Below are 69,760 nucleotides of genomic sequence, written 5' to 3' on the forward strand. Positions count from 1 at the left end.
TGAATTGCTTTAGCTAATCCCTCCACCCTCTTCCTTTGACCTCACCTTTAACTCTTCCTCTTTCCCTCAGTTCCCCATTGCAAAAATCCATCCACTCTCCCTCAAAGACTACTAGTTGTACTCACAAAAAAATTAAGGGGAAAACTGTTTCCTAAGCCTTTAATTTTTTTTTTACATTTCATGTGTCCATGCAGTTATTTATACAACCCACCCAACCCCATCCTGTCCCAGTCCCTAGTGGTCTCAGACTCAGAAAGGACATTGGCCTCAACACGCTGGAGACAGTTTACTTACTGTGGCAGACCCCCGGCCAGATTAAAGCCGGTGATTGGCAGATATACCCCTTTCTTCAGGTTGATTTGACTGGCTTCACTGTTCAGGTCTCAAATTCCCTGCATTCCAGGCTGTTGCTGGTCGCTTTTACTACTTCCCACCTCCTAGTCGAGCAATGAAGCCGTTGTCGCAAATCCAGGCTAGGGGAAGGGCCGGGGGACCTTTCCTTGTCAATATTCATCCTTCCACACTTCCATTCAGTCTCTTCCCTCCCACCCCATCGTTCACACGTGTTATAGGTTGGCCTGCCACCTTTCTGAGGAGTGGCCCATTAATACCTCTGGGCCAAAGCCGGAGTCTGCCACTCCACAGTCTGCCTCCATCTCAGCAATCATGACAGTCTTTTTTTCTGGCGTCCTGCTCTCTGTGCTGCTTCTCTTTCAGGAGCAGGGAGTGAATGGGGTCCCTCCTCAGCTGAGAGGTAAGTCATGGAATCTCTTGGTTAGTTTGCAAACCCTTAGTCATTCCCTTTGGGCCAGGAGGCTAGGATAACACAGGGCACAGAGGAGAGAAGGGAAATGAAACACAGAAAGAGAAAGGAAGATGTGTGAACTCTGGTATGTGTGTGTATACACATATTTCCCCAAGGTTATACCAGTTCAAGACTCTCTTCCCTGTAGATCCTTGCTTCTTTATTTTGGAATAGCAGCTGAGATGAAAGCAAGCAAACGTGCGCACGCCCTGATGTAATACAGGAACAGTATTAACTTTTCTTCCGTAGTAAAACACACAGCATGAGTGGTGTTCCTAGAACTCATCAGTTTCAGCATCCTAGGACAAGAGACTTCATTCTTGGTCAGTTCCTCCAAGTTTTGGTTTGGAGTGTGTCAGGTGCCTCAGTAGAATAACATCTTTGTAGAAATTAGTCTATTCAGCTAAGCCTCTCTGCTAGGTTTTTACTTGGTCTATAGCCTGCAGTTCCCTCCTTGTATAGAAATAATCCTTATTGAACCTTGCAGTCGAAAAGTTTATACTGGAGACTTTTCTGGCTTGGAGGCTGCAGGCTTATTCTGGTTGTACACACCAACTGCAACCTTATGTTACTGAAGTACCATAGAATGAGAACCACTTGAACACCACTGCTCATCTCAGTGAAGCCTGCTGCTGTTCCCATGCCTGATTTCAATCTCTGGTACCATGAACAAGCTCCAAATGTCACTGACAGTTTTCTCAATGGACTTTGCACTTTTGATGTCTACAGAAGTTCACATTCTGAGATAGGATCTGCATTTAATCAAGATGGCATCTGAAGGCAAACTAAAAAGAGATACTTCTAGTGAAAAGGGTTTTTTTTTTTTTAAAAAAAAAGAAAAATAAGCCAATGAGTCCATCTGGAAGATAAGAGACTGTATTACAAGAAACACCTATCATAGTTAATCTGTGGAACTTATTGCAGCAGGAGGATTTCAGTACAAATATTATTGGTAGATCTTCTAAAGACAGCAGCAGTCCATACAATGGATTTAAGAGGGGAAATGTGAGTGTACAAATGATATCACCCATACAAGAATTCCCCATTCACACCAGTTCATTCATTAGATCTATTTGTCTTATCCAGAAAACCACAAATGCACTAGAAATGCATGTGGAAGCTAGGTTTATCAATGACTATTAGGGGTGATAGTTACATGCAATCTCGAGTTTCAGGGTCAATATGCCACTGATACCAGTTACTAGGGAGGGCAAGTAAGTGTGTGTGTAGCATTATTGCTTTCATGTCCTGCTGTTGGGCTTCCTAGAGGTACCTGGTTGGCCACTGTGGGAAGGAAGATGCTGGACTTGATTAGGAACATAGGAAGCTACCTTATGTTGTGTCAAACCATTGGTCCATCAAACTCATTATTGTCTATAGTGACTGTAGCAGCTCTCCAGGGTTTCATGCAGGAATCTTTTCCAGTCCTAGCTAGAGATGCCAGGGATTGAAGTTGGGTCTGCGTGCAAACCATGTGCATCACCATTGGGCTACAGTGGTGCTTTGGTCAGAGCCAGCAGCACCCTATGAGATAAGGCATGTTGTTACAAGACAGGTGGATGCTGTCTTTTAGTCTTATAGACAAGGTACAACATTCACATGTGGGAGGTATGCTTTGGATCAGGTTCATTGTCAATACGACAGCTAAATGCATAGCAGCATCTCAGTTTTGTTATCTGAATTCTGTGGTCTGAGTGTTTACCTTTTTTATTCTTGAGGTGCCCTATATGGGGACAAATTTAATTTCCACCAAGGTGCGTATTTTGGCCATGTCTTGGTTATTTCCTCGGTTCTAGAGTACTGATCGTAATATATGCACCCCATTCTAAGACCTGCCAGAGGTGTATGGATTGCCTAATGCCAATGGAACCACATGTTATCTTGGAGCACTGATAAAGGGGTTCCCATTTAATTTTAGTGGCATGGGAGGGAAAAGCAGTTCATCCGTTTCCTACTGGCCTTGTGCAAGATGCTGCCTTATCTGTGCAAATCTTAATTCCTTGCTTCACTAGAGCTACAGCAAGAAATCATATTGAGTTGACCGTACATTTTATTGACATTGATACTATCTGCCCCACTCATCCATGGCCTTTTAAAGACTTTGAGATGCCAACAGGTTGATTATTCATTTGTCCCTCTTCCTTCTCTTCTGTCTATCAATGTTGACATTTCCCCCTCTATGCATGAGGTCCATGGCACCCCCTCCCCCCCACACCTCAAAAGGACTGGCACTCATCTATTATGCATCAAGGAAGATGCATTACTATCATATTTCAGATGGACCCAACACAAGGCTATCCTCAAATAATATCTTTATGGTTATTGCATCTACCTAGCATGCGACCCCAAAGTTAATTGTATTCCATGTGTTGATTGTACTCCATTTGAAGGAAGATCTCAGTTTGATTCAGCATTTGTTTATTGTCTCTGTGGATCATGGACAGTTCATTCTAAATAGCGCATAAGGGAATGGGGGAGATGTGCAAGTATGTGTGATCTGTAGTGGGAAAATCTTTGTTGACATTCAAAGATTTGATATTAGAAAACCCTAAGCCAAAATGTTTCAAAACCTGTCGCCTAGAAGGACTTAACCTCAGATTCATCCAGTCCACTCCAAAAGCATGTTCATGTGTTTACCTGTATCATTTCTTGCTGACTATGCAAGTTCTTTTTGCTTTACTTTCTTAAGGCACAATCCTATGCATGTTTAGACAGAAAAAAAGTCCTGCAACTCTCAGCATTCCCCAGCCAGACCATTACTTGATTGTTGTTGTTCAGTCGTTCAGTCGTGTCCGACTCTTCGTGACCCCATGGACCATAGCACGCCAGGCCTTCCTGTCCTGCGCTCTCTCCCGGAGCGTGCTCAAGTTCATATTCATTGCATCCGTGATGCTATCTAGGCATCTCATCCTCTGCCGTCCCCTTCTCCTTTTGCCTTCAGTCTTTCCCAGCATCAGGGTCTTTTCCAGGGAGTTTTCTCTTCGCATTAGGTGGCCAAAATATTGGAGCTTCAGCTTCATTATCTGTCCTTCCAATGAGCACTCAGGGTTGATTTCCTTTAGGATGGACTGATTTGACCTCCTTGCAGTCCAGGGGACTCGTAAGAGTCTTCTCCAGCACCACAGTTCGAAAGCATCAATTCTTCGGCACTCAGCCTTCCTTATAGTCCAGCTCTCACAGCCATACATTACTACTGGGAAAACCATAGCTTTGATTAGACGGACCTTTGTCGGCAAGGTGATGTCTCTGCTTCTTACTATGCTGTCTAGGTTTGCCATAGCTTTCCTCCCAAGGAGCAAGCGTCTTTTAATTTCATGGCTACAGTCACCATCTGCAGTGATCTTGGAGCCCAAGAAAGTAAAATCTGTCACTGCTTCCATTTCTTCCCCTTCTATATGCCAGGAAGTGATGGGGCCAGATGCCATGATCTTCGTTTTTTTAATGTTGAGTTTCAAACCAGCTTTTGCACTCTCCTCTTTCACCCTCAACAAGAGGCTCTTTAGATCCTCTTTGCTTTCTGCCATTAGGGTGGTGTCATCTGCATATCGGAGGTTGTTGATAATTCTCCAGGCAATCTTAATTCCGACCTCTGATTCATCCAACCCGGCATTTCTCATGATGTACTCTGCATATAAGTTAAATAAGCAGGGTGACAATATGCAGCCTTGTCGTACTCCTTTCCCAATTTTGAACCAATCCGTTGTTCCATGTCTGGTTCTTACTGTTGCTTCTTGACCCTGGTACAGGTTTCTCAGGAAACAGGTAAGGTGGTCTGGTACTCCCATCACTTTAAGAATTTGCCACAGTTTGTTGTGATCCACACAATCAAAGGCTTTAGCGTAGTCAATGAAGCAGAAATAGACGTTTTTCTGGAATTCTCTTGCTTTCTCCATGATGCAGCGAATGTTGGCGATTTGATCTCTAGTTCCTCTGCCTCTTCGAAACCCAGCTTGTACTTCTGGTAGTTCTCAGTTCGCATACTGCTGAAGCCTAGCTTGTAGGATTTTGAGCATCACCTTGCTGGCATGTGAAATGAGTGCAATTGTGCGGTAGTTTGAACACTCTTTGGCGTTGCCCTTCTTTGGAACTGGAATGTAAACTGACCTTTTCCAGTCTTGTGGCCACTGTTGAGTGTTCCAGATTTGTTGGCATATTGAATGCAGCACTTTAACAGCATCATCTTTTAGGATTTTAAATAGCTCGGCTGGAATACTGTCATCTCCGCTAGCTTTGTTGTTACTAATGCTTCCTAAGGCCCACTTGACTTCACTCTCTAGGATGTCCGGCTCAAGTTCAGTGACCGCACTATCATGGCTATCAGGGACATTCAGATCTTTCCTGTATAGTTCTTCTGTGTATTCTTGCCACCTCTTCTTAATCTCATCTGCTTCTGTGAGGTCCCTGCCTTCTTTGTCCTTTATCATGCCCGTCTTTGCACAAAACGTTCCCTTGAGATCTCCAATTTTCTTGAAGAGATCTCTAGTCTTTCCCATTCTGTTGTTTTCCTCGATTTCTTTGCATTGTTAATTTAAGAAGGCCTTCTTGTCTCTCCTTGCTATTCTCTGGAACTCTGCATTCAGTTGGGTATATCTTCCCCTTTCTCCCTTGCTTTTCGCTTCCCTTCTTTCCTCAGCTACTTGGAAAGCCTCATCAGACAGCCACTTGGCTTTCTTGCATTTCTTTTTCTTTGGGACGGATTTCGTTGCTGCCTCCTGAACAATGTTACGGACCTCCGTCCATAGTTCCTCAGGCACTCTGTCTATCAGGTCTAATCCCTGAAATCTATTCCTCACCTCCACTGTATATTCATCAGGGATATGATTTAGGTCATACCTGAATGGTTTAGTGGTTTTCCCGACGTTCTTCAATTTAAGCCGAAATTTTGCAAGAAGCAGCTCATGATCTGAGCCACAGTCAGCTCCAGGTCTTGTTTTGACTGACTGTATGGAGCTTCTCCATCTTTGGCTGCAAAGGACATAATCAAAGGCTGTATGGTTTTTAAGTCAGGTAGAGAAGGACCCTAACAAAGCTATCCTATGCACGTCTACTCAGAAGTACATCCCATGGTATTCAGTGGAGTTTGCTCCAAGGGAAGTGCACTTAGCTTTGCCAATGTCCTTCTTCGGAATTTTGAAATGTGCTATTTGCTTTTCTCACACAGGTGCCCAGTGTAGGACAAGACCCACAGACCTCGTCTTCATTGTTGACAGCTCCCGGAGTGTGCGTCCCAATGAATTTGAGAAAATCAAAGTCTTCCTGTCCCAGGTCATTGAGTCGCTTGACGTGGGACCCAATGCCACTCGGGTTGGTATCATCAATTATGCCAGCGCAGTCAAGAATGAATTATCCCTCAAGACACACCGTGCGAAGGCCAGCCTGTTGCAAGCTGTTCGCAAGATTGAGCCCCTCTCCACTGGGACCATGACAGGCCTGGCGATACAGTTTGCAATCAACCGAGCATTCAGTGAGGTGGAAGGAGCCAGAGTGCGAGCACCAGAGATCAACAAGGTATGAAAACCGGATGGGCTCACAGGAGCCCTTGTTCCACATCCTTCTTCCACTGTTTTTTTGCTCTCTATCTTTGTTGCAAAATAAGCTTGGAGAAATAAGCAACCTCTAGGCAGAAATGGTTGATAGAACTTCTGTGGAAAGTATGAGAAAATCCTTCACCCAGTGTGTCAGGGCTCCCCTTATGACCTGGACCCCTGAGCAAGTTCTTAAGGATTTTTTGCTGCCTTAAGAGTCCCATCTTCCTTCTTTAACTTCCCCTTCCCAGTAACGTGGAGTTTAGGCTGTAGACATGGGGTGATTGACACTGCAGACATAGGCTTTAACCACAACAGTTGACCAGTAGATTTAAAGCAAACAAATCACAACTAAAGGTATTTACACAACAGAGGTAAGTGATACAAAAGGCATTAAAAGAGAAGAAAATTGGCAAAACTCAAGTTCCTTTACCCTAGCTGTCTTTAGACTTTTCTAGGCTGCTTCTTCCTGCTCACTCTTCAGACTCTGCTCTCACTTCAGGCTCTGGCTATTTCTCTTCTTACTGGCTCTCTCGCTGTCTTTATATATCCTCCTCCCTCAAAACCAAAAGTACTACTTCAGACCTGAAGAAATGAAACTTAAGTGGAGAAATGAAATTGACATTTAGCCAGAGAAATGAAACTACGCCTCTCAGGGTAACCTCCTTGCTACAGAAAACTCCAAGCCTGGAAGCCTGTCCTTTTCCCTTCGCCTCTGTAGGCCTCAGACCGTCACACAGCATCTTCCCCTAGCATCTGATTACTTAGACTTCTCCAGTCTTTGAAGCATAGAAAATCCTTTGAAGGATCTCATTTCATGTTTGAATGGCTGCTTGTGGTAATTTTATTTCACTCTTTTGCCCCCACAGCAGTCTACTCTTCCCATTACTGCACTTCTTTTTTTTCCAGTTATCTAATTCTTCCCTAATTACATTTCAGGATAGTCTTACTCTGCTGAAAGCAACTTTTGGAAAGGGCTGTGATTTACCTCAGCACAATCTCCTTCATAGAGAACTTGGTCAAAGGCATGCCAAAGTTCAACTGTAGTCATACTCAGGCTTTTAATTGACCGAGGGCTGGCATCAAGCGTCAGCATGGTCAGGCACCTGTCGAAGGCCCACACCACAGCAGGGCCCACTGACAAAAGCCCCCTGGAGTTGCACTTCATCCTTACTATTGCAACCTGCTTATCCACCTGTCTCTCCTTCTTGCCTAGACAATGGTGGTGGTGAGAAGGAGGAACTGTAGATGTCATGGCCTGCTGGCTTACTGGCTCTCTGCCTGTCAAGCAAGCAAGTGGTGGCAATGATGAGAAGATAATGAGGAACAATAGCAAATCTCACGAAAGGTGGTGAGAAGATAGACTCATTGAGGGAGGGGCCTCACTGAGGCCAAGGGCCTTCAAAAACCTGGATCCGGCACTGAGTTGATCCTACCAAATAATGCCAGCACATGCTTTGTATGCAGAAAGCCTCATGTTCAAGCCCAAGTAGGAGGTGCTGGGAAAGGCCTGCACCCGAAACCCTGGAAACAAAACAAGTCAGAGCAGACAATACTGGGATAGACAGACCAAAGGTCCAACTCTGTAGAAGGCAACTTGCTTTGCGCCAACTCAGAAAAGAAAAAAGAAAAAAAAAGGGGGGGGGGAGACTGAAAGATGTTTCAGCAGAAATGTGCAATATTGTGAAATTCTAAAATCCACATTTTTTAAATAAATAATGCAGTACCTCAACAAAATGTGATAGGATCTGACAAAGGAAGAGTCTCCTGAGGGATCCAAATGAGCAGTTCAAATCACAACCAGCCCATATACCTACAGATTTTTACCTGTGATGTTACTTGTGCCAAAATAATAATAATAAAAAATGTTTCTGGGGCAGACTGTTTTGTTTTTTTAACATTCAAGACCAATCTCAGAATAGATGTTTAAAATACTAGCATAGGGAGAGAGCAAAAATCAGGGATGGTGCATGGGTGTAGTGGAGGCTGGTGCTTCTGATTTTGGTGGGGCTGTGAATCTATTCTGGGTTTCAGCCAGGACCAGCTAGAACTCTAAAGGAGCTATCCAAGGTGCCGAACCTATTTTTTGGGGGGTAAGTTTCAGCACCTTGGGGAGCTCCTTTAGAGCTCTGGCTGGTTCTGACTGAAACCCAGAATGGCTCTACCGCCCCACCAAAGTTGGACCCACCAGCCTCCTCTCTCTCTCTTTCTCTCTCTCTCTCTCTTTGTGTGTGTGTGTGTAAGCTACAAACGTGGATAATATAAGACAATAGCTGTTAATTACATACCAAATACCAGCAGACTGTCTTGGTGCCTGACCGACCTTGTGGACAGACCTTGTGCTGCCCATCTGCTAGTGGAGCTGGCTGCCAGTTCTGGTCCATGCATGCCCAGCCCCACCAACTCCATTCCGCACGCAGCCCCTACCTTTTGCTGAATGACAATTTAGCGCTTCTGGGGGCAAGCCCCCCAGTGAGCAGAAGCACTCATTTCTGGAAGAGGAGAAGATGGAGAGATCTCCCTTATGCAAGCTCTGCTGACCTGCCCCCTTCCAGAAACTAGCATTTCAACTCATTTGAGGCTGTCCTAGAAGTGCTAAATCATCATTCCGGAAGTGGTAGGGGCTTCTGGTGGAACAGAATTGGCAGGGCTGGCTGCACATGGACCAGAAACGACGGCCAGTTCTGCTAGTAGATGGGCAGCGTTGGCTTCTGCCCCCAGAATGCATTTCTCTTTTTTGTTTTTACAGTTTGCTTTGGCCACATCCTAACCAGAGGTTTTACCAGGGCTGGCCCCAAGATATTTTGCTTCATGATAAAGAGTGTCAAATTGTGCCCTTCCCCAACCAATCAGGACCCAAGGCTAGCCAGCTTATTTTGCCACCTGAGGCAAACAGAAAATCCCCCTGCCTGGCAGTAAAAATATAACATTAATAAATTAAATAACTAACCATTTGCTGCCTTTTCAAGATATCTGAAATCAGCCACTGGAGGCAGCTGCCTCACTCTGCTTAAGGACAGGCCCAGCTGTCAAAATTTGAATTGGCAGGCAATGTATGCAGATATTATAAAAGGTGCCATCCACAACCCCATGTCACCCCGCAATTTGGCCATTCTATGGATCTTTGGACAAAAGATTCTGTTCATCGTCTACCTCCTCACTGGACTTTGTGATGGTTTTTCCTAAAGTCTAAATTGTTCCTAGTCTCACCAACTTCTTGCTGCAGAAAACAGGGGCAAAAAATAATAATCACATAGCTTATTGTAAGTAACCAAGTTCTCATCCACACAGATTAGCAACCGCTTTTCAAATTATATCATAGCCACTCTCCCAAATACGATTTTCAGACTTCATCCCAGTAAGATTTACTGCAATGTCCGGCTTGCTGTTTGGTTCCTCCACAATCTTAACATATTTAGGTTGATCTATGCATTGGCTTATGTGAGTGTCTATTAGCCAATGTATTTTGTTGTTGTGTATCACTTTCCTTTGGCATCTGTGATTAAATTAAAATTAATTCATCCCCCCCCCCCCCAGCTCCTTCTACTCATAGTATGATATGGGGAAGCCACAACCCTTGGTTATTATATATATATATATATATATATATATATATATACACACACACACACACTGTATGTATGTATGTATGTGTATATATATATGTGTGTGTGTATAGAGAGAGTTTATATCTATTTATTTACTACATTTATATGTAGCCCAATATAAATGTTGTCTGAATGACTTTACAGCATCAATACAATATTGACATATACATCAACCAAGAATAAACCAATAAAACTTCACACTTAAACAGAATTTTAAAAAATAACAGTGCAATCCTAGACAGGTCTACTCAGAAGTAAGTCCCATGGAGTTCAACTGGTCTTACTCCCAGGTAAGTGGGGACAGGATTGCAGCCTAAGAGATTCAAGAGATCTCACAAAATCTGGGAAAATAAAAATGGTATTTGCCTGGCACCAAAATGCTCCCAAAATAGGTGCCAGGTGAGCCTGTCTGGGGCGGGGGGGATATTCCACAGTCAGGGTGCCACCACAGAAAAGGATCTCTCCCTAGTGGTCACCTGCTGAATGTCACTTGGCAGGAGCACCCAGATAAGGGCCTTAAAAATGGGAAAGCTAATATTGCTTCTGTAGTCTATCCCCTAAAATGGGAACAAAGAGCCCTGATTGGGAATCTACAAAGGGATATGAGCCACATGTCCCTATTTACCAGGGAACAATCCCTGGTTTTGGGAACCTGTCCTTAGTAAAACATGGGCCATGTGTGTGTGTGTGTGTGTATGTAATATTCTGCATATAGATGCAATACAAGCATATGTTTTCAGCCTGCCTCTTTATTTATTTATACCCTGCTTTCCTACCCAAAAAATGGCACTCAAGGAGGCTTACAAAAGAAATTTAAAATAGATTGAAACAATAGAACACATAAAAGATACAATAAAGAAATAACAATAACAGAATAAAAAAAGCACCAAACCCACAGGCCCAGTTACAGGCCTTCTTGAATAAAGTGGTCTTTGCCTGCCGTTGAAAAGATGGCAGAGAGGGAGTAAACCTAGCCTCCGTTGGGAGGGAGTTCCACAGCCTAGGAGCGGCCACCAAAAAGGCCCTCAAATACAGGCCCTCTTGCATACAGTATCTAAAATTTACATTACTGGAAGGGGGGTTGGCTGGGTTGTGTGGCCTCCAAGACTTGATTGGCCTACTGACCAACCTAGTTGCGAGCAAGACCCCCTGAAAGGTAATTCAGACCAACCCCCAGCCCGTAACAGTATGTTGAGAGGGTGGTTGACTGACTTCTCTTTCCCTGAGACAACTGCCCTGTTTTAGGATTTGTGTGTGGAATGAACACATATAGTGATAGGGGATATCAGGCTCCGCCTAATACATTCATAATCAAACACCTATACAAAGCCCCTGCATGGAGAACTGCATGTGTGGGAGCTCCCAACAGATGTTTGAACAAACATCTGTAGTTCAGGAGCGGAGGGTGGCACCCAGCCCCCCCCCACATCCATTCTACATGAATTAACACCTGAAAATGGCAAGCAGAAACAATGCTGCATATTGTTCTGTCATAAAATGATAATACACTAAACTTAATGGCTTGCAATGCACGAAGGCATATCACCACGAAATTTAAACTCAGATTGTTGGAAAGGGAGGGAATGCTGGCAAGAAATGTGGTTCTATCTCTTTTCTTAAGGACAAAGGCCCCCACACTCCGCAAAGTTCCTTTGCTGAAGCTGAAAGGCCAGGTTCTGCTAGATGTAACAATATCTTTTATTTCAGCACCTTTTCTACTCCGGGGGGGGGGGGGGAATGTCTGGGAATGTTTTGCCCAGCAGGTTCTGAAGACCTGAAAAAGGACATTTGAACCTGCTCTTAACATTTCAAAAATAATCCTTCTAAAAATCTTGCTCCTGAGTTTCATCAGAATCTGGCCAATGCATCACTCTGTTTAGCTGCACGGATGAAAGCTTGAAGGAGTGAAGAATTGCCAAGGAAGAATTGGAAATCATGAAAATGGATACAAAAGAGAGAGAGACAGAGAGAGTATATATGTATGTACAGTATATACATATGTATATATGCATGTATAATCACAGAGTTGAAAGGGGCCATTTAGGCCATTAGGTCCAACTCCCTGCAGTGCAGAAATCCAATTTAAAGCATCCCTGACAGATAGCTGTCCAGTCTTTGCTTGAATACCTCTAGCAATGGAGATCCCACTACCTCCCTAGGCAGTTCATTCCACAGTCTAACTGCTCTGACCTTGAGGAAGTTTTTCTTGATGTTCAACTGAAATTTGCCTTTGTGTCTTACCATCTTGGATGACAGAGAACAGGTTGCAGCCTTCTTCTGTGTGACCACCCTTTAGGTACTTGAAAAATGCTATCATATCCCCCCTCAAGTCTTCTCTTTTCAAAGCTAATCATACCCAGTTCCTTCAGTCGTTCCTCATAGTTTCTAGTAGTGCTCGAATTTCAGCTCTGGAGCCAAATTCTGAGCTGAAGTGGTGTGCCTCTGGCCGCTTTAGGCTGCTCCTGAAGCTGGTTGGAATGAACCCAAAGCAACCTGAGGTGGGTCAGGTTTCTCTGAAGGGCATTGGTGCACTTTGGAGTGATATGGAAGCCCAGCTGTCCCTCTGCCCAGCTACATGAGCCCCCAGCTCTGTACCTGAACCCTTGGGACACGCACCGGCAGGCGTTGGCCTTTTCAAGGGAATTGTCGTTGCAACTTCATCTATTTCCAGAAATTGAATCCTGTGCAAATGGTGGCCATACGGTCATCAACTACATAGCATTCCATTTCCGGAAAGAGAGGAATGCACCAAAATGGCGACTTCCTTAAAGAGGCTGATGGAGTGCATCCTGATGGTCCAGGTAAGGCACAGAGGGCTCGTGTGGCATGGCGGGGGCATCGGGGTGGGGGAAAGCCCACTTTGGCCATCTGAATCACTCTTCAGCCCTGGAGCCCGAAGCAGGTCAGGTTGGACCCAAAGTGGCCCAGAGCAGGTTGGTCCCACCTCGGAAGCCCTGAAGCAGCGTCTGAGATGGATCAGGGGGTCCCTGCACAGCCCTAGTTTGTAGTCACCTGATCATCTTTGTTGTCCTTCTCTGAATTCGTTCCAAATTATCTGAATCCTCCTTAAAGTGTGGTGTCCAAAACTGGACATGGTATCTGATGTGATGTCTGACCAGTGTAGAGTGGAACTACCACTTCCTGTGATATTGAAACTATACTTCTATTGATGCAACCTAAAATTGCATTTGCCTTTTTGGAAGGCACATCAGTTCATATATCTATATCATTGATACATATATGTTTGTGTGTGTGTGTGTGTGTTTGTGAGTCTGTCTATCTATCTATCTATCTATCTATCTATCTATCTATCTATCTATCATCTATCTATCTATCTATCTATCTATCTATCTATCTTCAAAAACTATGAGATGTAGGAACAGAGGAAGCTGCCTTATACTGAGTCAAACCCTTGGCCCATCTAGTTCAGTATTGCCAACACTAACTGGCAGCGGCTCTCCAGGGTTTCAGGCAGGATTCTTTCCCAGCCTTACCTGAAGAAGCCGGGCTTTGAACCTGGGACTTTCTGCATGCAAAGCAGCGGCTCTACCCCTGAGCTACGGCCTAATAAATATCATAGTGGAGTTTCATCTAAAACCCAAATAAATACTTGGACAGAAGCCAATTATGTCCCATTAACTTCAAAATGTGACTATATCCCTGCCATATTCAATTAAATATTGTGGCCAGAGGTGATCACAATATGACAGCAGTACTACTGTTGAACCAGCTTAATGGCGACTTGGCCAAAAGTTAAATGGAAGGTAGCCTACTAAGAAGATAGAAACATGTACAACTGACCTACCTCACCAGGTAGTGATGGGATGGCTTTTCTACAGGTACGTTGGAGGTCATCTAGTCCAACCCTCTGCTTGGTGCAAAATCTGGCATCCAGGATGCAAGTACAGCAAAGCATCCCTGTCGGATGCCTGTCCAGCCATTGCTTATATACTTTCAGCAAAGGAAGGCTCATCACCTCCCAAGATAATCTGTTCCATTGTCCAACAGCTCTTACCGTTCAGACATTTCTCCTAAAGTTTGGCCAAAATCTGCTTCCCTGAAATTTCCACCCAATCTAGTCCTGCCCTGTGAAGCAACATAAAACAAGTCTGCTTAATCTTCTGCATGACAGCCCTTCAGATATTTGAGGACCACTATCATGTATCTCCTTAATATTCTCTTCCTAATTGTCTCTTCAGGAATGCCTGTTGAAATCAGGTCTGATAAAAGTGCCCCTCCCTACTTTCACAGCCCCATTTCGTTTAGGTTAGAAACTGAGAAGGGAGCATTTTGGCTATTCTGTGGGGAGTGCATTTCAAGGGCAGGTCAGTATAAAAAACTCACTAGCATTTCTCCTGGCTTCTTGGTGCTGTTGGCAGCCATGTTTAATTTCCCCATAATATCCTGGAATGACATTACATCACAATGTAACATCATTGTTAGTGGTGCCATAGGGAATTAAATATGGCAGTTTATGGCACTGAGAAGCTCCTGTGGGTGAGTAAAGTACAGTGCATTTTGTTCTCCTCCTGTCCTGTCCTAGCACAGCTTAGGACTCCAACAGAGAACTGGGTTGCAGCTGTGGTACTGGAAGGGCCAGATTACCTCTGGTAAAGTAAGATCATGTTCAATTAAGCATGTTCAAGGTCTCACCTGATAGGCAAGGCAAGGCAAGGCAAGGCAAGGCAAGGCAAGGCAAAGGTTGTCAGGACCCTGGAGAGATCACCATAGCAGTTATGCACTGGTACTCACTCAAGAAGAGACATTGTCTCAGCAACAGAGAGAGGCCATCTGAAGCTTTCTGAATGCTGGCAGCTGTGGACTTGCTGTTAATTGCAACTCCTCTGAAGAGTCGTCTGGCTTTTAAAGAGCCTTTGCCCAATTCTGTGCAGCTGGATCCTATGGTGTGGGGGTGATGAGGACTGCATTGGAGGTACCCTCTGAGTCTGAGGAGTCTGGTTAAGTCATGTCCTCTGGTCTGGAATGTCCTGGAGTATCAGATGATGGGTTAGTGGATTAAACTTCCTCTCCCTCTGAAATCTCCTCTGATCTGGGCAAGGGGGGGTCGAAGTTGGAGAACATGACATCTCCCTCAGACTAGGTTTATGTGATAAATTTGCTCCACTGAATTTTTAAAATGGATTTACAGAATTTGCACCTCCTGGGCCCAAATGCAGAATGCAATTTGCGGTCAGAAATCCATACACTTCTAAGTGTGTGATGTAAAAAAAAAAAAAATGGTACTCAACAACATGCACACATCTGAAAAATGCACAAAAAATGCACACAAAATGCATATATTAATGCGTACATTATGAAAAATGTGTACAACCTTTCATATGGATTAAAAAAGAAAGAATTGCAAGCTTATATGAAAATGGGATGGAACGAACTTGATCTCAGAAAACTGTCAATCTCTGTGAAACTGAGATTGACAGGTTTGTCTATCCCTACTGCAGAATTCATGCAGTTAATGTGAAAGAGGGAAGGCAGTTTCTCACCCTCTTTTGCTGCAACCCCCCCCCCTCCAATACAAGCCACACTGTCAGAATTTTGAAAGATTGTCCCAGCACTAGGAAATGTTGCTAGAGTGAATGGCTAGAGTTGCCTTTCTTCAGGGCTCAGCTCCCTCCCCTGGTTTTGTAAAAGTTAAATCTCTGATTCAGACTTCTTGACTCATCTGCATATTTAAACAAAGAAGGACATGACTAAATGCTAATGCATACTCATGAACACTAATGGTACAATCCTATACACGTCTATTCCAAAGTAAGTCCCACTGAGTTCAATGGGATTTATTCCCAAATAAGTGTATATAGGACTGCATCCTAAGGCACTCCGCAGTTCACCACTTGCCATTCGAAATGCTGTACCAACTCAGTTAAATTTTGAACTAATCATAACCAACTGCAGAAAAATTACATTTTTCTAGTTATACCTTTAATCAGAACAACAATGGTCTTCTTGGCTTTAAAACTGGTGGAGGTCAGGCCATTGCAGAATAAATAAATTTAGGATCCAGGAGGTAGGAAAGAGCCTTCAGCAATGAGCAATATTAGAGGAAGCAAGGCTCATGGAACTCGAGAATAGACATGTAACAAGCCTCTTCCTATTTTTATCTGTGCATTTTTGAGGGTTGACCAGGAGCAGGGATGTTGGAGAAATCTGGAACAGAACCAAATGAGTTCAGATTTTCATGAATCTGACCCACAGATTCTGCAGCGGACTGGCATTTCCTGTTGGGGAATTCCACAGACTTGCAGACCATTTTTCTAACTTCCCTGAATTTTGCGCAAATTTTGTTATAGTAAAATCCGCAAAATAAAAAAGCCAAAAATGTGCATTTCCCCTATAAGCTAAAGGGTGAAGATGCACATTTTGGGGGAATTTGCACATTTTCCCATGCATGAATTTGTGCAAATTCAGAAACAAAACAATCCGATTACATTGATGAGCGGACAATGGAATGAAAGGCGCCTGACAAACCATAAAACACAGATGGAACTGATTTTACTCATCCATGCATTCCTAACAAGGGGTAAGCAACTCCAGATGTTTGGGTTACAATTCCCATTATCACTGACCATTGTCCATACTGGCTGGGGCTTATAGGAGTTGTAGTCCAAAACATCTGGAGCATACCTGGTTGCCGACCCCTGCTTTAGCATCTGAGTGCTGACTAAATGATACTGTACACAGCACACAAGACCATACATTGAAGCCTTAAATCCTAGGTCCAGCTCAGTGCCAATATGATGAAACAATAAAAAAAGAGATTTGCTTCCAAGTATATTTCTATTTATGATCAAGATGGTCAGGTGTTAGGAGATTCTGCAGAGGAAAATGTGATGAAAAGTAACCATGAGCTGAATATTTCTCACATTTAAAAACCACAAGTTTTGACTCATCTCTGAGATCTTGGAAGAGGGCTTGATTATTCAGCTGCTAGAAATAGGGACGTACGAATCCCCTACCTGCAAGTCCGGGGGGGGGGATCCGTTCCTCCCTCCGGAATCCTCTTTGGCCGGCTCCGCTCTGCGGCAATTCCACGGAGCTGCTGGCCAGCTCCAAAGTGCCAGTGATATGGCCGCCATGCCGTATTGCTGGCTGAAGGGGACTATTGACTGCGGATGCAAGTGGTGTCCGGGACGCCATTTGCGGCTGTAAAGGCCTTAATTTAAGATAAATGCAGCCGTAAACGGCTGCAGTGACCTTAAACTAAGGCCTTTACGGCCACAAATGGCATCCCGGACACCACTTGCATCCACAGTCAGTAGTCCCCTTCAGCCAGCGATATGGCATGGTGGCCGTATCTCTGGCAATCCAGATCCGGCGGATCTGGTGGAAGACGATTCCGGGCAGAGGCGGGGGTAAGTCTTCCATTCTGCCATGGACTCCAGGGGGCTGGATTCTTTAGAATCTGGCCTCATTGGAGTCCATGGCGGAATTCTCCACCATCCCTAGCCAGAAGTGATGTTCATAGGAGCCATCACCTCATGCATTCAGTGAACATGTGTGGTGGTAGCTGATGTCAGGGTGGAAACTGAGCCGATAGAACCCCAGAGCAGTTCTGATTCTGAGAAGGAACAGCAATCCATGGGAGAGGAGCGCCCTCATCTCTCACAGGCACAGCAGCTGGCAGAGATTCCTCCTGCCAGCATTCCTGAGATAGATAGTGACCCTGGCAGTGAGAGAGCGCTGGAGGGGGGCTTGCCGGATGCTCGGCGCCGATGCCGGAAGCGACAACAGCTGGAGGGCGTGGAAAGGAGGCATAGCGCTTGTTTGGCATGCAAGCAATGGTCGCGTCCTGAGGACCCAAGGGAAAGAGGGAGGAACTCTCCCTAGCCCATAAATTCAGGGTATTCCTGTGATTCTCCTTAAAACGGGGACCAACTGCCTAACCTGGAGCATAGGCTACTCTGCTGTTCCTTGCTTAGTCACTGGTGATTAGCATCTGAAAGAGTCATTAAGTTGTAAAAGGATTAAAGCCTTGAAAATAATCCTTTTGTCTGTGTCTTGAGTTAGCTATTGGAGTAGACTGAAAGAGGCCGCCAGGGCACTCCTGACAGCTGGAATGTGCTTGCTGGCCGTACCCCTCTTACAATGTTGAGCCCACTGAATGCATCCCCTAATGGCAGGTTATTCAGCATTAGTGAGGAAAAGGTCCTATGCACATTCAGTTATATGTGTGTTTGGGTCTTCCACCCAACCAGAGACCTGATTGGCCAGGATTTCTGATGAGCAAGGGAGTTGCCTGTGCATAGTCTCTTTCTTATACCAAATGCACAGTTGCTGAGGAGCATGGCCAGCATGTGCATCGGCATGGGAGGAGTATGGCCAGGAGGGACTGATCACATGAGGGGCCTATTAACATAGTCCTACAGAGCTGAGAAAAGCAATCAGTCTTGCGCACAGCAGAGTTCCATCTTTCAAATCCTTTACTGCGACTGCAATCAATGTTACACAGTCTGACTTCAGCAGAAGAACAGGAACAGGAAAAGAGGAAGTTGCTTGGATCAGAGAGGGAAAGAGAAACAAAACAAGCTCTAACCAACTAGCAAGATAAATGACAGCTCCACCTACTGTTGGAGCAGACGAATTACACCCTTTAGTCAGTAACGTATGAATCTATTTCTATTCTCATGTTGTTGGTTGTTTGATTGGGGAAACTTCTCTGCACAAATGTGTGGTTAAAACATTGTATCATCTAGTACTTTTAGAACAGAAGACTTCAAGATATCTTCAGAGCAAATCACTCCATGTAACTGAACTGGGCAGCCAAGCAACTGGCACTGGAGGAAAGGAAGTTTGGTGTCCCCTCCCCCATCAAATCCCCCCCCATCATTATATCATTCTATCTTTCAACCATACATATTAAAATACTACTACTAATACTAATAATAATGTTCTTGTTGTCACAGTGAATGTCAGGGGTGCCTCTGAGCACAGGGAGTGGCTCAGTGGCTCGGAATCTGAAGAGGAATTGCAGGAGGTGGAGGAGAAAATTTCCCAGGCTTGTCAAGAGATAGAGACACAGACTCCTCAGGCTTCAAAGGCCCAGCTGGATGGAGAGGGCCTCTCTTCACACACCCCTGTGAGAGATAGCGAACAGGGAGAGGTGAGGCTTGGAGAGCCTGAATTCTTAGGTACCAGGTGCAGACACAAAGCCAAGAGAGAGATGGCAGGGGCAGAGCTTAGACCGTCTGCCTGATTGATCCAGCATGAACAGCAGCACTTAGAGGCCTCACAAGAGAGACGGAGAGATCCCCCACTCCACCCCTTAAGTTAGGGCAGTAGCCTACTTTTTTGTCAAATGGTGGGCAACTTTCGTAGCTTTCTTTTGAACTTCCTGAAGGTGTTTCTTTTGTAGACTGTGAGTCACTGACCGTTTGCATCTGTATGACCCATTGAAGTAGTGGAGTAAAAGCCGAGAACTGAAGTCTCTTGTCTGTGTCTTGATTTGGGTTCTGAAGTTTACAGCAGGGGCAAAAGGGAACCCTGACAGCGAATCTGCTCCGGGTTTCAGTCAGAACTGTTAACTCTAAAAGAGCTATCCAAACTTATTTTGGGGATAGGGTTCAGCATCTTGGATGGCTCTTTAGAGTTCTGGCTGGTTCTGACTAAAACCCGAAATGGATTCACAGCCCCACCAAGCTCGGAGCCCCCAGCTTCCACTGGGCCTTCGAGAGTAATATTTATATCACACCTTTCTTCCAGGGATCTCAAGGTGGCATACAGGATTTCCCCCACCCCCATTTTATCCTCACCACACCACTGTGAGGTTGGTTAGGCTGAGAAGCAGCAAATGGCCCAGGTTCACCCCGTGAGCTTTAAGGTTGAGTGGGGATTTGAACCTGGGTCTCTCAGGTCACTCTCCTGAAAGACCAGATTGCACCAGACTGGTTCTCACAGTCATTAACAGCTGCATGTCATGTAGACACTCAGCAGGTGTAGCTTTTTGTGGTGAGGAAACACAGTCATGGGAACAGGGCTGGCCCTAGGATAAAGAGCGCCCTGGGCGAGGAGTGCCTTTGGTGCCCCGCCCACTGCCCCCATAGCCAGTTTTGCAGGGCTGCCAAGAGGATTTATGGGGCCCGGTGCAGGTGGAATGTCCATCGAGAATGGCATTGCTCAAAACCTTGATCTTTCAGCCACAGTGCTACAGTTTGCCTATATACGAGCCAAAGTTCAAAAAGCCACATTCTAAGCGGTGGCGGTGCGCTACGCAACACAGCAGGACTATCACAGGTTGTACTTATAACATTTTTTTTGTTTTGTTTTGTAGCAGGTCCAACCTTTTGGCAAGCACGCTTTATTTTAGAATATCCATTATTTTTATCTTTGAAAATAATAAAGAAAAGTCATAAATAAAAAAAAGGTATCCAGCTGACCTCTTATAGCTTTATTTTATTATTATTTATATAGTGCTGCTTACAGTCTTGACAGTATGTCAAGTGCTAAGTGCTCGGTAACATTGCCTCAAAGTAAGGCTGTGCTCCACTGATTTTTGCCTAGCAGGAATGACATCAAAGTGGAAATTGAAAAATAAACATACTTTCAAGCTACTTGAAAGAAGATCGTTTTCATTATTAGTACCCAAACAACCTGTAGAATCTTGAAAAAAAGGTTACAGACACCTGCTTCTTGCCACCCCAGCTCACTGCAGACAGTACATTACAAAACAGCCACAGCAGCCACTGAGTTCAGCTTGGTGCCCCCTCAGCTCAGCACCCCAGGGGATCACCCAGCTTGCCCATCCCTAAGACTGGCCCTGCATGGGAAAGCTTTACAGGCTGCCAGGCAGTACCTTACCAGCCTTGAGTATAACTGGTGAAAAGGAAGGCTCTCCAGTGGACTTTTCCTGAAACCTAAAATAGGGTTGCCATCTTCTTCTTTCCCCCTTTTCTAGTAAGGGTTCTATGCCTATAATAGATGGATGGGACGAAAAATTCAACCGGTTCTTTGGTCCTTCTTTTGCTAGTGGCCACTCTTTTGCTGGAGAGCCACCTGTTGGGGATGCTATAGCAGCCAGGAGTACCTAATATTTATGATGTAATTACATTAAATGTTAATACAATTTAATTGCCTTGTGCTTGCCAATAATCCCAATACATTAGCTCTTGTTGGCTAGAGCTCTGGAAGGCGGGAAGCACTTTGCTTCTTACTGTGCAGTTGGGTAGAATACTGTCAGCACAATTTTCCTTATATATCTGGAAGCAATAGCTCAGTTCTAAACAGGCTGCAATCTTCCTCACACTTATCTGATAGTCATTACCACCAAACTCCTACTCTTACTTCATAGAATCATAGGATCATAGAATAGTAGGGTTGGAAGGGGCCGACAAGGCCATCGTGTCCAACCCCCTGCTCATTGCAGGAATCCAAGTCAGAGCATCCCTGACAGATGACTGTCCAGCCTCGTCTTGAAGGTCTCCAGTGTGGGAGAGCCCACTACTTCCCTAGGTCATTGGTTCCATTGTCGCATTGCTCTAATAGTCAGGAATTTTTTGCTGACGTTCAGCTGGAATCTGGCTTCCTGTAACTTGAGCCCATTATTCCGTGTCCTGCACTCTGGGATGATCGAGAAGAGATCCTGGCCTTCCTCTCTGTGACACCCTTTCAAGTACTTGAAGAGCACTATCCTATCTCCCCTCAGTCTTCTCTTCTCAAGGCTAAACATTCCCAGTTCTTTCAGTCTCTCTTCATAAGGCTTTGTTTCCAGTCCCCTGATCATCTTTGTTGCCCTCCTCTGAACCCTCTCCAGTTTGTCTGCATCTTCTTAAAATGTGGTGCCCAGAACTGGACACAGTACTCCAGATGAGGCCTAACAGTGCTGAGTAGAGGGGAACTAGTACTTCCCGGGATTTGGAAGCGATGCTTCTATTAATGCAGCCCAAAATAGCATTTGCCTTTTTTGCAGCCACATCACATTGTTGGCTCATATTCAGCTTGTGATTGACAACAATTCCAAGATCCTTCTCGCTTGTAGTGTTGTCAAGCCAAGTATCACCTATCTTGTAACTGTGCATTTGGTTTCTTTTTCCTAGGTGCAGAACTTGGCATTTATCCCTATTAAATTTCATTCTGTTGTTTTCTACGGATGTCAGAGAATTTCGCCACGAATCTTGGGGAGGCCGAATGCCAGCGCATTCGGCCCCCTGAAATCGGTGGCGGAATGGTCTACCCCCGCCCCCCCCAGGACGGGACTTACCTTGGGCGGATCTTCCTGGCAGCGGCGGCTCCAGCGGCGGTTCGTTGTCGTCGTCGGCGGCCGGTCTTCTGACTGGCTGCCGCCGCCGCCATTTCCAGTTAAAAAAAAAACAAAAACAAAAAAACGTGTTAGGCTACGTAAAGATTTACGTAGCCTATCATGGCTAGATTTTTAAAAAACACCGTGATAGGCTACGTAAATGTTTATGTAGCCTATCATGGCTGATTTAAAAGAAAAACACACATGCGCGCGTATGCAAATGGCGGCGCCCATGGGCACCGCCATTTGCGTTCCTTATTTTGGCACGTCTTAGTCTACATAAACATTTACGTAGACTAAGACGTACCAAAATAAGAAACACAAATGGTGGCGCCCATGGGCGCCACCATTTGCGTACGCGCGTTTTTTTTCTTTTAAATCAGCCGTGATAGGCTACGTAAACATTTACGTAGTCTATCACGGCTGACTGTAGGGATGCAAACGGCGGCGGCTACGGCCGCTGCCATTTGCGTCCCTGCTAGCCAGCGGCCGGATGTCCGGCCGCTGGCAGAGCTGGCTGGCGGCTCCGCAGAATCCCTGCGGAGCGGAGCCGGCCGGCCAGAATTTCGGGGGGGAGGGACGGAGCGCCTCCCCCCCACCTCAAATCAATTTTGCTAAAAGGTAAGTGACTTTCATACATCCCTATTGTTTTCTGCCCAGCCCTTCAGTCTATCAAGATCACTTTGAATTTTGTTTCTGTCTTCCAAAGTATTAGCTATCCCACCCAATTTTGTGTTATCTGCAAATTTGATCAGCATTCCCTGCACCTCCTCATCCAAGTCATTAAGAAAAATGTTGAAGAGCACTGGGCCCAGGACTGAGCCCTGCGGTACCCTGCTTGTTACCTCTCCCCAGTTTGAGAAGATCCCATTGATAAGCACTCTTTGAGTCTGATTCTGTAGCCAACTGTGGATCCACCGGATCATTGTTTCATCTAGCCCACTTTGAGCTAGTTTGCTCATCAGGATATCATGGGGCACTTTGTCGAAAGCTTTGCTGAAGTCGAGATATATTATGTCCACAGCATTCCCACAGTCCACAAGGGAGGTTACTTGATCAAAAAATGAGATCAGATTCATCTGGCAGGATTTGTTCTTGACAAATCCATGTTGGCTTTGAGTAATCACTGCATTGTTTTCAAGTTGCTTACAGATGGATTGCTTTATCATCTGCTCCAGAATTTTCCCAGGGATTGATGTCAGTCAGACTGCCTGGTCTGTAGTTCCCAGGTTCCTCCTTTTTACCCTTTGTGAAGATAGGGACAACATTAGCCCTCCTCCAGTCATCTGGCACTTCACCCATCCTCCATGATTTCTCAAGGATAATAGACAGTGGTTCTGAGAGCTCTTCTGCCAGTTCCTTTATTACTCTCGGGTGCAGTTCATCTAGCCCTGGGGATTTGAACTCATTCAAAGTAATTAGGTGTTCCTTGACCATATGCCTATCGATCTCAAGCTGCAATCCTGCCCCTTCAGCCTGTACTTCTCCTTTGCCAGGGGGCTCATAGACCCTCTTTTGGGAGAAGACTGAGCCAAAGTAGGAATTGAGCACTTCTGCCTTTTCTTTGTCATCTGTTATCATTTTGCCATCCTTATTTAATAGCTGAACCACCATTTCTTTCCTCTGCCTTTTACTATGCACGTAGCTGAAGAAAGCCTTTTTGTTGCTTTTAGCATCCCTCGCTAACCTCAGCTCGTTCTCAGCTTTAGCCTTCCTGATGCCATCCCTGCAATTCTGTGCTATCCGCCTGTACTCTTCCTTAGTTGCTTGGCCTTCTTTCCACTTCCTATATGTGTCCTTTTTTTGTTTTCAGGTCATCCCTATGCTTTTTTTGAAGCCACATTGGCTTCTTCTGTTGTCTTCCACCTTTTCTTCTTGTTGGAATTGTTTGTGACTATGCCTTGAAAATTTCCTTTTTTAAAAGCTCCCACCCATCTTGGACTCCTTTTCTCGTAAGCGTCGCTTGCCACGGGACCTTACTGATCATTGTTCTGAGTTTATTCAAATCGGCTTTCCTAAAATCCAGGGTACGCGTTTGACTACACTCGGCTTTTGCTTCCCTTAGAACCAAGAACTCAAGTGCAACTTCCCCTCCTCCTGCTGCTCCTGCTCCTGTTCCTCCTCTTCTTCACATTGCTATACTGCCCCATAGCAAAAGCTCTCTGGGTGGTTTGCAAAAATTAAAAACGTTAAAAATACAGTATATTAATAACCATTTACATAAAAAAATATGCATGATGAGACAATATAGAGAAGAGGACATACATCTAAAACACTTTAAACAAACAATGTCTAAAAATTATGCATGGTGTGGAGAATGTGGATAGGGAGACATTTTTCTCCCTCTCTCAAGATACTAGAACTCGAGTTCATTGTATGAAGCTGGGAGATTCAGGACAGATAAAAGGAAGGACTTCTTCAAACAGCACATAGTTAAACTATGGAATTTGCTACCACAGGATGTAGTGATGGCCACCAATTTGGATGGCTTTAAAAGGGGGTTGGACAATTAATGGAGAAGGCTATCGATGGCTACTAGTCCTGATGGCTGTGTGCTCCCACCAGTACCAGAGGCAGTGACCCTATGTACACCAGTTGCTGGGGAACATGGGTGGGAAGATGCTGTTGTGCTCCTGCCCTGCTTGTGGGTTCCTAGTTGACAGCTGGTTGGCCACTGTGAACAGGATACTAGATTAGATGGACTCTTGGTCTGATCCAGCATGGGTCTTCTTATGTTCTTATGTCAAGCGAACCACCATAACCATAAGACAATCCAGATTGATTAAAACTTATCATCTGCTGCCAAATGCCTGGGAGAAGAGAAAGGTCTTAACCTGGTACCAAAAAGAAAACAATGTTGGCGATAGGTGGGCCTCATCGGGGAGATCATTCCATAATTGGGGGTCCACCACTGAGAAGGCCCTCTCCCTTGTTGCTATCTTCTGAGCTTCCCTCAGTGTAGGCAGCCAGAGGAGGGCCTTAGGTGTTGAGCGTAGTGTACAGGTAGGTTCACGTCAGGAGAAGCACTCCATCAGGTATTGTGGTTCCAAGCCATGCAAGGCTTTATAGGTTAAAATAAATGAAAACTAACTTATGAGTAGGCGTGAATAAGTTTATGCTGTTGGGCACACCTAAACCCATTGATTTCAAAGGGCTCAGGTGCACCTAATTCTGCAGAAGATCAGGTTGAGAAAGAGTCAGAGGCTTTTTTAAAGACAACCCTTAAAAATGAAGAGAAGGGGATTGGAATGTTCTGGAATGGGGGGTGGGGTCGGGGTAGACCCTCACAGGCTTCTTTGGAGATGCAATCCCCAATGTTGCATGCCTATATATTCTGACCAAGCTGTTTTTGCTGTAGGCTGTGAGTTACTAGGAAGCTCCTTAGCTCCGTATTGAGATTTAAACAACCAGATGAAATGATTAAAGAATTTAAGAACATAAGAAGAGCCCTGCTGGATCAGAACAAGGGTCCATCTAGTCCAGCATTCCGTTCACGCAGTGTCCAACCAGCTGTTGTGCTTTCTAACCCATGCCAAAATGAAAGATTCTTAAAGAACTGAGGGGAAATAATTATTAGAGAAGGCATGCTTCTACCTGCTCTGCCAAGAGAAATCTGTTTATGAGTATTTCAAAAAACCCACAACATGGTGCCAATATTCTTTGCAACAGCTATTTAAATTCCTGCCTTGGATTGTAGACAGTAGATTTTGATAGGTTCACATTGACATCTCTCTCTCTCTCTCTCTCTCTCTCTCTCTCTCTCATACACACACACATTTATTATTATTATTATTATTATTATTAATTTTATTTTGTACGCAAGAGAAGCCTTTCACTTTGAGTTTTCCATTTCCCACCCAATCTGTTAAATAAATGGCTCTCTCTTGTGGCAAAAAAGGGACATTGCGTGATTCTTCATCAACTACAGTGTGCACTGCAGCCATGCTAAAGGAAGCCCCGAGGACCTATCCCTCTTGCAAAGTGCCCTTGTGATGGGTGATTTGCATCTAAGCAGGCTAGGGCCCAAAGGGAATGCTTCACCTTGCCCCTACCAATTGTTTACCCCCGGAAACTCACCCTTCAGCTGTTTCTGTCTTAGAAGGGTTCCAGACTTATGTTTGTGATGTATTCTAAGACAGAAAATGGTTCGTAAGATTCCCCCCCCTAATTTCTCCCCAAATTATCAACGATATATTTGAAAAAGCATGGGGGGTGGGGTGGGGGGAGAGACAGAAGAACAGTGGTCGCAAGGAATCATAGCCAAGGGCCACACAGCAATGCATGAGAACAAGGAACATTTTGTTGCTCTGGCAAAGTCCTGGACCAATGAAGAAGCCCTTTATAGCCCTTCCTGTCCAGGAAGGCCCAATGGCCAGTCTGAGCGGTGGTGGGGCCAGGCCAGAGCCTGAGAACATTTCCCTGCCAGGAAGATGTTCCAAACTGCAGTCCAGCAAGCTCATCACATGGGGCGACCGCAGACAAAACAGGAGGTTCTGAGTTCTGCTCTTGGCAGGTCCGCATACCTTGCTTGCTGAACACAAGCTCAAGGCTGGTGGAGGTTTATTAAGAGGGTTCTGTACAGCTGCCTGATAGGCTCTTAATCCAGGCCTGCTGCAGGATTCTTCTAGGGTGGGGTACCTGTGACCTTCCAGAGGTTGCTGGACTACAAGTCCCATCATGCATGATCATTGGCCTTGCTGCCTCAGGCAAATGGGAGCTGGAGTCCAACAACATCTGGAAGCCTACAGGTTTACCACCCCTGCTCTAAGTGAAGGGAAGCGAAGGAGTTTACGTGACGGTGCACAGAGAATTCGCTGTGACAGAATGCAACACACCAGGAAAGGTGTAAAACAGACTGTGACGATTGGGTATGCATGGTGGATGACACAGTTCTCCACTTGAAATTCAGATGATGCTACGGCATGATGGCCAATGGGGGTAGCCATCCTCACACCCCCGAAAAAGCCCCTGGAATTAGGGATGTCGGAGAATTTCTCCACGAACCTCCGGGAGGCTGAATGCCAACGCATTCGGCCCCCCGAAATTGGTGGAGAAACGGTCCACCCCCCCCGCCCGCCCCTCCGGGATGGGACTTACCTCGTGCGAATGTCCCTTGTGGCAGCGGGTCCAGGCGGCGGTTTGGTGGCGGCGGCGGCCGGTCTTCCGACCGGCTGCTGCCGCCGCCATTTCCAAGTAAAGTAAAAAAAAAAAAAAAAAAGTGATAGGCTACATAAAGATTTACGTAGCCTATCATGGCTAGATTTTCCAAAAACACCGTGATAGGCTACGTAAATCTTTACGTAGCCTATCATGGCTGACTTGGGGGAAAAAAAAAACGCGTATGCAAATGGAGGTGCCCATGGGCACCGCCATTTGCGTTCCTTATTTTGGCATGGGTAGTCTACGTAAAGATTTACTTAGACTACGGTGAAAATAAGGGCAACGCTAATAAGGGCCCATGGGCGCCGCCATTTGCGTACGCGCTTTCCCCCCCCCCAAAATCAGCCATGATAGGCTACATAAAGATTTACACAGCCTATCACGGTGTTTTTGGAAAATCTAGCCGTGATAGGCTACGTAAATCTTTACGTAGCCTATCACTTTTTTTTTTTTTTACTTTACTTTTCTCTTACGTGGCCGGAGAGGCGGGGCGCTTCCCCCGGCCAGAATTTCGGCGGGGAGGGATGGGGCGCCTCCCCCCCGGCCAGAATTTCAGCGGGGAGGGACGGGGCGCCTCCCCACCCGCCAAGAATTTTGGGGGGAGAAACGGAGCACCTCCCCCCCTGAAAAAAGCTGTGGGACCAGGTAAGGGACTTTCGTCCATCCCTACCTGGAATTGGCATATTTCAATTTGGCCATTCTGTGGCAAACGGGAACACAACTGGGCTGTTTTGAATGCATATTGGCTGCTACTTGTGGCAGGAGCAAAGCTTTTCTAATTCTGAAAGAAAGAACACAAAAAGAAAGAAAAAAAGAAAGAAAGAAAGAAAGAGTATCAAACACACTGCTGCTTTATCTTAAATAACATTAAGCCTCTTAATTTTTTAAAAAAAGATGTTGAACACTCCCTGAACGTTCTACTAATAATGGTGAATTAAATTCCAATTCCAATTTGCAATTGGTAAGCCTTAATCATTTGTACCCTTAAAAAGTCTGACCATCTGATTTTCATAATATAAATTTCAACCTATAAATATTACCCTCTGTTTCTCTGATTTTCAGAGCTCACCAAGGCTCCTATTATAGAAAAAAATATATTGAATCTTGAGAATATCTGTAGTACTAACTAAGTGAGTATTCCTGCTAGTACGGACTGGGTAATTTGCATGATTGTTTGATTGATTGCTTATGAGGAATAAGAGTCTTGGTTTCGATTAGAGCTAATTGAATAGCAGGCATGACTCTACCTGCACGCAGTGCTTCAAGATGGACACCATTGGAATGAAGACAGAATAGGATGCAAGACTGTATCCAGCTGGACAGTCCATTGAATCTTCACTTCCTTATCCTCAGGTGGCGATCATAGTGACTGATGGGCGCCCCCAGGATGGGGTGAAAGATGTATCGGCGAGGGCAAGAGCTCTTGGGATTGAAATTTTTGCTATTGGTGTGGGTCGTGTGGACATGCACACCTTGCGGCAGATAGCAAGTGAACCTCTGGATGAGCACGTGGACTATGTGGAGAGCTACAGTGTCATTGAGAAGTTGTCCCAGAAGTTTCAAGAAGCATTCTGTGGTAAGTCCTAAACAAGGGACGGGGAACCTCTTTCAGCCCAAGGGCGAAATTCAATTTCAGAGAAGCAGTTCTGGGTCACATTCCAGTGATGGGCAGGGCTGAAGGTGAAGTGAGTGGAGGCCAAAGGCAAAAGGGGACAGGGCCAAAAATACAAAAAATACCAGCATATTGTGGCTTAAAGCTCTTACTGCTAGTACTTAAGTCTTAGGAGAGACATTTCAACCTTTTAGAAGGGGGAAAAACTGCACAAAACTGCACAAAATACCACACAATCAGTAGTTGGGGGAATGGGGGGGGGGTCGGGGGAAGGCGGCGTGGTCATCTGGGGAACCAAGAGGGCTGGATTTGGCCCCTGGGCCTCAGGTTTCCCACTGCTGTCCTAAAGGAAGCTTCACAGTGGGAAATAACTGATGAAGACAGTTCTTTTCCTCCATGCAAGAGGCAGAGCCAAAGGATATATGCAGGAACATAGAAAATTAATGAGCAAAGAAAATCTACGTAAATGTTAAAAACAGAAAAAGGAAAAGAGATGCTGTGGCTATGAACTGGGTACTGCTACTGTGCCTGTTTCCTGCTACAGCCCCCACTGCCCCATCGTCGGTCTCTACTGTCACCTCTGAGAGGCATTTCGGGTAGGGATGTACAGATTGTTAAAATCCGTTCCATCTGTGTTTCACAGATTGTCAGGTACCTTTCATTCTGCAGTCCGCCCATTGAGGGAATCAGCTTTTTTTTTTAGTTCCCAAATTTGTGGAAATGCTCATTTGCGCAAATTCGCATGTGTGAAAATATGGAAAATCCCCCCCAAATGTGCATTTTATGCTTTAGCCTAAGGGAAATGTGCATTTTTGGCCATTCTGCATATTTTTCGATGAGGACATTTGTGCAAAATTGGGAAAACTCGAAAAACGGTTGACAAGTCAGTGGAATCTGCCCGACATGGGAAAAGCCGGCCCACTGTGCAATCCACTGGTTGGATTACTCAAAGTCCGAACTCATTTGGCTCCATTGCAGATTTGTCTGACATCCCTAATTTGGGGGCCTCGGTTTTGGGCCCCAAACTTAAGGCACCACTGTTGGTTGAGGTTGTCTCTGGGATTTTATTTTGTGTACTGCTTTGCTGGTTATTGTGGATATTTTGCCTTTTTGGTGCTATCTTGTTTTGGGAAGGGCATGACTTATTTTTGTCCTTTGTGATGTTGCAAGATGATGCTATGTAATGTTTGTTTTGTTTTAAAATTTTGCCTGCGAGCCGCCTTGAGTTTATTTGATAAAATAAAGCAGGACATACATTTCTGTAATAAACTAAAGATCCATATTGCAGACAACCATTTCTAGGGATGGGCAGATTCCCTACCTGTCGTTCTGTGGGGGAATCTGCCCGCGGGGGGAGGCAATCCATCCCTCCCCCCAGAATCCATCCCGGTTGGCTCTGCTTTGCGTTGATCCATTTACAACTGCATTTAGGTTAATCTACTAGCTTTACATCCGCAAATGGCTCCCACTATGCCATTTGTGTCTCGAGACTTACTTACAGTGATACGGCAAAGCAATGGCTGCTGACTGTATCAACATTTGGCAGTGATGCGGAGCAGGCGGCCAGCTCCGCAGGATCGACGGCGAGATGGATCTGACCTGGACAGATTCCGGGGGGGGGGGTGAGTGCTCCATTCTGCCACGGACTCCAGGAGGGGGATTCTTTAGAATCCGGCCTTATTGGAGTCCATGGCAGAATTCTCCGCCATCCCTAACCATTTCTTAAAATTCAGGCTGAAACTATACATTATGTGGAGATCTCTTTGTTCTTTCCTCGGCATTTTTTTAAAAGCCAAAATCAGGCTTAGTAGACTGTGAATCGGGGCAAAGGGTGGACAGAGAATGCAGTCTATTTAATCCTTTCCCCATCTTGACTTTTTACAACTAAAAATCACCTTCGCCAATTGTTCCCCCTTTTCATTCATGCATGGGTGGGGATGGGTGAACATTTAATTTCAGTTCGCAAGTCACTTGAAAATGCCCCATTCACAACCCTGAACATGAACAGGAGCACACATTCTCTGAAAATGCTCACAAATTTCCAAACTTGTACTTATGTTTGCAAAATGTGCACATGAAAACGCGTAATTTACTCAAAATGCGCAACTTTCCCAATTCGAAAGGACTGAAAAACAGGTTGCAATTGAGAACGATCTGCACTGAGCTTTGAAGTAAAATTTGGAGAATTTCAGCCAGCTCAGGCCTCCCTGGTTCTCCCATCCCTGTGCATTGAGAGAAAGACAGAGCTGCTGTATCATTCCACCTACAGGTGAAAAAGCAGATTAAGGAGGAAAGGATTCAAGAACATCTCCCTGTCCACCCTTCCTTTGCACTCGTTTACTCTCTGCCAAAGCTGATTGCAGCTTTTTTAAAAAAATGTGGGTGGAAAACATGGATCTCTATAATGTGTAGAGTTTGAGCTTAGGATTTCCTGTTTTAAACAAAAATATCTGGAGGGTGGGGTCAAGCCTTCACCTCCCATGCCATTTTCCCAATCGAACTGGCCCTCTAAAGATGTCCTGCAGTGAAAAAACCTATTGGTACCCATATGGTACTGATTTATTTATTTATTTAAAACATTTGTATCCTGCCCAATATCATTAAGATATCTGGGCAGTGTACAGATAAAATCAATTTAAACAGTATAAAACAATAAATAATTTAAACAGCTAAATCATATTAAACCATTGAACAAGCTAATACCAATTAAAATCTAAAACAATAAAACAGTTAAAAAACAGTTTAATCCCCGCCCCCCGTATTTATATTTCTTCCAGAAACTGTTATATTTTCCCCTGTAGGGTGAATAGCAGCTTCAGCAGGTGATTTTTAAAAAGGAAAATTGCAGGGTGGGGGCAAAGGTTTAAGCCCTTCCTCCACTACCACAGTCCCAATCCAATTCACCCATGACTTCAGAAACTGAAAAAAACAAACAAGCCCATGTTACACTCTGATCAAGATGCATGAAGAAATCAGATGACTCCTTTGTTCCGATTCATCATTGATCACAATTTACAGTAACCCACAGGTCACCATACTATAAGGGCTGTGGGATGCAATGCTCTCTTGCACCCTGTTTTGGTGGGTATGGTAGATAATTGCTGCAGATATTTAGTCCAGTTTTGTTGCCATCCTATAAGAGTATCAGAATACTGGGAAATATTTTTTTTCTCTATGTTATGTATATGCTATGCTCAGATATTAAAGGAAGGAGATGTATACTATGCAACTTGAAAAAGAGGAGCTAGAATCAGGTCCTGTTTGTGTACTCTGAAATCCTGATATATGTGAACACTGTATGTTATTATTTTACAGCTGTGTCTGACCTGTGTGCCACGGGAGACCATGACTGCCAGCAGATCTGTGTCAGTACAGAGGCTTCATATACCTGTGCTTGTAAACAAGGGTTCATGCTCAACACTGATGGGAAAACTTGCAGTGGTAAATAATCCTTTTTCAGACTTGGCGAATGTGGACCAATGTTCATTCCACATTGTGTAAATCAAGGGTATAGGACCTCAGGCCCGGGGGGGGGGGAAACCTACCCTCCTGGGGTCTCAATCTGGACCTTTGGGGTCTCTGAGAAGCCCACACCCCCTTCCTCTGGATCTCTCTTGAACTGTCTCCCTTCACAACTCCAAAGGATAGGAAGTTCTCATTGCTACTTCCTAGAAGTCCTAGTTGTATCTAATCAGGGCCAGCTCCATTTCATGATCCCCCCCCATCATGCCTGTGGGAACTGTATGGGCAAGGGCAGCCACAGGTCCTCTCTCTCACCCTCCTGCCCTTTCTCCCTCTAAAGGCCCATTATGTGGGTGGACCCTCTCCCTCTCACCCTCCTGCCCTTTCTCTCACCCTCCTGCCCTTTCTCTCACCCTCCTGCCCTTTCTCCCTCTAAAGGTCCATTGTGTGGGTGGACCCCCTCCCTCTCACCCTCCTGCCCTTTCTTTCACTCTCCTGCCCTTTCTCCCTCTAAAGGTCCATTATGTAGGTGGACCTCCGCACAAACCACAGTCAGAGAGAGGAGGAGGAGGAGGTGATGCTGCCATTGACAGTGGAACTGGCAGTGGAGCCACCGAGGGCAGAGGAAGACAGCAGGAAGTTGGTGGTGCCAGGATGTAGACAGGTGCCCCATTGTGCTTCCTGTGCTACCCGGCCTCTGTCCGCTAAGGATGGAGCCAGATAATAGTCCTGAAGATAGGATGTGGTATGATGGAGTCATCCTTGCTCACTCATTTGCATACTCCTGAATCCACCTTTCCCAATGGTTTCTTGATGTGGGGGGAGCATCAAGAGGGGCTGTACTGGAGAATCACACTAAAAGCTCATGAGTGGCGCAGCCTTGCAGGGAAAGCGCGGCTCCCCGCATGAGTGAGATCATAGAATCATAGGGCTGGAAGGAGCCTACAAGACCATCGAGTCCAACCCTCTGCTCAGTGCAGGAAGCCTGACTCCCAGGTCTCCCATCCAAGTACAAACCAGGGCTGACCCTGCTTAGCTTCTTAGATAAGATGAGATTGGGTGCATCTGGAACACATCCAGGCATCAGGCCTGTCCCTCGGAGTGAACCACTTACATCAGTTCTGTGCTTCTTAACATCATCTTCATTGGTCTTCTATGTGCTGGGAGAGCAGCTGGGAGGGTGGACTAAGGCTCACACTAGAAAGAAAGTGATAACAATTGGTCCATTCCTACAGGGCCCTGGGCCTGCTGCCTGAATATTCTGCCCAGGGCACTGCACTCTCTCCACCGCCTCCGCATAAATGCGTTGCTTGCGTCACTTCTTCAGTCCTTAACTAACCTTCCCTGATGGCCTCCAGAGAGCCAGGAAAGCAACTGGGGTGTACAGATTGCTCTGTTTAAAACTGTGCTCTGGCTGCCACTGGCAGAACAAGGGATCCACTGAAATATATGAGCTCCTTGAGTAAACTAAGCATCTAGTCAGCAGCAGGACTAGGAGGAGAATCCAAGAGATCAAATACAGCCAACTCAGTTTTTAAAAGCTGAGATTTGGGAAAATTCCATAACACAAAAAAGAAAAAAAGAGAAGGAGGTTGGACCAATCTCTGAACTCTCTTGTTGTTCAGTCGTTAAGTTGTGTCTGACTCTTCGTGACCCCATGGACCATAGCACGCCAGGCCTTCCTGTCCTGCGCTCTCTCCCGGAGCGTGCTCAAGTTCATATTCATTGCATCGGTGATGCTATCTAGCCATCTCATCCTCTGCCGTCCCCTTCTCCTTTTGCCTTCAGTCATTCCCAGCATCAGGGTCTTTTCCAGGGAGTTTTCTCTTCGCATTAGGTGGCCAAAATATTGGAGCTTCAGCTTCATTATCTGTCCTTCCAATGAGCACTCAGGGTTGATTTCCTTTAGGATGGACTGATTTGACCTCCTTGCAGTCCAGGGGACTCGTAAGAGTCTTCTCCGGCACCACAGTTCGAAAGCATCAATTCTTCGGCACTCAGCCTTCCTTATAGTCCAGCTCTCACAGCCATACATTACTACTGGGAAAACCATAGCTCTGATTAGATGGACCTTTGTCAGCAAGGTGATGTCTCTGCTTCTTACTATGCTGTCTAGGTTTGCCATAGCTTTCCTCCCAAGGAGCAAGCATCTTTTAATTTCATGGCTACAGTCACTGTCTGCGGTGATCTTGGAGCCCAAGAAAATAAAATCTGTCACTGCTTCCATTTCTTCCCCTTCTATATGCCAGGAAGTGATGGGGCCAGATGCCACGATCTTAGTTTTTGTAATGTTGAGTTTCAAACCAGCTTTTGCACTCTCCACCTTCACCCTCAACAACAGGCTCTTTAGATCCTCTTCGCTTTCTGCCATTAGCGTGGTATCGTCTGCATATCTGAGGTTGTTGATAATTCTCCCAGCAATCTTAATTCCGACCTGTGATTCATCCAACCCGGCGTTTCTCATGATGTACTCTGCATATAAGTTAAATAAGCAGGGCGACAATACGCAGCCTTGTCGTACTCCTTTCCCAATTTTGAACCAATCGGTTGTTCCATGTCTGGTTCTTACTGTTGCTTCTTGACCCTTGTACAGGTTTCCTAGGAGACAGGTAAGGTGGTCTGGTACTCCCATCTCTTTAAGAATTTGCCACAGTTTGTCTGAACTCTCTAGTGCATGCCAATTAAAATGCCTCTCTCCCATTTCCTTTCTGAGGACAAATGGTGAACCTCTTGCACAGCCAAAGAGAACACACAGACCACTTTCACACTTGAAGCTTACATAGCCTTTGGGCATCTCTTGTGCTTGCACATATGAATGTTTCCTTGTTAAGTGAAAGAGTTAAGCCAGATATGACACCATTAGCATTAGCAGATTCCCCCCACCCTGCCCAATGTTGCTATTTGCACTGAAAAGACAGGCCCTACATGCACCAAATGAACTTGAGCACACTCCGGGAGAGAGCGGAGGACAGGAAGGCCTGGCGTGCTATGGTCCATGGGGTCACAAAGAGTCGGACACAACTCAACGACTGAACAACAACAACATGCACCAATGGAAGCTTTCATCCAAACACAGAAAGTGTAGTGGTTTCAATCCTGATGGGATTCCAGTTGAAGTTCCCCTATCCCCTGCAAGGGTCCCAATCTGGATCGGCCCCATGACTGCTATTTTTTAAAAAAATCAAATAAATCAAATCACACGATTGCTGTTTGAGAAAATGGCATCACATCACATTTAGTTAGGTCCTGAGAGAGGCATTTGTAATGCACATGAGCATTCTGACCAGTGTAGGGGTTAATACAGAAAGCAAGGACCTGTGAAAACATCCTTAGATGCTCTCAGGAACTCTGAAGTTCCCAATAAATTCCCACCAGAGAAGATATTTTTAAAACACACACAAATGTTTCACAGTAATTTTCAAACAGTTACCACTATTGCAGAGTATGATTGAAAATTGACCTTTTCATGGATATTTCCTTTGCTGGTGGGAATTCAAGAAAGGTGCAAAAAAAATGGCAACCAAACTATCAAGGAAACACACAGGGTGGGGTGAGGGAATCTATCCTATGAAAAAAAGTGCTAAAGCATGCAGGGTTTTGAGTTTAGGCAAAAAAGGAAACTGAAAGTATGTTAGGACATTATAGAGGTTTTTTTTGTTTTTGTTTTTTTATAATTATGCACAATATATAGAAAGTGGATAAAGAGTAGTTGTTCACCCTCTCTCATAATGCTAGAATTGAGGATCACCCAGTGAAACTGATTGGCAGGAGGCTCAGGACAGACAAAATGAAATACTTCTTTATCCAGGGTGTAATCAATTTATGAAATTTGCTGCCACACGATTTGGTGATGGCATAGGTACCTGAAGGAGTGCCTCCTCCCACACAAACCTGCTCGTATATTCCTATTGTCAGGTGAAGTCCTCCTGCAAGTACCATCAGTAAGAGAAGTGCATCATGCATATATGGAGGACGGCCTTTTCTGTGGTGGCCCCCTGATTTTGGAGCACCTTCCCCAAGGAAGTTCAACTGATGCTGAAGGGAGGAAGGGGGGACAAAACTCCAAACAGTGTAGACAGGGACAAAATGTTGCTCAGACTAAACACCAACCCAGAAAGATAGGTTGCCACCACCCATTACGCCCAACTCAGCCTGAGCCAGGCGACTCTCAGACCTTACAGTACACCTTTAAGGCTTATGAAACAAGGGCCCAGCTAGCACCCTCAATTTCAAAGCAAAAGAAACAGAGCAAGGTTTCAAAACAATACTTACAGGGCTAAACAGCAAAACTGACTAAACCTGTCTGTACATACCAATGGCACAGATTGTCAATAGAACAGGACCTCAGGAAGCCTGCAATCCAAAGCAGATAATGGAAAGGGCAAAATAATATTACAGTCTTTTTGTACCAGCTCAATGCATTTTTATTTGCCCAGACAATTTAATTGATGGTATTGCTTCTGCCACAAATAAGATCATCTTATTTTATTGCTTGTAGCCTCTCAGTCTTTATTATTATGATAGTTAAGTGTTTTGTTTTTATAGTATTGTACTTGTAATTTTGAATATTTGTGGCTGTACACTGCTCTGGAACCTATTCTGGATAAAGCACGGACTAGATTTTTAAATAAATAAATAAATAAATAAATGAGCTAGATTGATCTTTGGTCTGATCCAGCAAGGCTCTTATGCTTATATGATCAAACTAGTTAGAAACGGAACATTTTCTTTATACTTTAAATTGGTTTGATTCATTTATATCCCAATCAATTGCAGCTATTATTATTTGAAGTGGTTAAAAAAATCTAGCAATATATTTCCCCCCTTCACTGGAAAAAGTATGGTTTGGTTCAGTCTTGAAAAAGTGTTTTTTTTAAATTATTTAAATAAAGAGGTGACTATTTCAGCTCCTGTTCTTTGTTTTGTTTTGTTTCGGCTGTTTGCTTCTCCCCAGCCTGTAGTGGAGGGTCTGCCACTGATCTTGTTTTCCTGATTGATGGGTCAAAGAGTGTGAGGCCTGAGAACTTTGAGCTGGTGAAGAGATTCATCAACCAGATCGTGGATTCTCTGGATGTGTCAGACAGAAACGCACATGTGGGCCTGGTCCAGTATTCTAGTTCAGTCAAGCAGGAATTCCCACTGGGGCAATTCAAGAACAAGAAGGACATCAAAGCAGCAGTGAGAAGGATGTCCTACATGGAGAAAGGCACCATGACTGGACAAGCTTTGAAATATCTAGTGGACAATTCCTTTGCCATCTCCAGTGGAGCAAGGCCTGGAGTTCCGAAGGTAGCCATTGTATTTACTGATGGCCGGTCACAAGATTACATCAACGATGCTACCAAAAAAGCCAAAGAACTAGGTAGGCTTTCAGGTATTGGTACCATTGTTTTACAGTAGCCCGATTCAGATGCAACATTCTCAGGGCAGAACCCAACTGTGTCATTCCACAATCTCAAATAGTGCCAGTGGAGCTCTGCCGAATCTTTCCATTGTGCAGGAGTTATGCGTTACGCGTGCACAACACATTGTGCGACCACTTGCACAACTGGTTGGGCAAGTGTAATGCACAACCAGTTGGGCAAGTGTAATGCACGACGGGTTGCACAATGGGTTTCACAAGGATAATGCAGAACCAGTTGCACAATTGGTTGCACAAGCATAATGCACAACTGCTTGCATGAGCGTAATGCACAACCGCTTGTGTGAGCATAATGCACAACTGGTTATGCAATGTGTTGCACAATCCTAATGTGCAACCAGTTGCACAATGGATGGTGCAAGCGTAATGCTCAACTGCTTACACAACCACGCTCCTGTGGAAATGTAACTTTAGTTGGCTTCCCCTCTTGTGCTTATTTTGGAACCTAATTTCCACTAGCGCAATGTAATTTGTGTTAGTGGAATGACACAGTTGGATACCGCTCTTTATCATAATAAATCATGATTTATTAGTCAGAGAACAAGCATTGTGCTTGTGTATTCCCCCTTCCCTCCTCCTTTCTCTCATGTGCTGAAATTCAAGACTTCTGGGCTTCATTAAATCAGTTTCCATTGCATCCCAGCCAGAAAACTATGGTTTGTTCTCTGTTTACGAACCAGGATATAAAACCAGGTTCAGATCTGGCTTCAGAAATGTGACTAAAACTTAGTGCAGGGGTAGGCAATTTGTGGTCCTCCAAACGTTGTTGGACTGTGGCTTCCATCAGCCCAAGCTGACATAGCCAATACTGAAGGATGATGGGAGTCACAGTCCATCAACATATGGAAGGCCACAAGTTGCCCACCTCTGGTTTAGTGCTATGTGAATGAGCAGAAGCAAGACGCAAGGTTGCTCGCTCCTCCCGCCTCCCCTGGCATGACTGCAAGTAGATTAGAAGCATTCACTTCTTGGATTAACTAATCAGACTTTATTGTTACATCTGAATTGGGGAAACTCTGATTAGGTTAAACTGTGGTTAGTTAAAAAAAGAAGAAGCCAGGATCATAAATGGGAGTATGATCATGGCTAGTTTCAACAAACTATAGTTTAAACAAAATGGACTTTTAGTCTAAACTGACAAAGCACTTCTGATTTTCTGTATGAAAGAGTGCTCCTGCTTTATGTGCAGTTTTCACCTTCATGCACCCATAGCTTCCTTGAATCAGAATAATCATCATTCCCTCTATTTCTGAAGTTCAGGCTGTGAGTGCCGGTGCTTATGTAGTCAAAACAGCACCATCCATGCACAAGAGGGAGGTATCAGCAGGCTTGGGGAGACCCAAGTTTTGCAGAAGTACAGAATGTATTTAGCAAGGCAACTCTAAGCGGGGGAAACCTAAAAACAAACCAATGAGGACAATGGCTCAGTGGCCATGGAATGCTTGACTGACTGTTGGAGGGAAAAAAAAGTAGGCGGAAGGGAAAATGGAATGGAGTGTGATGGCGCAGAGCATGGCTGGCTGAAGCAATGAACTGGAGCATTCTACCCTGCAAAATGTTGTTGCAGGTGGCACTTCTTACATTCAATCTCAATGTAAAGAAGGGAATGCAAGCCTTTTGCAGAGATGACAACAGGCAGATGATCAGTTCTTGTTTGTTTCAGGTTACAAGATGTTTGCTGTTGGAGTGGGCAATGCTGTTGAAGATGAACTTAAAGAAATAGCCTCCGAACCAGTCGCAGAGCATTATTTCTACACTGCTGATTTCAGAACCATCAGCCAAATTGGGAAGAAACTACAAAGTAAAATCTGTATTGGTAAGTGAGGTTGTGTGCATGGCATCGACAGCACGAGCTCAGAACTCGTTCCCCTCTACTCAGCATTGGTTAGGCCTCATCTGGAGTACTGTGTCCAGTTCTGGGCAGCGCACTTTAAGAAGGATGCAGACAAACTGGAGAGGGTTCAGAGGAGGGCAACAAAGATGATCAGGGGACTGGAAACAAGGTCCTATGAAGAGAGACTGAAAGAACTGGGCAATACGACAATGGAACCAATTCCCTAGGGAGGTGGTGGGCTCTCCCACACTGGAGGCTTTCAAGACGAGGCTGGGACAGCCATCTGTCAGGGATGCTCTGACTTAGATTCCTGCACTGAGCAGGGGGTTGGACGATGGTCTTATAGGCCCCTACCAACCCTACTATTCTATGATTCTAACAAAGATGATCAGGGGACTGGAAACAAAGCCCTATGAAGAGAGACTGAAACAACTGGGCATGTTTAGCCTTGAGAAGAGAAGACTGAGGGGAGACAGGATAGCGCTCTTCAAGTACTTGAAAGGCTGTCACAGAGAGGAAGGCCAGGATCTCTTTTCGATCATCCCACAGTGCAGGACACAGAATAATGGGCTCAAGTTACAGGAAGCCAGATTCCGGCTGAACATCAGAAAAAACTTCCTGACTGTTAGAGCAATACGACAATAGAACCAATTACCTAGGGAGGTGGTGGGCTCTCCCACGCTGGAAGCATTCAAGATGAAGCTGGAGAGCCATCTGTCAGGGATGCTTTGACTTGGATTCCTGCATTGAGCAGGGGGTTGGACTTGATGGTCTTGTAGGTCCCTTCTAACCCTATTATTGTATGATTCTATGACCTTGTAACCTACTGCCCTGGCAAACAGTGTGATATAACAACCATGATAGCAGTACAGCCTGACAGCGCTGCAAACTCTTAAAGTTGATTGGTGGGGCAGTATGGGTCTCAAGGGAAATTCATTTAACTCAACCTCTTTCTCTGAGAAAGATTGAGACACAATGATGGAGGAACGGTGACCTTCATGGCAGCATGTTGTGGCATTATTTTTATAACCTTGTTTCCATATGTTTGTACCCATACATTAAATCTGCAGTAGAAGGCCTCAGATTTCCACCACCTGAGGTGAGGCTACCAGAGAGAAGACCTTTTCAGTGATGGCACCCCAGTTGCAGAACGTTCTCCCCAGGGAGGATTACCTGGCCCCTGCTTTCTTGTCCTTTTGGTTCCAGGCAAAATCCCCTTTATTTCCCAATCATTTTAGCTGCAATATCGATCCTGCCAATTGTTTGGTGCTGCTTTTGCCATTTTGCAACTTTTCGGTTATTATTTTTTTTGGTGGGGGGTATTTTCTGGGAGTTGTAGTCTGCTTCATTGAACCATTTTATTTTCTCTTCCACAGAAGAAGATCCATGTGACTGTGAAGCCATTGTAAAGTTCCAGACAAAAGTAGATAACCTCATAAAAGCACTGACACGGAAGCATATCCTTTGGGAGTTATTCGGGACAGAGTATTTTGGGGGAGGGTTTGTTGTGTGTTTTTGGGTGGGGAGAGGCTGTGGAAAGAAGAAACTGGGATCACTGGGGGCTCCTTCACAAGGAACTTTTATCCTGCTATCGAGATTGCTCGGTCATGGATGTTCGCGGGTCCCTTTCATGACATCTTTAACCTCCAGGGCACATACAGAGGTATTTTCTGCTTATTTTGTCTCAAAAAGATCTGGAACTAATGAACAATCTTTTTAACTTTAGTCTAAAGGCAGCCTGGGTTAGCCACTTGCACATAAAAACCAAATACGAGACAGAATGATATTCCAGGTTTTTCAGGTAAGGTGATCAAATGCAAGGGATAATAAGCTCCTATACTTTAGTATCAGTGTGGAAGAGGTTCCATTTTCCCCAGGGTGTTGTCTGAAGAGACATGAAGCAACAGCCTTACCAAAACTAAGCAAACTGGGGCAAAAGAGGGTGGGGCAGCAAATTGGGGCAAAAGAGGGTGGGGCAGCAAATTGGGGCAAAAGAGGGTGGAGCTGATGGAAGAAGTGGTGGAAGCCCGAATAACCCCAATACCAGAATATTTTAGCTTAAAGCTCTTACTGCCAGTAAATTAAGCCTTAGGGGAGCCATTTCAACATTTTAGACTTGGGGGGCGGGGACTGTACAAAAAACACCAAATGATTGGTAGCTGGGGGAAAGGGGGTGGGCCCAGGGGGAGGGGACATGTCTATCTGTGTCAGGAAAGAATCTGAGCATGTGGAGATGTCTGGCAGCTCAGATTCAGAATGGGGACAGCCAGAACAGGGGGAGGCACCCTCCCTAGTGAGCTCAGATATGGTGAGACTTTCTTTCCAAGACCTTGACACATAGGCAGCTCACCCAGGTTTCAGAGGAGGAGGAGGGCAAGGGGCGTGACTTGAGGGATGCTAGGATCCTTTGCAGAGCGAAGCAGGAACACTTAGAGGCAGGGCTCAGACACTCCGCCAGGTTGGCCACTCATGAAAACCTACATAGTAGGGAGCCACCCAAAGGGAGGGGCATCCCTGCGAAGCTAGTCTGGCTGAGAAGTTCTTGCCCAGACTGCTGGCAGCTTCTCTAACTTCCACTTAGTCTCCTCTATTGATATTCGTAGATGTGTGGATTAGCTGTTTCGTTGCAGTCTGAGAGTTTCCTAGAATCTGCATTTGTAAAGAAGTGTGTCATTAACTAATAAAGTAGTGTAGCTCGAAGCCTTGTTTCCTGGAGCATGTTAATTGTGAGGGGAGAGGATGAAGGAATGTGACAATCTGTAGAACCTTGAAGGGCTGTATTGGGACTGGATTGAGGTTCTGCACCACTGGACTAGATGGCCCTTTTGTCTGATCCAGCAGGGCTCTCCTTAAGTTCTTATATATCTTCACATTTCATGCCCTTGATTCAACCAGTCTAAATTAGCATAACCTTTGGGAGCAGTTCCGTCACCTTTTCATAATGTCTCTGAAGTCATCTGTGATTATTCCTTAATTCTTGCTCACTGGAAGCTGTGATGAAAAAGCTGGCTGCCCTAGAAAACAGGATCACCGTTTAAAAAGCAAAATCATTTGTGCGCCTTCCCAACTTAAGACAAATGTACCAGAAGACTTTGACTGATATGGATGGGCAGCTCTTCTCTTCAGCTACACCTTCATTTGACTATTCTAGGTGTCTTCATTTTGAGAGGGGGGGAAATTGTAGAATATAGGTCATGGTAAAGCACTAGACATCCTTGTGTACCAAACTATGTTAAAATTCCTTGCATCGTAGAATATGCATATATTAAATACCTGGAGGATTTGTTTTAATCTAAAGCTTAATATATAGATATATATATATTCATCTATATTAAAACATCAATGCGTTCTTTTTATGAGTTCTGTGAATGCTCACCAGATCTTTTGCATTCTTCTTTTTCATGTAATTTCTGTGTATGCCTTCATTTTGTTTAAGAACTGAATTTGACTCATGTGACTTTGAATGTTTTTTTTAAAGTGGCAAATGTATAATTTATGCATAAAACATTTATCTAGATGTAGGTGAAACAATTAGGCAATATTAAGTGGGGCGTAGAGGATCAGATGCTCCTGCTGCAAACTCCTACTTGTGGTACTAGAAGAAAGAAGGCAAGTTTAGATCTTCAACAACTATGGCCAACATTTCTGCTCACCAACAATAGTGCTTAAGTTTTACGGGATCAAGTCTGGTTTTGTACAATGGATGTATCCATGGACTCATTTGCAGTTGCACAAGACAGCTTCCCTAATGCAGTAGGACACCATTGCTTCCTGACCCCTTGCCTACATCATCCTTGCAATGTTATCAGTGTTGTTGTCGTTGTTGTTGTTGTTGTTGTTCAGTCGTTAAGTTGTGTCCGACTCTTCGTGACCCCAAATAACTGAAGCTTCATAATCAAGCTAACCCAACAGTGCAGGACACTGCTATTGGAGGAGGCTCTGGTTACAAAGTTTTCATTAGCACCCAATTGGCATTTCTCCTTGCCATAGGTGAAAGCCATCCCAGTTTTAGGTGATACTGAAGCCGTAGACCAATATGGATCTGCCCCAGGGATTTCTGTTGCTCCTCATGAACAGTCCCTGGTCACTGTTGATGAAGAAGTGAGTCATCATATCCAAGGCATGCTGTGTGAAACATCACCACTGCACCCCTCCAAATGTGAGCATGAGTGGTTGGGCTTTGGTTAATTTTGTAGGGGTTTGTATCAGAATATTTATACTTGAGAGTAGGCTTTTCAGAATAACGAAGTATATTGTCATCATAACTGATTTTATTTGGGGGGGGTGTAGAAAAAAAAATAAAGTTTACTACAAAATTAGACTCTGTTTGTGGTTGTTGTTTCATGTTAGTTTTTTTAAAACATTTTAGAGGCTATTCAGTGGAAAAAATGGGTTAAACTTTATTGATTTATATCAATTTTTATTCATTTATATCAACGTATGTCATTATATTGTATACGATGCTCCTGGTGGATCATGACATATCTTCCTCCCGCCCACTTAAAAAGAATAAACATTTGTTCAGATACATTTAAATCTCCCCACCATTTGCCAAGCTGCCCAATACCAACTCAGAGTCTTTATCCATCTGGCCCAGTATGGTCTACCAGTGGAGGCTGATGGCTCTGATTTCAGTGGGGCTGTAAATCCATTATGGGTTTCAGCCAGAACCAACCAGAACTCTAAAAGAGCTATTGAAGGTGCTCAACCCTATCCCCAAAATAGTTTCCTCAGCTTGGATAGCTCCTTTAGAATTCCGGCTTGTTCTGACTGAAACCCAACATGGATTCACAGCCCCACCGAAATCAGAGCCACCAGCCTCCACTGTTGCCTACTTAGATTGGTAGTGGCTTTCCAGGATCTTAGGCAGAGGGGTCCTCCTACCCCATCACCTGCTCCCTGATCTTGTATAACTAGAGATGGTAGGGACTGAACCTGGTGGCTTCTGCATGCAAAGTATGTGCTATGTCAGAGGGAGCCATTGTACATATCATAGCACTGGTGCAATCTGCTGTCATCAGCAGCCTTTACTGGTCTAATAAACAGAGAAGAATCACTGTACTACTTCTAATAATCAAGAGAGAAGGTTTTCCTGGGAAAGTGTACTATATAACATGTCATGTTCTGCACCAGTTGATCCTTCTGAAGGGTTTCCATGGCTAGCCAGAGTTTTCAAAGGCATTGCATGGCCTACAACTGACATTGTAGAGGAATTAATGCAAAGGTCATATGCCTTCATTAGATAGAAAGGTTGCACTTGGAAAGCATCCCTAACCACACAACAACCTAGGACTCCAGGCACAGCTGTGGACCTAGAGGGATCCACAGGCCATGAACCTGTGACATAAGGGCTGAAACCCATACATAAATGAGACCAATGTTTCCCCAGGTCACATGGCATGCCAACCAGCATTACTCCTGTTTTGTCAAGAGTCTGTTACCATTGGCTTGTTTGCATCCAGTCCCTTGATATGCCTACAGACTGGGTTAGGACTCAGACAGTAGCGTTGGGTCAGATAAAAATGGTATGGCACTATATTGACAGCTCTTAGCATCATGCCTTCTGATGATCTCAGCCAGCATTTACACACTAAACAGAAGGGGGACGTAATGGGTCCTAGTGGGACACCACTAAGCAGGTCATAGGGAAATGATGACCAGCTGCCCATCACCATCCTTTGGGACAGTGATGTTTTGGCCTACAAATCCCATCAGCCCTGAGCTATACACCAATGGTGAGGGATGCTGAAAGTTGTGGGCCAAAACAGCTGGAGGGCTACAAGTTGCTCACCCCTGCTCTGAAGTCTCATGTGTTGACTGTGTTTAAAATGGCAGCCGTGAAGTCAAGCCAAATCGCAGCAATTTTGCCTCCAAAGTATATGGCAAACTTAGAACAATTGGGTAAAAAGTGCTTCATTTCCCAGGTTGAGAGGGCTCAGCTTCTCCATGGGGTTCACCATCCAGAAAGAAAGAAAAATCAGGATGCAGTCCTTTACCCATTTACCTGAGAGTGAGTCCTGACTTAACTCAATGGGACTTACCTTTGAGTACACATGTATAGGATTGCACTGTCATTGAGATGGTACTTTGCAGATGCAATGGTTGTAGAAAATGGCTTTTCTGCCATTGTCACTAGCATGATGTAGTCCTTTCATCTTTTTGTCATATCAGTTTCATCATGTGTCACCTGTACTTTGCCTTCTCACTTCATCTGCCTCAAGACATCTGTAAAGTAAAGCAAGAGGATCTGAAGTAGCCATGGAGGAACGTGCATGCATGTTAAGGTCCCCCCCCCCGCCCCAAACATTTCAGGTCCTTATCATGCATGTTAAGGTCCCACTTGCACTGAACACATACATGCACGCACACACGCACCAAAAACACAAAGAGAGGACATACAAAATGTATAAAAACAGGTATCAAATATTATAGCACATTATACACAGAATTATTAAACTATCTGATCATACAGGAAGGCTAGTGAGCAGTATTGAAGAGCGCTGATGACTGTTGGGGCACATGACACATTCTGTATATGGTAGTTTTATTTCCTCCTTTTAATTCCACATTTTATTCCGCAACAAATGCCATTGTATGTTCTGTGAGGTATAAATGCACAAGGGGGATATAGTGTTACCATGATGGGATCATAATGATATGACACAAGGTGTAGAGCCGGCTGAAGTTTAGGACAACATTTTATAGTCATAAAATGAACAGAAGCCTCATTCACCACACCAAACAAGGGATTAGTCATATAGTAAGTAACTGGTTTCTGCACTCCACAGTTAGCTCGATAACCTGGAGGTGGCTGATTGGAGCAGGCTATGCATGCCTCGATTCTGCTGGCCGCAGTTCAGGAAGGGGTGGTCACATAGTTGACTCACCCCTATTCTTTGAATTCTCACCTCAGCACCTCAGACTGGTTTTGATTCAGCTGGAATCTGGCTTCCTGTAACTTGAGCCCATTATTCCATGTCCTGCACTCTAGGATGATTGAGAAGAGATCCTGGCCTTCCTCTCTGGGACAACTTTTCAAGTCCTTGAAGAGCGCTATCCTATCTCCCCTCAGTCTTCTCTTCTCGAGGCTAAACATGCCCAGTTCTTTCAGTCTCTCGTCCTCATAGGGCTTTGTGTCCAGTCCCCTGATCATCTTTGTTGCCCTCCTCTGAACCCTCTCCAGGTTGTCTGCATCCTTCTTAAAGTGTGGTGCCCAGAACTGGACACAGTACTCCAGATGAGGCCTAACCAGTGCTGAGTAGAGGGGGACTAGTATTTCCCAGGATTTGGAAGCTATGCATTTATTAATGCAGCCCAAAAGAGCATTGGCTATTTTTGCAGCCACATCACATTGTTGGCTCATATTCAGCTTGTGATTGACAACAATTCCAATATCCTTCTCGCTTGTAGTGTTGTTGAGCCTCGTATCCACCATCTTGTAACTGTGCATTTGGTTTCTTTTTCCTAGGTGCAGAACTTGGCATTTATCCCTATTAAATGTCATTCTGTTGTTTTCTGCCCAGCGCTTCCGTCTATCAAGGTCACTTTGAATTTTGTTTCTGTCTTCCAAAGTATTAGCTATCCCACCCAATTTTGTGTCATCTGCAAATCTGAACAGCATTCCCTGCACCTCCTCTTCCAAGTCATTAATAAAAATGTTGAAGAGTACTGGGCCCAGGACTGAGCTCTGTGGTACCCTGCTCATTACCTCTCCGCATTTTGAGTGGATCCCATTGATAAGCACTCTTTGATTCCGTAGCCAACTATGGATCCACTGGATTGTTGTTTCATCTAGCCCACTTTGAGCTAGTTTGCTCATCAGGAGATCATGGGGCACTTTGTTGAAAGCTTTGCTGAAGTTGAGATATATTATGTCCTCAGCATTCCCACAGTCCACAAGGGAGGTTACTTGATCAAAAAATGAGATCAGATTCGTCTGGCAGGATTTGTTCTTGACAAATCCATGTTGGCTTTGAGTAATCACTGTATTGTTTTCAAGTTGCTTACAGATGGATTGCTTTATCATCTGCTCCAGAATTTTCCCAGGGATTGATGTCAGTCAGACTGCCTGGTCTGTAGTTCCCAGGTTCCTCCTTTTTACCCTTTGTGAAGATAGGGACAACATTAGCCCTCCTCCAGTCATCTGGCACTTCACCCATCCTCCATGATTTCTCAAGGATAATAGACAGTGGTTCTGAGAGCTCTTCTGCCAGTTCCTTTATTACTCTAGGGTGCAGTTCATCTAGCCCTGGAGATTTGAACTCATTCAAAGTAATTAGGTGTTCCTTGACCATATGCCTATCAATCTCAAGCTGCAATCCTGCCCCTTCAGCCTGTACTTCTCCTTTGCCAGGGGGCTCATAGACCCTCTTTTGGGAGAAGACTGAGCCAAAGTAGGAATTGAGCACTTCTGCCTTTTCTTTGTTAAGAAAACCATCTGTTATCGTTTTGCCATCCTTATTTAATAGCTGAACCACCATTTCTTTCCTCTGTCTTTTACTATGCACGTAGCTGAAGAAAGCCTTTTTTTTGTTTTTAGCATTCCTTGCTAACCTCAGCTCGTTCTCAGCTTTAGCCTTCCTGACCCCCTCCCTGCAATTCTGTGCTATCTATTTGTACTCTTCCTTTGTTGCTTAGCCTTCCTTCCACTTCCTATATGTGTCCTTTTTTTGTTTTCAGATCATCTCTGAGCTTTTTGTGAAGCCGCATTGGCTTCTTCTGTTGTCTTTCACCTTTTCTTTATGTTGGAATTATTTGTAATTGTGCATTGAGAATTTCCTTTTTTAAAAGCTCCCACCCATCTTGGACTCCTTTTCTCATTAGGGTCACTTGCCATGGGACCTTACTTATCATTGTTATGAGTTTATTAAAATCAGCTTTCCTAAAATCCAGGGTACGCGTTTGACTACACTCGGCTTTTGCTTCCTTTAGAACCAAGAACTCAAGTACAACATGGTCGCTTTCCCCCAGAGTTCCTGTAACTGCTACTTTATCCACTCAGTCATCTCTGTTGGTTAGGATCAAGTCAAGGATAGCCGATCCTCTAGTTCCTTCCTCTACTTTCTGTAGGAGGAAGCTATCCACCACGCAAGTCAGGAAGTTCCTGGAGGTGCCATGTTTTGCAGAACTTGTCTCCCAACAAATATTGGAAATTGAAGTCCCCCATTACTATTACACCATGCTTCCTTGCAACATTAGCTATTTGCTTTTCGAAAGTTTCATCCTCGTCTTCTCCTTGATTGCGTGGGTGGTAGTAGACTCTGAACACCATGTTCCTTTTATTCTTTGCTCCATTTATTTTAACCCAGATGCTCTTGATGGGGCTACCAAGCTTATCCTCCTGTATTTCTGTGCAGAGATATGTATTTTTCACATATAGTGCAACCCCACCTCTCTTTCTGTTCCTCCTGTTCTTTTTGAACAAGTTATATCCTTCAATTGCTGTATGCAGTTATGAGAGTCATCCCACCAAGTTTCAGTTACACCTATCAAGTAATAATTTCCCTCCTATATTAAGAGTTCAAGTTCGTTCTGTTTGTTTCCCATACTCTGGGCATTAGTATATAGAAGACTATTATTGGGCGCTATTAGAGCTGTTCTCTCCATTGTGGTGCATGAGCCTTCGTCCATTGTTACCCCCAACTTTACATCTCCCTTCCCCATAGGATTCAGTTTAAAGTCCTCCTGATAAAGTTCTTCATGCTGTGGCCAAAAACATTCTTCCCAGCCCTTGTGAGGTGCAACCCATCCCTTGCCAACAGTCCATCTTCCGGGAAGTAAAGCCCGTGGTCCAAGAATCCAAATCTCTCTCATCGGCACCACCTTTGTAGCCAGTCATTCACACGGAATATTTTTCTTTCCCTTTCTATCCCTCTTCTAACTACTGGAAGGATGGATGAGAAAACTATCTGGGCCCCAATATTCTTGAGTTTCCTTCCCAAAGCTTCAAGGTCTGACGTGATTTCTTCGTAGCTCCGCTTGGCGGTATCACTTGTTCCCACATGGATGAGAAGAAAGGGATACCTGTCAGTGGGCTTTATGAGTGCAGGCAACCCTTCAGTCATGTCTCTAATCCATCCTCCTGGGAGACAGCGTACCTGGCGAGTCCACGGGTCTTCACGACATACTTGGGTTTTGCTCCCACGCAGCAAGGAGTCTCCCACTACTACTGCTCTGCTTGATGTTGTAGGCCTTGGTTTCATCGCCTCTGCTTGGCTGACCTTCAGCCTCTTGCTCACTCTCATGCAGATTCCCCTATAATTCTTCCTCTGCAGGCTGTCCTCCAGTCTCATCTGCAAGTACCTGGAATCGGTTCCAGAGCTCCACTGCTTCCACTGGTGCAGAGTGGCCTGGTCAAAACAGAGCAGCAGAGTGGCAGAGCGGCAGTGCATGGTGGCAGAGAGGACAGCAGCGGCAGAGCAGAGGAGCCCATGCTGAACCTGGAGCGTGTGTAATGCCCCTTCACGGAAACATAACGCTATGGGAATGGCCATCTACAGAGAAGGAAGTGCGTGTAAAGGGAATCAGTTGTGATCCTGCATTTAAAATGGAAGCAGAAAGCCCCGTTTTAAATGCAGGATTTTAGGTTGGTGTAGAAATCCCCTCTCTCCCCCTGATTCGTTCTCTTTCTGTCTCACTCAAACGGTTTCCAGTCTTTTGTTCTTTCAGGCTATAAATATCCCCAAGCCGTCCGACCACCGGCAGTCCTGGTGCAGGAAGCAGGAGCGGTGCATGAGGGGTTTTCATAGTTTGATTCACCAAGCTCCTTCTGACAAAACAAGGTAGAAAGGATTTTACCTGCAGGCACATTTGCCAGGATTGACATTACGGGATTTGATTTTTATTTTTTCTTTGCCAATTATTTTTCAGGAGATGAGGCTGGATTTCTAAATATGTCAGGGATGGGGGTGGCTGCTCGGCTTTGTTCTCCCCCCCCCCCGCTTCTCCTTGCAATTTTGGCATGTAATCTTTCAAGAAATAAATAAATAAATACATCCATAAATGAATGCATCAGTATTTCATAATCTACATGAAAAGATTTTTAAATCCATGTCCTGATATGCGCAGAGAACACGAGGGCAATAATAGTGAAAGTCTGCAATGTTGAAAATGGTGGCATCATAGCAAAATACTGTAGTTATACTTGCTTACTTTGGCGTGGTTCTGTCACTTTCTGTGAGAAGTATGCAAGGAAGGTCAAATGTTTTGTGCGTTTTTTCTTCGATGGCGGGCTTTACTGGAGTACACCATTTAGTGGCAACTATATTTGTTCGCTGCAGTTAAGATGTTCCAAAGAGAGTTTAATGTTCTGTTTTTACAGCACTGTCTAGACATTTCCTAGCTGCAAGATATTGTATTTTGAGCCACATTGGACAAAGCTTATTATATCTGGAAGAGAGTCTTTCAAAGGGGATATGGTAAGAAAAGGAGGGAGCAATAGCAAAGGGACAGTGTACAGGGAGGGGGCAGAAAGACACTGTGACATCTGAGGGCCCACAAGTATCTGGAGTAGCCATGATGAGGTGTGCATTGTAAGCATTGACAATGCACTATAAAGCCTTACATTGCTTGGGACCATAATACCTGATGGAGCGCCTCTCCCAACCTGAACCTACCCATACATTACACTCAACCTCTAAGGCCCTCCTCCTCTTGCCTACTCCGAGGGAAGCTTGGAAGACTGCGACAAGGGAGAGGGCCTTCTCGGTGATGGCCCCCCAATTGTGGAAAGATCTCCCCAGTGAGGCCCGCCTGATGCCAACACTGTTATCTTTTCGGTGCCACCTTTCTGTTCTCCCAGGCATTCAACAGCATAGGATAAGTTTTAATCGATCTGGATTGTCTTACGGTTATGGTGGCTTGCATGAGATTGCTGGTTTGATGTTGTTTTATATATATGTTCTCTTCTGTATATTCTTTCTCTCTCTTTTAATGTAAATGGCTTTTAATATCTGTATACTTTTTAATGTTTTTTTAATCTTTGCAAACCGCCCAGAAAGCTTTGGCTATTCGGTGGTATAGGAACATAAACAACAACAACAACAGCAACAACAACAATGCATGCACAGAAACTCTGGGGAGAGCCAGCTGCACACTATGGAGGCATCACTGGTTTTTTTATGCCTCCAGCAGCAAAAAGCCTTTAGAGTTCCAGCTCATGAAAAACTTGTGTTTAATGCTGAACATTTTAATCAGTAGATCAGCCTTCCCCAACCTGCTGTTCTCCAGACATGTTTGGATTACAACTCTCACTAGCCATGCAGGATGGGGATGTTTGGAAATGAAGTCCAAGACATTTGAAGGGCACCAGATCAGGGAAGGCTGCAGTGGACTAATCAACTAAAGAACTAGCAGGGAAACCTGTGGTCCCTGGATTCCAACTACCATCAGCCCCAGCTAGCATGGCCAATGGTCATGTATGATGGGAGTTGTAGTGGAAAACCATCCAGAGAACCACAGGTTCCCCAGTCCTGAATTAAAGCTTTAGTTGATTAATCGGGGGGCGGGGGGTGGGGAGAGGTTAAATGGATGGGGCTAAGACTGAAGAGTACTCACACTTATTTCTTGAAAAAAGGCATTGGTGCTAATCTGTTGTGCTAACAGGAAATGAGATATGAGCTTTCACTTTTAAAAAATACATGAAGTATAATTAGTCTGAAGACATATCATGGAGCTAGGGATGTACGAAAGTCACTTACCTTTTCGCGGATTCTGTTCATGGTGGGGGGGGAGACGTTCTGTCCCTCCCCCCGGAATCCTCGATGGGGGGGGAGGCAATCCGGTCCTCCCCCCCGGAATCCTCGACGGCCGGCTGTGCTCCGCGGCGACTCTGTGGAGCAGCCGGCCAGGCCCAGGCCAGGGCCGTCCGCAGCTGGATTTCCGGCCGTGGAGGGCTCTGGGTAAAAAAACAAAAACAAAACAAAAACGCATATGCAAATGGCGGCAGCTATGGCCGCCGCCATTTGCGTTCCTTATTTTTTGCCGTCTTAGTCTATGTAAATATTTACATAGACTAAGATGAAGAAAAGAAAGGGGAACGCAAATAGCGTACTGGGCGCTATTTGCGTTCCCTTTTCTTTTCTTCGTCTTAGTCTACGTAAATATTGACGTAGACTAAGATGGTGAAAAATAAGGAATGCAAATGGTGGCGGCCGTAGCTGCCACCATTTGGGTACGCATTTTTTTTTACCCAGACGTGATAGGCTATGTAAGTCTTTACGTAGCCTATCACGTCTATGGGGAAAAAAAGAAAGAAAAAAACACAGACTGCAAATGGCGGCGGTGGCAGCTGGTCAGAAGACCAGCCACCGCTGCCGCCGGAGCCGCTGCCACCGCCGTCCGAAACATCCGCCCCAGTTAAGTCTCGTCCCGGGGGGGATCTGCAGGGGGCGGGGGGTGGCAGGCTGTTCCGCAATGGATTTTGGGGGGCTGAATGCACTGGCATTCAGCCTCACTGAGATCCGTCGCGGAATTCTCTGACATCCCTACATGCAGCAAACTGCTGAAGCTAAGCATGTCTGGTTATCCCCTGGTTGGGTGATTAGAAACACCTAGTCCAGTACTATGAACACTGACTGGCAGCAGCTCTCCAGGGTTTCAGGCAGGCATTTTTCCCATCCTACCCGAAGATGCCAGGTATCAAACCTGAGACCTTCTGCATGCAAAACATGTGCTCTACCCCTGAGCTAGAATTACTTGCTAGCCCTACCTGGAGATGACAGATTGAGTCTTCAACCTTCTGCATGTGAAGTATGTACTTTACCACTGAGCTATAGTCTTTCCCCTAAAAATAAAGCAAGCTTCCAGTCCTCAAGGGTCTGAATAAAGGGCTGATTTAAATAGGAACATAGGAAGCTGCGTTATACTGACTCAGACCATTGGTCCACCTAGCCCAGTATTGTCAACATTGACTGGTAACAGTTCTCCAGGGTTTCAGGGAACATCCTTTTCCTGCCCTACCTGTAGAGGCCAGTGATTGAACCCGGGACCTTCTGCATGCAAAGCATATGGTCTACCACTATAGGCCCTCCCTATAAGGATTCTTGTAGAATGATCTTCAGGACTTCTGGTGCAAACTGACTTGATCCATACATCCCAGACTAGTGTGCAGATTGGAACTTAGTTATCCACCAGCTTTTGCACTTACCAAAAGTTTTTGTCTCAAAACACATACCAAAAAAAAAAAAAAGTTAAAATCTATATTTTGAAAGAAAATACCTTTAGGAATGTGTATTTGGGAGACAAATGTGTTTATTTTGAAGGAAAGTAGGTTAAAATGTAAATGGCTATGTAGATTATTTTCCCCCTAAATTGCAGATTAATGATGTAATGGGATGGAAAAGATCTGTAGTGATCCCATGTGAAACTGACATGGGTAGTAAGTAGACTGATTAATCCATCACTAATTGCATATGAACCCTATGAATGCTTCTCTGAGTTCCACAGAAGAAAGGTGGGATATAAAGTGAATTATTATGACTTAGGACAGGAGTCCCCAATGCAGCATACAACTTTCATACAATTACGTACAGGCTTCAGCAAAGGCAGACCAAATATCCAAATAAATATTCATTTGAAGTGGCATTTATATGCTACCTGGTTAAATATTGAAAGCATTGTAAGGTCCTCAATCCATTGCATTATAGGACGTGAGTGTTTATCCTTCCAATATTGTAATATCAGACTTTTAGGTGTCCAAAGGGTCCATTTACACTGACCATTTGTTAATTTCCATGAAGCAGGTAAATAACTTAAAAGAGCATCTACACTGGTGATTATTAAAGACTGTTCCAGTACAAAATGTATCTTTGTAATAACCTCCTCCCCAAAAGGAACAACTCCTGGACATTGCCAGAGCATATACTTAAAAGGAGCAGTAGATGTATTGCACTGCCAGCAATTATCCAAATTTGACAATCCCTTGTTAAAGAGATGTTGCAGTGTCCAATAAACATGAAACAAAAGTTTTTGCTGAAGATCCATAGATGCAATGGGTAGATGCCAAAGCAGCGATCCATTGATTAAATATTTTGTGGTGGTGCCCACAGCAGTTTCTCAAATTCCCAAATGTGCTCACAGGTCCAGAAAGCTTGGGAACTCCTGACTTAGGAGGCTTACCACTATTAATGAAAAACAACTTATACCCAAGTTCTGCTCACATAGTATCACTGCCACTACTCCTTATTTATCATATTTCCCTTGCGGGGCTAGGAATACCCTTGATCTTTATAAATCCAGACTCAGCAAACATGGTTTAGGATTAGGTGTCATGGGGGAGGTATGTAAGAAGGATTCTCTAAAATCACACCACAGGATCCACACCACAGGATCAAAATCGGGCTTATTTATTCTTAGGCAAAAAGTCAGGGTTTACAGATGGAAAACAATGGCTAACATAGGGAATGTACACTCAAGAGAAATCGACTGGCTATATTCCCTGGCTACACTAACTCTAACCTGGGATCATTAAGAGCAGGGGCTTGAACCTTTAAAAATATTTGCAATGACAAACAAACTGAATTTAAAACTGATTTTTGATGGAGGGGTAGTACATTTAAGGTTTTTGCCCCTTTACATTACAGACAAAAATATAGATGGAATCCATTGGCTGCTTGAAGGTTTTCATTATGGTTCTTCATAATAACAAATTATATTTAGTTTCTTCCATAATCTGAGGAATGGATTTGTCAGGGTTCCCCTTATGAACTGGACACCCTGAGCTACTCCTTAAGGATCTCCTGCCTCCTTAAGAGTCCCACCTTCCTTCTTTTAAACTTCCCCTTGCCAATAACATGGGGTTTAGGCTGTAGATGTGGGGTGATTGGCACTTCAGACACTTGGGTTTTAACTCCAACCATTTACTGGTACCCTAAAGCAAGTAAATTACAGCTGAAGGTACTTACAGAATAGGACTGTAATACAAAAGGCATTAAGAGAAAATAAAGGCTTTAAAAATGCAAGTTCCTCTACTGTGACTGCATGTAGACTTCCCCAGGGTGCTTCTTCCTGCTCTCTCTTCCTGCTCTGGTCTCTCACTCTCGCTCTCTCATTGGCTCTCTCTCCCTTTTTATTCCCTCCTTCTCCAAAACCGAAATAACTGTTTCAAACCTGGAGAAATGAAACCTAACTCAGGAAAATGAAACTTAACCAGGGAAATGAAACTACTTTTCTCAGGAATATCCCCTCCCAACAACAACAACAGCAACAGCAACAACAACCCAGGCTTCTAGGCCTGACCTTTTTACCTTGCCTTTGTTAGAAAAAAAGGAGACTCCATAACTGTTGGCGTCTCAAGTTACGTAAGAGCCCGAGTGGCGGGAAAATATAGGCGGAGCAAAAAGGGAATCATACTGACGCGCTCATGACTAACAGCTTGGTAAGCTGATAGTGACTGTTTATTGGATATTGACTTAGTGAGCCGATGTACTAACTGTTTCATTGGTTACTGGTAAGAACAATAGAAGCGATATGATATAAAGGGCTTTTGCACACGTGTCTCGGGGTCCAGACTGCTCTGCACCCGTTTTGCAAAACGTTCAATAAAATAGTGTTGGATCCACTGCTGCCTGCCTGGCATTCTTTTCTTCTAAACCGAAAGCAAGGACTTTTTATCTAACACCTTTGTAGGCCTCAAACCTTCACAGGCAAATATTTCTGCCTATGTCCCTCATTTGTATATACAATAAAACCATGCCATATTTTATAAAATCAGATATTTTGACTTTTCCCTTTGGTTAATTTCAGTTTGTAAATCAATTTTTCTGCCATGGGTATTTGCCATAGCTCCAAGAAATTCATTGTTAAAAAGTTCTGTAGTTTTTCAGCTTTTAGCTATTACCCTGCAAGCTGCCATCAGCATGTATACAATTATTTCCTTACATGTCACTTCTGCATTTTGTTCATTACATATTGTTAACAAGAGTCAGTGCTGATGTAAGATAGATAGATAGATAGATAGATAGATAGATAGATAGATGTTATATATGTTCCAAAACTGTTACATTACAGGACATGACCACCACATATGAATTTATAAACAATGCTGATTACAATTTCTCCAGCATTCTTGGCAGACGCACTGGCATAATATACCACTGGTGTAACAATTTTAAAAAATTCTCCCTAAGGATTATTGATGCAGTTTTCTTTGAGTGAGTCATCCATTATTTATCCCTTACACTTTTCCCTATTGTTATCCCTGAACCATTTCCCATATTATTTTCAATCTAGCTGACATATTTATGTCTATTTCAATAAGATATGAATACAATTTAGAGACTAATCCTTTTGTATTGACCATATGTTCCAATAATTTACTTTCAAATTTTGTCGTACTTCAAGACATACTTTGATTTACTAGAAGATTCATAATAAGATAATATATTTGATGAAGGAGAATCCAACTCATTTGCATTCCCTGAAGCCTTTCTTCTAATTTTGTTACGGTGAAAGGGGTTTGATTTTTATAGAAATATCTCGTTCTATAAAACCCTCTTTGTTTCCACTTTGCATATTTCTCTTGTTTATCTAGATGAGCAGACTATGGATGTAACAAAAATGGAAGCAATGGAGAGATTTCCAGGATTAATTTATTTCTTTCCATTTCTTCCAAATTTTTATGCATGAGATGGGTAACATTTCTTAAAGCATGGGTGTGGAACCTCTTTCAGCCTGAAGGGAGGTTTTTTATGCATGAGATGGGTAACATTTCATGCATTCTTTCATTTCATGCATTTCTTCCATTCTTTCATTTCATTTTATGAATTTCTTTCATTCTTTCATTTCATGCATTCTTTCATCCTTTCATTTCATTTTATGCAGTCTAACATTTTATGCATGCAAATGGGTAACATTTTATGAATTCTTTCAGCCTGAAAGAGGTTTTTCATGTATGAGATGGGTAACATTTCTTAAAGCAGGGGTGTGGAACCTCTTTCAGTTAGCTAGTTAATGTAAAAGCTGATGATGAGAAATGTCGGCTCTTACAAAGGATAATGCAAGGCAAAGTGGAAGGAAAAGGAGCACCTGGACAAAGTAGGACATCATAGCTGCAGAATCTGAGACAGCAAACAGGAATGACATCTACTTCTTTATTTCGAACAGCAGTAAAAAAGTTTATGTGGGCCAGAGAGATCACCAACATCCAATGAAGATATGGCACAGACAGAATAAGTTAAAGCATGGGAATTTTGGGCATAGTTAGCCTTAGGATCTCTGCAGCCTACAGTGTGGCTTCCTGCTCTACCTCTTTCTGCCTCCCCCACCTCTCTCTCTGACGTCCTCAATGGCTGGGAGCACATTCCGCTGCTGTCTCTCCTGGCGGTGTTAACGGAATACAGAGAAATGGACTGAACAAACTCTGTTTGAAACTACACTGTACCTGCATTTTTATGTGCAAGAATATTGTGAGTAAACCATTTTACCCTCTTCTTCACTAAAGAAGGCTGTGGTCTCTTTTTTTTTTTAGCCTTGTGTGCATGTGGGGCTGGTAAATGCTCATTCTGTTCAGCCTTTTATTTTTTTCTCTGCTAACTACCTTTTAAAATGCCCTTTAAATGAGTTCCTCTTCTCTTTGTGTTAACTGCCTACTCCCCATCTGACAAGAACCAGTTGTCAATGAGACTGTATTCTCTCCCCTTCTCTCTTCAGATGCTAACATAGAGGAGGGACCTCCCTCTTGACAGACAGCTCCACAGACCCAGCTGCCAAGCCTGTCAGATCACCGTGTTACAGCGATCAGTTTCTACTACTATTTCATGCACAGGAGAAGGCAAGAGTGTGGCCTTAATGACCATACAAGAACAAAATACAATGCACATTTTACATGTCAGTTGCAATACCAATATGAGTGTAATCTAGCTATTGTGATCCAAGCAAGCATCAGAATAGCTGGAATATATTAGCAGTCAGAAAATCAGTTTTACAGTTAATTTGTTTTCAATAAGGTGGATAAACAGAAGAAAACTAATTAATCCCCCTTTTTTTGCACTGGCCTAAAATTAAGGTTCTGTGCTAGCTGTAATGTTAATTAGTTATTGGACTGTACTGCAGAGTTTGGCAGCGTAATTAGACTTCATAAAAAGATCTGTCGCCTTCATTGCTGCGAATAGCAGAAAGATAGGCTTGCCTTCTAGACAAGATCTGCTTTGCATTCTTCATCTTTTAATTACATGTTTCATGTTAATTACATGGAAATACAAACAACACGCACAATACAATGATGAACTTATCCATATGCTACAGATGTGCCGATTGCAATGAGGTGTTTGGTTGATTCATAAAGCAGCTCATCATAAAACATGCTGATTCAAGCTGCCTGTAGAATGTGGGGCTTGATGTAAGTGCCAAATGAGGGCCAGTGTGGTGTAGTGGTTAGAGTGCTGGACTGGGACTTGGGAGATCTGGGTTCTGGTCCTCACTCGGCCATGAAGCTCACTGGGTGATTTTGGGCCAGTCAATGACTCTCAGCCTAACCTACCCCACAGGGCTGTTGTGAGGATAAAATGGAGAGGAGGATGATGATCTAAGCAGCCTTGGGTTCCTTGCAAGAGGGGAAAACATTGGATATAAATGTAAAAAAATAAATAAATACATAAATAAATGTTCCCTAAGTGTATTGATGGCCCCTCTGTAAGGCATACTTTGCAATGACGCTTTGTTTTTGTTTTAACCATGTACTGTCCCTATTAACCATACCCATCCATGTTAAACTCCTGTCCCTATGTTGCCTTAAAAAAATTAGGATGCCTGTCATTAGATCCCTTCGACTTTGCTAGTAAACTGACCATCAAACTGGGGAAGGGCCATAACTCGGTGGTAGGGCACATGCTTTGCAAGCAAAAAGTCCCAGGTTCAATCCTTGGCATCTCCAGTTAGGGTTGGAAAAGACCCATCTGAAGCCTCAGAGAGCTACTGCCTGTCAGCGTAGAAAATACTGAGCTGGACCAATGGTCCAAATTGGGATAAAGCAAGCTTCCTATGTTCCAATGAAAATTGTTACAGTCAGTTTACTAACACAGCCTTCCTCAGAAGCCAGGTCACAGCCTTTTTGTGTAGGCAATATATGGTTTAACCTCAAACAAATTGCAACAAATAACTATCTTGCATCAGGAGAGGGCAGGCTATAGGCTGAGTAGTATATACAAATATAAATCGACATCTGAATGACTACAAATCAGGGATTCTAATGCTGTAATTTAGAGCTAAAAGTTGCTATTGTTAAACAATTGTAAGCCTGAAACCCTTACTGATCTATTGCAAACCATCCTGAGATCTACCTAGGAGATCCTGATCTACTTTCGCTCCACTACCATCTTACATAAAAATGCTCAGGAAGACATGCTCTATCATATACAAAAGGTCTCTTGAAATCAACAGTGTCATGGACCATCGAAACCCAGTTCTGTGAGTGAAAAGGTAAACAGCAAAATAGTGCTCCTACACTCTTCTTTGCTCTTCCCTTCCTGTGGCCTTTTCTGCTGTCACCAGGTGGATTTTTTTCCCCCTCTCTCTCTGGCTGTCTCCACCAAACTAGCCTTAAAATTCTCTGAGTCTCAGGTATCTATCTTAGGTAGTGTGGGGGTTGGCTGTTAAATGGTAACCCAACAACAACAAAAAAGAGATCACAAAGTTTTAACACAGTAATAAAACAATCAGGCATAAACACATCCAGCTAACCTAATTAGACTGTCCCTATTTTATCCAGGTCCCTTATCCAAGCGATAACTTACTGTCATTAGTCTAGCTCTCTTAATCTATTCTCCAGTTCCAGTAGCTCTGACTCTTTCTTTCTTTAGGACTTTCCTTCCTTCTCTCTTTTTTCTTCTTTCTTTTTCTCTGCCTCTCTGTCTTTTTGCTGTAGGCGCTTATCTCTTAAAATAGTTTTTCTCTCTCCACAACTCCAACCAATCAGGAGGTGCTTTCTAGTTTATTTCTGCAAACTACATTTCTATTTCCTGAGCTAAATTTTTTTATCTCACTCTTTTTCTGACCTTCTGAACTTTATAATGTCCTGGCTTCCTGAGCAAACTTCCTGTCCTTTACATTCTAACTAAATTTTTGACCTCTAAACTGTTAACCTTTTGGCTGAAACTGACTAGCACGCGCACACACAAGATTTAACTCCATAATATCCTAAAACCAAACTAAAGACAAAAATGGGGGACAGTTCTGTTATTTCACAACCCCCAGGAAATTCCCACACCCACTTTTAAGGTCCCCTTTTACTTTTCACCCTGCTTCCATATAAAATTCCAGATAGATAAATAGAAGTATGAAAGAAGAATAAATTATAAAAACAAACATCTGAAAGAGCACATCTCAAGCTCCTACGCATCTCCACTCTTCACATGAGATGCATACGAGGCTATGGAAGATGCATTAGTCTTCATGTTCCTGCTGCATCAAGTTTTAAATTCATCTATCTATTTTGGGCTGGTCTTTGACCGTAATAAAGATCTATCTATCTATCTATCTATCTATCTATCTATCTATCTATCTGCATCAAGTGAAGAGCTGCTGGGTTGGATCCAGACTTAGTTATGCTTAGAGTAGACTCAATGAAATCAGTGGGGCTTAGGTTAGTCACTTCCTGTCACTTGAGCCCATTATTCCCTGTCCTGCACTCTGGGGTGATCGAGAAGAGATCCTGGCCTTCCTCTCCATGACAACCTTTCAAGTCCTTGAAGAACGTTATGGATGGCTTCAAGGTATGGTTCGATATGGCTTGAAATGTATTGTTGTATGTATTGTTGTCAATCAGAAGAACAACATGCAGCAAGTATGGAAGACCATCAGACAGGATGAACTCTGCAAGAAATGCTTCCCAAGTGGTGTCAACCATCTTTTTATTTTTTATAAATGTGCCTTTTCAGATGGATCCCTGTTGTGAGAAGCTAGTGTCTCTCTTATTCCTGCTGCATCGACTTCTCCTGTTTTAACTGACCACTAGATGGTACCCTTGGAATATAAAATAGGCATCTGCTACCTTTCTTTCCATTGCAGATAAACACTTTCCCCTCCTCCTCTTTCTCCCTCTCTACTGCCAGTCTCCCTGTGATTAGGCTTGACACTGACAATAATTAAGGATAACACCATTTAGCCTTCTGTCATTTGCACTAAATCAGCAATGTTTGATTTTTTTTAACCTTTGCATCATACACACAACCCTCCCCCCCCCCCCCAACAGCCTGGCTTTCAATCTGAGCTGTTTCGTTGTGGCACCAAATGAAAATTTCACGGCTGCCATGAATAAGAGCAAACCACAGAAGGCCATGTTAAAGCCTCCAGAATTGATGGCTGTTCATTGATTCTTATTTGATATGTTGTGTCAGACGTTTTCCCGGGGTATTTGTGGATCATGCATAAAGGTATATGCGTTATAGGTGATTGAAACTGCTTTGCCTTGTTGTCCAGCATATTTCACTCCTCATTCATGTTGTGCTCAGGGTTACTGAAAGAATGCCTTAGTAATTCTACAATGCATCATTATTTCTCTTTTATATTCATTCCAAAGAAGGGTTCTTAGGCAATGACATTAAGGATGCAATCCTATGCATGTTTAGACATAAAAAAATTTTCTACGACTCCCAGCATTCCTCAGCCAGCCATGCTGGCTAGGGAATGCTGGAAATCTTTTTTCTGTCTAAACATGCATAGGATTGCATTGTATTGTATCCCACAAGTGCGAGACATACACCATGGGTCATGGGAGAGGACCTTCTCTGCTGTGGCACCCCAGTTGTGGAATGCCCTCACCTTGGAGGCCCAATTGGCACAGACACTGATCTCATTTCGGCACCAAGTAAAAAAAACATGGCTTTTTACCAAAGCCTTTGAGGGCTAAATGCATTCCCTAAAGTAGCACACTGTTTTAACTGGTATATTGTTTTAGATTTTAATTGGTATTAGATTGTTCATGGTTTAATATGTTTTAACTGTTTAAATTATTTATTGTTTTATACTGTCTAAATTGATCTTATCTGTACGCCGCACTGAGGTCTTAATGATATAGGGCGGGATACAAATGTTTTAAATAAATAAATAATAAAAATAAAAATAAATTGTACCCTAAATGATTTTCTCAAGTCTTTCAAGGTAGATGGTGTCAGAGGTTCAGAGCGAGTAAATGATTTTGCAGCCCTGAAACTTGAATGAAGTGGTTGTATTCTTTTATGTCCAGATCATTAGAACGAAAGTCTCTACAAGAGTCCTTGCAAAATGATCAAACATTACTATTATTATTAAAAGCTTAAACTTAAAATCAGGTGCCTTATTAGTCAAATCTAGTTGGCATGTAATCATCCGATAATGAACCCTGACTTTGTTCCAACACATTTAAATATTTTTGTAATTCAAACTGAGATGAGCAAGAGGTAATTTATGTTTTCTGGGCATGTGTGTTCTGCATGACTATGTATCCAAATTCCACCATCTTTGTGCAGGCTCAGGTGCTGATTGCTGAAAACAAAGCACATACGATAATAGGCAATCAGAGAGGGATGCTTCACTACACCTTACATTGTAACATGCAAGGTGGAAAAGAACAACCACATTATACACACCATGTTGCACTTGGGCAAATATTCCAAGATTATTCGAAAACTCATCGTCCCTGAGAACTTTTTATAATGTTGGATTTGTAACTCCATGAGCAAAGTTCAAATGATGGGGTTCAGTTTGCCCATCATGAATTATAATATGCCTTGTGCTGCCGCTTTTCCAGGATGATAATTCACCAGGATCCATACCATACTAAGTCCAGCTAAGAAATAGCCTGAGAATTTCCTCAATAGCAAAGTGACAGCCTCCACCACTTTAAATAAAGAACCCACTAACTTATGCACATATATGGATGCCTCACACTGAATCAGTCCACCTTACCCCATGCTTTGGTGGTAGCTCTCCTGGGAACTGTGGCTGAGGCCTTTCTTAGCCCTGCTTCCAGAGACCCTTTTAGCTGGTGATAGGGATGTCAGGGAAATCTGCAACAGATTCAGATGAGTTTGGATTTCTATGAATCTGACTGCAGATTCTGCAGAAGACCCACTTTTTCCAAGTTATACAGATTCCGTGGACTTGTGGACCAGTGTTTCACTTTTGGGGGATTTGTGCTCATTTGCATTAGCACAAGTGCACATTAGTGATAATGCACACTTGCACAAATGTGCCAATGCACATTAGGTAGTGAGCATTAGCACTAATGTGCATTAGCTAGTAAGCATTGCTGTATTGGCACAAAAATGCATTAGCACTAATGCGAATTAGCGAGAAGTAGAATGATATTCTGGTAAAAAAAATCTGAATTTGTCAATGAGCGGATGATGGAATGAAAGATGTCTGACAATCTGTGAAACACAGATCGATATGTGTAGGATTGTGCTGCATAGCTCCTTATGTTCTTTCACCTCTCACTCACATTTTCAATTTCTCTTTCTTCCCTTTTTGTTTTAAACATGCTATCATTTCCCAATTCTTAGTTAGGATTCCCGCTCCTCTCCAGTTGTTTTTCATTTTTCTTTCATCTCACAAAGATCTGAGTCAATTATTCTTCCCCAGTACCTCCATTTTCCTTCTTCTAGTTCCCCTTGTGACTCCTTTTAATCTATTGTTCACTCTCTACATTCTACACAGTCTGCCCTATGTCATAACTCACTGCTATACCAAGGGTTGTTTCCCCTCTGATCTTTCCTTGATATTTCTTCATGTTTCGATACAGTCTACCATTCTCTGCTTCTTACTTCTTGTTGTCCTTTGAAAAAGGTAGTGCTGACCTTTCTCGGTTTCACTCATATCTCACAAACTATTCTTTTAAATGTTCAATTAATGGCTCTTTCACCCTCAGGTTTCTCCTTTCTGTTGGTCCCCCCCCCCTCCAGCTCAGGGTTTCTTTTCAGTCTTTATACTCTTCCTCTTGACAGTCTGATTTCATCTTTGGCCTGCTGTATCATTACCATACTGATGATGTCCACCTCCATCTTTTGGTACCCTATTCTCTTCCTTGGTTCAACATCAGTCCAACTGCCTTACAGATCTTTCTGCTTGGATGATGAGTAGCTGTGTAGTGGTGGCAGGTCACACCGGGGCTTCACTCCGGCAATTTTTTTGAAGCCAGCCCTCAGCCGGGTCGCAATCTGCTAGGGAAGGAGGAGGGAGCAGAGGGAGTGTGGGCGGCTGCCTCGCAGCGAGTGAGAGAGGGAGCCTGAGGGAGCTCTGCAGCCTCCTCTCCCTCCCACCCTATTCTGCTCCTCAGCTCTTGGCTTCTCCTTCCATAATGAAGAAGCTTAGGAAAGGCTAATGGGTAATGTTTGGGGACTAAGGGAGTATGCAAGGGGGCTGTTTAAATGAGAAGGGATCTGTCCATGAGGGCTGAGTTGAGAGGGAGAAGCTTCCACAGAGTATCATAGTTTGAAACCCTAAAACGTTTGTGTTTGAGTGAGTGAAAAAGATTAACACCCCTGCCTTTTTTCTCAGACGTCCAATGGAAATACCCCTGCCTTAGTCTCAGCTGCACTGTTTTTGGATCCCAGTTAAAGGCCGTATATCTTACAAGGTTGTACAATCTTAGAAGGGTGTGTGGCTGTGAGGGGGTGTGGCTGTGACTGTCACAAAGGGACCCTGCGCTTCTGAATTTGCCACTACACTATTGATGATGAGTCATTATCTTAAACTCAATATGGAGTGGGCAGAATTTATTTTATTTCCTCTAAAACTTTCACTTTCACCTCTCTCTCTCTCTCTCGTGTGTGTGTGTGTGTCTTCGTAACGTCACACTTTCCACGAGTTAAGAACCTGGCCACCATCTTTGATTCTGCTGTCTCTTTCTCAGATCACACCATTGCTCTATCTAAAGTCTGTAACTTCTCTGTCTATGGTATTACTAAAACTCATCCTTTCTTATCTGTTGATTCAAATAAAATCTGTATTCAGACTCACATTCTATCTTGTGCTGATCTCTGTAGCATTTTATCAAACTTTCTGCTTAAACCTATTGCCACTATTTCTAGCTCTTCTGGTTCCTTAATTGTTCTTTCTTCAAGTCATACTTCTGTATGTTTCTCTTCACTGGCTTTCCCTGTTATCCCATCTTCCATTTAAACTTCTTCAGACTTTTCAGTTTTTCTATAGGCCTGACCCTTCCTAGCTATTTTCCTTGTTTCATGTCTGTTGTCCTCCTTGGTGCCTACATTCCTCAGATAACAAACATCTTACTAAATCTCCCCTGAAGTGTTTTAGCCCTGTGCAGCTGTTCAGCCTGGTCATGGGAGGGCTAAAAATGGGATGTCTGGATTTTGTGAAATCTGTCCCGAGTGTGTTTTGTGGATGTGATTTTTTTCTGTTATGCGGAAAATCTCCCCAAATTTGTGCAAATTTCTTCCATAGACTAAAGCAGGGCTGATTCAGTCTACTGGTGGTTCCACATGGACCTATGGCCTGATTGGAGTCCACCCAGAAAACAGCCTTCAGTGTGGTGGCCCCCTTTCTTTGGAACTCTCTGCCTCTGGAGGTCAGGCAGGTGCCAACTCTATGTTCCTTCCAGCGCCTCCTGAAAACATCTCTATTCCAGGAAGCATTCCTTAACTGACCTGCCACAGTTTTTACTGGCATTCTGTTTTAAATAAGAATAATTTTAATATAATGTTTTAATCTTTTTATCATTTAATCTTTTTAATATTTTACCTCTTATGGTCACCGCTCCACAATCAGTTTTTGATATGGAGTGGTATACAAATGTTGTAAATAAAGTAAATAGAATACCGAGGAAATCTGCATAAATTAGGACATTTGCACAAACCAAACTGGGAGTCAGGAATGAGATGAGCACAAGGATGTGTTCAACGATTTGCGGATATTTTTGGTAGACACATGCTCATGTTCAGGCCTTCAAACAGGGGATGCTCACATGTTTTGTGAGCAAAAGCTAAATTCTCATGCAACCCTAGCAGCCAGCAGGGCTCTCTGGTGCAGCTGCTCCCCTCTCTGTCCTTTGTTGCACCCCCCTTACTTTTGCCACCACTGCATTGACTCTCTGGAGAGCCACATGGCCAGAAGAAGCAGCTGCCCAGCTCTCGCAAGACCTGGGCAAAAGTAAGGGGAAGCACTATGGGAGAAGAGGAAGGGGAAATGGAAAGAGGCATGATGCTGTGGTAGTGGCATATGTTCTCACCCACCTCAGGGGGCGAGAGAGTTTGTGCTGGGGCTGCTGTTAAAGCTGAGTTGCCAATCATCATATGGAAAAAAAGATGGCTGCCCCATGGGCCAGAAATGTGTCAGGGTTGTTTCTGAGCACAGGGAGTGGGATAGCAATTCAGATTCTGAAGGAGAACTGCCAGACATGGGGGAAGTGTTTTCCCAGGCTAGTCCAGACATGACTGGGCAGGCTTCTCAGGTTACAAATGCCCTGCTGGCTGAGGATGAGGGTTCCTCTTCACACACCCCTGTGAGAGACAGTGAACAGAAGGGGGGTGGTTGGAGAGTCTGATTTAATAGATGCCAGGTGCATATGCAGAGCAAAAAGAGAGAAGGCAGGGGCGGAACATAGATGGTTGGCCTTGTGTGAGAAGCTGCGCTCAGAAGCCTCACGAGAGAGACGTTCCTCCCCCCCTTAAGTTAGGCTAGTGAGACCACCTTTCCCTTCAAATCGCAGGCAAGCTGTCACAATTCCTTTAGCCCCCACTTTATTTCAATGCCAAAGACAAACACAGACAAGACGCTTCAGTCTACAGCTTTTAATCCAATTACTTCACAGTGTTATACAGATGCAAATTCTCAGTGACTCTCAGTCTACAAAGGAAAGCCTTCAGGGGAATTCAAAAGGAAGTTAAGGGAAAGGCAGTCTCACTAGCCTAACTTAAGGGGGGGGGACACACACCTCTCTCTTGTGAGGCTTCTGAGTGCAGCTTCTCACACAAGGCCAATTGGGTAGACCACCTAAGTTCTGCCCCTGCCTTCTCTCTCTTTGCTCTGTGTCTGCACCTGGCATCTATTAAATCAGACTCTCCACCCCCCCCTTTATGTTTGTTGTCTCCCACAGGGGTGTGTGAAGAGGACCCCTCATCCTCAGCCAGCTGGATGTTTGTAACCTGAGAAGCCAGCCCAGTCATGTCTGGAGTAGCCTGGGAAAACACCTCCCCCATGTCTGGCGGTTCTCCTTCAGAATCTGAACTGCTATCCCACTCCCTGCACTCAGAAACAACCCTGACAAAATGGTAGCACCATTCACAGGAACTTTGTCCCATTTTAAATCCATGTTTCCTTGCCACTTCTTAACTAAGAAGTAATGTTTGTTGTTTTTTAAAGAAAGGGGTGGGGGAAGAAGTAGCCTTGGACCATCTTGGAACTGTAAGTGTACTGATACCCCCCCCAAAGTCAAATGGTTTCCTCCCCCCGACCTCTGATGTTACCAAATTCCCCTCCCAACCTTCATTGGAAAAAAAGATCTGATGATGGTGTGTGCAGTGGGGGAAAACATTTGCACAGCTACGTTAAATAGTATTATAACTGGAATTCCCAAACCTTTTGGGCTGCTGGGCACATTTGGAATTTTGAGCGAGTGCCATGGGCCTTCTCACAAAATGACTCTCGTGGGGGGGTGTTGCATGTTCACAAAATGGCTGCCATGGTGGGTGTGGCCAGTCACAAAAGACTAGTTTCCCAGAAGGCAAACTGGTGAGGCTAAAAGAAAAGTAACTTGCCCAAGAATGTAAGCGCAAGGCAGAAGTGGAGTCTGAGCTCACACACTGAAAGACACCCACCCATACCACACAGCCATACCAGTTCCTCCCTCCCCAGGCAAAAACAACACACATTAAAAAAAACCAAACAAACAGCCCTCCAGGTAGAGCACACACAAAACCCAGGCAAACACACACTACACCAAACCAAGCAAGTTCGTACACACACACACACACACACACACACCCCTTGAAGGCAAACAACACTCAAAGAGACATGCACACAGCACAAGCGCCTTCTATTCCTCCTGGCCAGCCCATCTACCCTCCCTACCACACACCAGTTTATATTTTTCTCTCTCTCTTTTTGGCTGACTGGGCACACTTCAAAACAAAGCTCAGGGCAGCAGCCACTCACCATTTTTATTTTCTAAGAATGGCTATGAAGCCCATATGGGACCCAGAGGCATTCTGGGAAACAAAGATGGTGCTGCAGCTGGTACTTTGCTTTGCAGCATTCCTGCCTTTCAGTTAAACCATTTTTTAAAAATATTTCAATAACAAGAAGAAGAGGGAGGAGGAGGAAGGGCAGGGGGAGGCTGGTGGTGGGTGCTAAGGGAATTGTCCATGGGTACCCATGGACAGCATGTTGGGGACCCCAGTATTATAATGTCCAGCTGGACTGGGAAACAGAACCCCAAGTTTTCCCAAGCTAAAGCCAACACACTAACCATTACACCACACTGCAATTACATTACACTTCACTGGCTCTCTGTACGGAAGTGAGATGATTTGTGCTATGACTTTCATATATATGCACACACACCGGGCTGGGGGGAGGGGTAGAGTTTGGGCAAAGCTTCATGCACGTTTTAGAATTCATTTCAAATTCTAATCATATGGGCAATGGAGCTGTTCAGGATTTGTTGCCAATCAACATCTTATTCATTTTCCTCTGAACGGGATGTTTCTTCTGCGTCCATCACTACCTCTGTCATGCATGGAGATTTTGAAATCGAGCATGCTGAGCTATTTTCATATTTTTGTTTGGCTCAGGGTAGTGCATGATGAATAAATACACCAGACGTAAGAGGAGATAGTTTGGGCCTGCAGTAGCAATGTCCCTGCCTAAGGCACCAATTTGCAGGCAATTCCGGGGTGCAGTATAGATGCTATTATAATAACTTTATTAACTATCATGGTGAAAGAAAACACTGCTGAGTTTGCAGTTATACACCGAAGGATGCAAACACATTGCAAGAAGCAATCCTAGTTCTGGGGAAGGAAGATCGTAGAGCATTAGTGGGAGTGGGAAGAAGATTACATCACTTCCCTTGGGTTACATCACTTCCCAAAGAGTGGGAAGAAGATAGGAAGTGATGTAACCCAAGCCAGAAGTGAGTTCTCTAGCA

The 69,760-nt window shown here is 44.1% G+C and overlaps 1 protein-coding gene across 1 annotated transcript; it reads left to right on the forward strand.

Annotated features, from left to right (window-relative positions):
- Positions 1-666: 666 nt before the first annotated feature.
- Positions 667-42,716, forward strand: MATN1 (matrilin 1). Its single transcript, XM_084814399.1, has 8 exons — positions 667-754; positions 5,967-6,313; positions 28,702-28,924; positions 32,276-32,401; positions 37,377-37,784; positions 39,508-39,660; positions 41,055-41,135; positions 42,664-42,716. The coding sequence occupies exons 1-8, from the start codon at positions 667-669 to the stop codon at positions 42,714-42,716; spliced, it is 1,479 nt and encodes a 492-aa protein (XP_084670525.1).
- The last annotated feature ends 27,044 nt before the right edge of the window (positions 42,717-69,760 follow it).

The sequence above is a fragment of the Heloderma suspectum genome, chromosome 10, assembly GCF_057233095.1.
Source record: "Heloderma suspectum isolate Gila_16-S chromosome 10, 16-S_ref, whole genome shotgun sequence".
Classification (NCBI taxonomy): domain Eukaryota; kingdom Metazoa; phylum Chordata; class Lepidosauria; order Squamata; family Helodermatidae; genus Heloderma; species Heloderma suspectum.

What these genes read in the sequence shown, in the direction of transcription:
- MATN1 (XM_084814399.1), top strand. Translation starts at nt 667, where the DNA reads ATGACAGTCTTTTTTTCTGGCGTCCTGCTCTCTGTGCTGCTTCTCTTT. An exon ending in GTTTCAAGAAGCATTCTGTG is followed by an intron (nt 28,925 to 32,275) that starts GTAAGTCCTAAA and finishes ATTATTTTACAG; the next exon opens with CTGTGTCTGACCTGTGTGCC. An exon ending in ACAAAGTAAAATCTGTATTG is followed by an intron (nt 39,661 to 41,054) that starts GTAAGTGAGGTT and finishes TCTCTTCCACAG; the next exon opens with AAGAAGATCCATGTGACTGT.